General features: G+C 38.3%; 1 protein-coding gene and 1 long non-coding RNA gene across 2 annotated transcripts; one reads left to right on the top strand and one right to left on the bottom strand.

Moving 5' to 3' along the window:
• Positions 1-58,250: 58,250 nt before the first annotated feature.
• Positions 58,251-58,990, bottom strand: LOC114401913 (myb-related protein 305-like). Its single transcript, XM_028364487.1, has 3 exons — positions 58,861-58,990; positions 58,439-58,568; positions 58,251-58,353 (listed from the first exon to the last, which is right to left on the bottom strand). Exons 1-3 carry the CDS (start codon positions 58,988-58,990, stop codon positions 58,251-58,253), a joined length of 363 nt encoding a protein of 120 aa, XP_028220288.1.
• A 4,161-nt stretch (positions 58,991-63,151) lies between these two features.
• On the top strand, positions 63,152-63,799 carry LOC114401511. Its single transcript, XR_003664289.1, has 3 exons — positions 63,152-63,227; positions 63,317-63,481; positions 63,609-63,799. It is a non-coding gene; the product is annotated as an uncharacterized LOC114401511 (long non-coding RNA).
• Positions 63,800-72,089: the final 8,290 nt, after the last annotated feature.

The raw sequence follows: 72,089 nt of genomic DNA, 5'->3' as shown, positions 1-72,089 counted from the left end.
TCTTTGCTAAAGCATGTTTGCGTTTTAGTGGAGAAAACACCGAGACTTTTTCAAGTCTCACAAGTTATCCAGAACTACGTAGGTCTGAGTTCCTCATTGGAGGATACGTAGGAGCAAGAGCTTTGCTTTTGTCGGCCGCCCCATAATCTTTGTCATACTGACCCTGAGGTCATGTGACGTGCACCCTTTGGTCATCCAGAGGCGGCGGGCCCGATGACAAGCAGAGACCAAGTTTGGTCATTCTGCACCCATGATACGCGGAGATACCTTACGGTTATCCGCACCCCTTTGCCATTCAGACACAGTCGTGTCCGATGGCACGCAGAGACCAAGTTTGGTCATTCTGCACCCATGATACGCGGAGATACCTTACGGTTATCCGCACCCCTTTGCCATTTAGACACAGTCGTGTCCGATGGCACGCAGAGACCAAGTTTGGTCATTCTGCACCCATGATACGCGGAGATACCTTATGGTTATCCGCACCCCTTTGCCATTCAGACACAGTCGTGTCCGATGGCACGCAGAGACCAAGTTTGGTCATTCTGCACCCATGATACGCGGAGATACCTTATGGTTATTCGCACCCTTTTGTCATCCAGAGGCGGCGGGCCCGATGACAAGCAGAGACCAAGTTTGGTCATTCTGCACCCATGATACGCGGAGATACCTTACGGTTATCCGCACCCCTTTGCCATTCAGACACAGTCGTGTCCGATGGCACGCAGAGACCAAGTTTGGTCATTCTGCACCCATGATACGCGGAGATACCTTATGGTTATTCGCACCCTTTTGTCATCCAGAGGCGGCGGGCCCGATGACAAGCAGAGACCAAGTTTGGTCATTCTGCACCCATGATACGCGGAGATACCTTATGGTTATCCGCACCCCTTTGCCATTCAGACACAGTCGTGTCCGATGGCACGCAGAGACCAAGTTTGGTCATTCTGCACCCATGATACGCGGAGATACCTTATGGTTATTCGCACCCTTTTGTCATCCAGAGGCGGCGGGCCCGATGACAAGCAGAGACCAAGTTTGGTCATTCTGCACCCATGATACGCGGAGATACCTTACGGTTATCCGCACCCCTTTGCCATTCAGACACAGTCGTGTCCGATGGCACGCAGAGACCAAGTTTGGTCATTCTGCACCCATGATACGCGGAGATACCTTACGGTTATCCGCACCCCTTTGCCATTTAGACACAGTCGTGTCCGATGGCACGCAGAGACCAAGTTTGGTCATTCTGCACCCATGATACGCGGAGATACCTTATGGTTATCCGCACCCCTTTGCCATTCAGACACAGTCGTGTCCGATGGCACGCAGAGACCAAGTTTGGTCATTCTGCACCCATGATACGCGGAGATACCTTACGGTTATCCGCACCCCTTTGCCATTCAGACACAGTCGTGTCCGATGGCACGCAGAGACCAAGTTTGGTCATTCTGCACCCATGATACGCGGAGATACCTTATGGTTATCCGCACCCCTTTGCCATTCAGACACAGTCGTGTCCGATGGCACGCAGAGACCAAGTTTGGTCATTCTGCACCCATGATACGCGGAGATACCTTATGGTTATTCGCACCCTTTTGTCATCCAGAGGCGGCGGGCCCGATGACAAGCAGAGACCAAGTTTGGTCATTCTGCACCCATGATACGCGGAAATACCCGAGTGGTTATCCGTATAAACATTCTTTTGCTATCTGTAAGACAGAACGCTTGATAGCATGCAGAGGCTGACATAGTCTTCTGCACCTTTTGTTCCTCCGGGAACAACAAGTCTTTTACATGCGAGAATTTCGTGGTCGCCCGTGACTCTCGTCAACCGAGAGGAGCGAAATTAGTGTCATACACTGATTTTCGGGGACCTTTGCTTGATGACATGTGACCATTCTTTGGTCCTTGTGAGGTGCTTGGCATCCATCATTAGGCAATTTGTGAAATTCTAGGAGCGACGAGTCATGGTCACCCGCGACTCTCGTCAACCGAGAGGAGCGAAATTAGTGTCATACACTGATTTTCGGGGACCTTTGCTTGATGACAAGCGACCATTCTTTGGCCCTTGTGAGGTGCTTGGCGCCCATCATTAGGCAATTTGTGGAATTTTGGGAACAACAAGTCATTTGCATGTGGAGATTTTATGGTCCCCCGCGACTCTCGCCAAATCGAGAGGAACGAAATTAGTGTCTTATCTTTACTTTCCTTTTATCTCCAATAAAAGACAAGTAAAGAGGGGCAACTGTCATACCCTAATTTCGTCCGGGGACCTTTGCTCGATGACGTGCGACCATTCTTTGGTCCTCGTGAGGTGCTTGGCACCCATCATTAGGCAATTTGTGAAATTCCAGGACATGCCGAAAAACCAAAAAAATATTGATGCACAATCCGTAAGTTTCCGTGACACACCGGAAATCAAATGGAAGCATCGTTGCATAATTAAGTGAGGTTCCGTAACATTCCGTAAGTCAAAAAGGGGATGATTATGTAATCCGCAAGGTTCCGTAACATTACGGAAAGAAAACAAGTATCGTTACGAAATTCGTAAGTTTCCGTAACTTTACGAAAAAAGAATCACCAAAAAACAGCAGAGGGGGGTGTACTTAGTAAAAATGGGGGTGCAAATAGCACCCAGGCCCACTTGGGCCCTCCAGAAGATTCCTCCAGAAGGCGGTTGCTTCTGGAGGAAGCAACCCTGCTCGCCTGGGCGAGCTGGGCGGCAACCACCTCCCCTATTTTGCTATAAATAGGGGAGGAAAGGAAGAAGAAAGGGGTCCAGCCCCTTAGGCACTTCTCTCTCTTTCGAATGTGCTTGGAAAAATTGTTTCCGTGAAGAAAATCTAAGCCGAGGCGCTTCCAAAACGTTTCCGTAACGTTTTCCGTGAGGAATCTCGCAAAGGTTTCAACCGTTCTTCGACGTTCTTCATTCGTTCTTCGATCTTCAACGGGTAAGTACCTCGAACCAAGCTTTTCGATTCATTCTATGCACCCGTAGTGGTCCACATTGTGTTTCGTGCATTTTTATTCTCATTTTGTTTACTTTTTATACCCCCTGTTGACGTGCTTAAGCCATTTTACTTAAGTCATTTCTCGCTTAACTTAAAAATAAAATAAATTTCCACCGAACGTTTGAATTGTATTATCCATTAACTTCGGTTAAAATAAATTCCGACCGTTCGGTCGTGCCGTAACCACGTTGGAAATCAAAAAGAGGTAAAAAAATAATATAAATAATCAAAAAACATCTTTTAGTAAAATAAAGCGGAAAATCAATCGGACGTTTTCTCTTTGGGATTTCTCATTCTTAACCGAATTGATTAATAACTAAAGTGAAACTAAGGCTAAAATCAATTCGCCTAGTCAAGCTCGTCCACAAAAATAGGCTTTCGAAAGTTCGTCATTTCAATTCCTCACTAAGTAAAATGGATCATTTTTAAGGTCCAACGCCTTAAAATGATCACCACTTAAGTAAAAAAGAATCACTTGATAAAGAAAGAACTACGTAGGTCTGATTTCCTCATCACAAATTGAGGAATACGTAGGAGCAAAGGGAAACACCCTTGTCGACCACGAAAAAGAAAAAAATATAAAAAGGGTATAAAGGATATAAGGACATAAAAAGGGAACATAAAAAATCAAAGTCATGTTTGCACATTCGATTAAAGGCTGCCGTCCCTTGGGGCGGACGTGTGGGGTGCTAATACCTTCCCCGTGCGTAAATACAACTCCCGAACCTTTCACTAAAAAGTTCGTAGATCTCGTCTTTTCCGGTTTTTCCGACGTTTTCCTCAAATAAACGTTGGTGGCGACTCCGCGCGTATTCCTTTCGTGGAACACGCATCCCGCGAGTCTCGCGTCGCCCTCCCGCCGAAGGGTAGGTTGCGACAATAAACCAAAACATAAAATGTACTAAAAGCATAAAATAATAATAAAGTGTTTCAAAGGCAGGAAAATGAAATCCAAATCCTGTCATGGGTTATGTGGTGTTGTAGAGGGGTCATCATGTGGAGAAGAAAGGGTATCTTGGGCTAACTAAAGTGTATCCTACTCTGAAGCCTGCCGTGGGTCCCAGGAACTCTATTCTGTTGCCAAATCTACTGCATAATCTATATCTGTAGCATCGTCCTCCTCCTTAGAGAGCTCCAGCATAGGTGTAGTCACTGGTGATGCATACGAAGTAGTCTCTGGAGTAGCCTCTACAATGTCCTCCTGAGCAACTGGGGTGACCTCTGGAATATCCTTTAGATTAGCCTTCTGAGCAGCGGCCTCTAGCTTCGGCTTAGGCTCCTGGGCTGTGGAGGCCTTACCTCCCCCAAAAGAAGAAGGCTGGACTCCTCGCCAGGCCACCTGAGTTGAAAACTCCTCCATGCGCATAATGGGCCGATGCTGAGCCAGAGCATGGATACTCTGCATCACAAGGTATAATTCATGGTGAAGGCTCTGCAACATCGATACTACAATGTCTGAAATCTGAGCGGAGGTGCCAAGAGTAGCTGATACTGATGGTGGTAAGGGAGTTGGCGCAGTAGAAGCAGGGGGAGCGGATGAAGATGGGCCTTCAAATCCTCTAGCCCTGGCCTTGCGGGTCCCTGGGAATGTGACCAAAAGCTCATCCAAGTTCCAGCAGTTCTTCTTTATGTAGGCCAAATTAATGGCTGGGCTGAGTGACTCAAAGGTTAGAGAATCTGAGATGACTCCTCAGGCTATGCACAGTTGTTAGTCGGTGAAAATGACTAACTTTTATGTATAAAACTTGTGTATATTGTATCAAACTTCTCCAATTTATAGTTGTTTTGTAATATTATAAGTACTTTTTGTTAAATATAGGTAATAGATAATTTATACTTTTGTTTTGTGTGTTTAATAATCAATTTCTCTCAATTTTAGGTTAATTAGGAAAATTAGCAAAAGTGTTGTTTTCATCTTCTCGCTAAGCCAATCTGTTGGCTTAGCGAGCATTCACTAAGCGCGACACTCAGTGGCTAAGCATGAGGAAGAATCCAGAAGAAGATGAGCTGTCAGGTTCGCTGAGCGCACCGCTCCAGGACATCAAGCGCACCGCTTCAGCTCATCCGCTAAGCGAAAGAAGCGCACTAAGCCACAATCCACTTATGCGTGCTAAGCGATTCAGATTTGCGCTAAGTGCGCGAGCACGAACCAACCCACCTATTTAAGCTTGAAATCAGATTTTTTGGGGGAGTTTGGCATTTTTCTTGAAGAAGCCTTTGCATGCACGAGAGTCTGGCCTTGGCTTGAAGCTTTTGCATGTTTAGGAAGTTCTAGAGAGAGAAAGGTCCAAGTTCCAGAGAGTTCTGAGAGATTTTGCAGTATAAAGATTTGCAGAGACAAAATTTTGAAGCGGAAGCCGTTCTGAGAGCTTGAGATGAGTTTGTGAGTGATTGTGAGATCCTAGAGGTGAAGGAGACATCCTCACCACTTGTATTTTTGCAATATTTCATCTTGTTCTTCTCTGTGTTCTAAAGGAGGTTTCCGGACTATGGAAAGCTAAATCCTCTATTGGATCTTCCTTGTAGGTACCTGATGTAAATATATTTCTATGTATGTAATGATGTTTTGTGTGTTCTCTGTGCTATCTGCTTTTCATTCTAGTATGCCTTTACCTTGATCACGTAGATGCATGCTATGTTAGGGTCATTCAACAGTGGAAACTGGTATGATTATAAGGTCCTTGATAGCATGGGGCTAAGTTGTTGTACCATCACGAGGAATCGGGGTACAAGAACTTAGTTGTGTATGTGTGTCTTAATGCGGTCTTGGCTGAGTTTAGTCTTACAAGAGGAATCTCCGGACGAGGCTTGATCAGGATTAGGCTAGGCTATCATGAGGATTTAGGGTCTAGCAGTCTAGGAGACAACAAAGGAATACTTGAGCATTGTTAGATAGAGAACATGATTTTAGCATCAGGAACCTATTAGGAAGACCAATGCGTTTTCTACTTGTTTTTACACAACATTTCTCTTGCGTGATTTTCTTTCATTTTTGCATAGATAGTTTACATACCTGCTCATAATTACAAATCATCCTTTATACCAGACACCTATTTACCGAAATAGCTTACCAGATAACACAAGTTCTCTGAGAGTTCGATACTCGATTCTTACCGTTTTATACTACTTGTGTGATCCGGTACACTTGCTGACTGCAAACAAGTTTTTGGCACTGTTACCGGGGAACTTTTTTTATTTGGGAAGTTAGCTCATTTTTAGGTGTCTATTCTTTATTTGTTATTCTTTGATTGTTTCTGGGAATATTTGTTCTTGAATTTATATTTATCTTCTTTTATTGAATTGGATAACTGTTCTTCTGTTAGTACTGTTTATGCATAGATCTCCCACAGGAACTTTAGTTCCTTTGGACTTAGAAATTGAAGCTACACTGAGAAGGAATAGGGCTGAGAGGAGAAGGAAATTGTTGCAAGACAGAACAGTTGCATCCATTTTTGAGGAAGAGATCCATTTTTCTGATTCATCATCACCTGATTCACCATCATCAAGGGAATCCACTAATCAATTGTCTGAAACTGCTACCATGGCAGATGAGCACGACCAAAGGACTACCCTTGAGGACTATTCAAGTAGCTCGGTACCATAATTTTTCACTAGCATTGCACGTCCGGAAGTGCAAGCGCACAACATCACCTACCCACATTCTTTGATCCATCTGATACAAGGGAATTTATTTCAAGGATTACCTAATGAAGATCCCTATGCACACTTGGCAACATTTATTGAGATTTGCAACACTGTTAAGATTGCCGGTGTACCAGATGAAGCTATTAGACTCAACCTTTTCTCATTTACACTGGCAGGAGAGGCCAAGAGGTGGCTCCACTCATTCAAAGGTAACAGTCTTAAAACCTGGGAAGAAGTTGTGGAAAAGTTTCTAAAGAAGTATTTCCCAGAATCTAAGACTGCTAAAGGGAAGGCAGCAATATCTTCATTTCATCAATTCCCTGACGAATCCTTGAGTGAGGCATTGGAGAGATTCAAAGACTTACTGAGAAGAACTCCCACCCATGGATTCTCCGAGCCAATCCAACTGAATATGTTCGTAGATGGGCTGAGACCACAAACCAAGCAATTATTAGATGCTTCTACTAGGGGAAAAATAAAGTTAAAAACCAAAAGAAGCAACTGAGCTCATAGAGAACATGTCAGCCAGTGATCATGCCATTATGAGGGACAAAACCCATCAACCCACAAAGAAGAGCCTGTTGGAGCTAACATCACATGATGCTTTGTTGGCACAAAACAAGTTGCTATCTAAGCAACTTGAAATCCTAACAGAAACACTTGGTAAGCTGCCAATTAAACTGTCGATTGGACAACTTACACATTCTTCTATTTTGCAAGTCACAGGTTGTACCATTTATGGTGAAGCTCATGAGACAAGCCAATGCATCTTCACTAAAGAAAACACTCAAGAAATTCATTTCATGGGGAATAAGCAGAGGCAAGGGTATACTCAAGGAGGATTTTCAGGCTTCTAGCAAGGTCCTTATAATCAGCAAGGATAGTGGAGGACACACCCTGACAACCAGTTCAATAAAGACCAGGGTGGATCCTCAAACAGGCCAATTCAACAAGGGCCTAACATCTTTCAGAGGACGACTAAGTTGGAAGAGACCTTGACTCAATTTATGCAAGTAATGATGTCAAATCATAAGAGTACTGAGTCAGCACTAAAGAACCTTGAAGTCCAGGTGGGACAACTGGCCAAGCAGATAGCTGACAAGTCATCCAACAGTTTTGGAGCAAATACGAAAAATAATCCTAAGGAGGAATGCAAGGCTGTGATGACTAGGAGTAAAAGGTTGGTGAAAGCTGAGGAGGAAGAGAGTGTGGTGTACAAGGAGAAAATGGATGAAAAGAAAGGTGTTGAGGTTAAGGAAAATGATGTGAAGGGTAAAGAGAATCAGGAAAAAGGGAAGAAAATAATGGTTCAGAATAAAGAGATGGAGAACCAAGAAAAAGAAAAAGAAGGAGAAAAAGAAATAGAAAATGAGAAAAATGAAAAAGAAGAAAAAAAAAAGATTTCAGAAAAGAGTAGAAGTGGAAAGGTTGTGGAGAAAGGTGTGGAAGTACCATATCCTGTGGTACCTTCCAAGAAAGAAAAAGATCGTCATTTGGCAAGATTTTTGGATATTTTCAGGAAACTGGAAATAACCATGCCCTTTGGCAAAGCTCTACAGCAGATGCCACTCTACTCCAAATTTTTGAAAGATATGTTGACAAGGAAGCACAAGTACATTCATCAGGAAAACATCATAGTGGAAGGAAGTTGTAGTGCTATGATCCAAAAGATTCTTCCACCTAAGCATAAAGATCTGTCGCAACCTACCCTTCGGCGGGAGGGCGACGCGTGACTCGCGGGATGCGTGTTCCACGAAAGGAATACGCGCGGAGTCGCCACCAACGTTTATTTGAGGAAAACGTCGGAAAAACCGGAAAAGACGCGATCTACGAACTTTTTAGTGAAAGGTTCGGGAGTTGTATTTACGCACGGGGAAGGTATTAGCACCCCACACGCCCGTCCCAAGGGACGGCAGCCTTTAATCGAATGTGCAAACATGACTTTGATTTTTATGTTCCCTTTTATGTTCTTATATCCTTTATACCCTTTTTATATTTTTTTCTTTTTTGTGGTCGACAAGGGTGTTTCCCTTTGCTCCTACGTATTCCTCAATTTGTGATGAGGAAATCAGACCTACGTAGTTCTTTCTGAACAAAGTGTTTGGTTAAGTTATTTTTGTCTTTTTTTGTAAAATATGTTTTTATTGAACAAAAGGTCATTTGAGGTGTTGGACCATTAAACGGTCTTTTGATTTTGAAAGGAGAGAAACGTTAAGGCGTTGGACCATTAACGATCTCTTGTTTTTGAAAGGAGAGAAACGTTTAAGGCATTGGACCATTAACGATCTCTTGGGGTGGTCGACAAAAGCGGGGCTTTTGCTCCTACGTATCCTCAATTGTGATGAGGAAATCAGACCTACGTAGTTCTTGCTTATCAAGCGATTCTTTTTTACTTAAGTGGTGATCATTTTAAGGCGTTGGACCTTAAAAATGATCCATTTTACTTAGTGAGAAATTGAAATGACAAACTTCAAAAGCCTATTTTTGTGGACGAGCTTGACTAGGCGAATTGATTTTAGGCCTTAGTTTCACTTTAGTTATTAATCAATTCGATTAAGAATGAGAAATCCCAAAGAGAAAACGTCCGATTGATTTCCCGCTTTTATTTTACTAAAAGATGTTTTTTTTATTATTATATTATTTTTTACCTCTTTTTTGATTTCCAACGTGGTTACGGCACGACCGAACGGTCGGGATTTATTTTAACCGAAGTTAACGGATAATACAATTCAAACGTTCGGTGGAAATTTATTTTATTTTTAAGTTAAGCGAGAAATGACTTAAGTAAAATGGCTTAAGCACGTCAAGAGGGGGTATAAAAAGTAAACAAAACAAGAATAAAAATGCACAAAACACAATGTGGACCACTACGGGTACATAGAATGAATCGAAAAGCTTGGTTCGAGGTACTTACCCGTTGAAGATCGAAGAACGATGAAGAACGAATGAAGAACGTCGAAGAACGGTTGAAACCTTTGCGAAATTCTTCACGGAAAACGTTACGGAAACGTTTTGGAAGCGCCTCGGCTTAGATTTTCTTCACGGAAACAATTTTTCCAAGCAAATTCGAAAGAGAGAAAAGTGCCTCAGGGGCTGAACCCCTTCCTTCTTCACTTCCTCCCCTATTTATAGCAAAATAGGGGAGGTGGTTGCCGCCCAGCTCGCCCAGGCGAGCTCAGCTCGCCCAGGCGAGCCAGGTTGCTTCCTCCAGAAGCAACAGCCTTCTGGAGGAATATTCTGGAGGGCCCAAGTGGGCCTGGGTGCTATTTGCACCCCCATTTTTACTAAGTACACCCCCCTCTGCTGTTTTTTGGTGATTCTTTTTTCGTAAAGTTACGGAAACTTACGAATTTCGTAACGATACTTGTTTTCTTTCCGTAATGTTACGGAACCTTGCGGATTACATAATCATCCCCCTTTTGACTTACGGAATGTTACGGAACCTCACTTAATTATGCAACGATGCTTCCGTTTGATTTCCGGTGTGTCACGGAAACTTACGGATTGTGCATCAATATTTTTTTGGTTTTTCGGCATGTCCTGGAATTTCACAAATTGCCTAATGATGGATGCCAAGCACCTCACAAGGACCAAAGAAAGGTCGCATGTCATCAAGCAAAGGTCCCCGGACGAAATTAGGGTATGACAAGATCCTGGGAGTGTAACTATTCCTTGTTCAATAGGAGAAGTCAATGTGGGAAAGGCTCTAATTGATCTAGGAGCCAACATTAATTTGATGCCACTCTCCATGTGCAAAAGATTGGGAGAGTTGGAGATTATGCCCACTCGAATGACTCTACAATTAGCTGACTGCTCCATTACCAGGCCCTATGGAGTAATTGAAGATGTATTGGTCAAGGTCAAGCATTTTATCTTCCCAACAGACTTTGTGGTTATGGATATCTCTGAAGATACTAACATCCCTGTAATCTTGGGGAGGCCGTTCATGTTGACCGCAAGCTGCATAGTTGACATGGGGAAGAGGAAGCTGGAGTTAGGTTTTGAAGATTAGAAAATTGTTTTTTACTTGTTTGTTGAAGACAAGCCTGCTCCAGAACACAATGTTTGCTTGCAGGTAATGAGAGAAGGTCAAGAGGTTCTCAAGGTGAGAACCAAAACGTAAGATCGCCTAGCGAGGTAAAAGCGTCAAGCTAATGACGTTAAAGAAGCGCTCCCTGGGAGGCAACCCAGTTTCAATTTGTGTTATTTTTGGTTTTTCGTCCATTTGATCATTGGGAACTTGCTATATAATCTGAATATTGGAGCCTATCAGCCTCCCTTTGAATGGTAAACTTAAGGGTTTCAATTTCTTAGGAAAGGACTAAGTTTAAAACTTATTTTTGAAAATTAGTCTTTTCGCTAAGCGCCTGCTTCTTGCTAAGCGCATAATATTTCATGTGCTAAGCCACGAGTTTCAAGCGCTTAGCGCACAACCCTGGTACTTGAGGTTGATTATTTCCGTTAAGCTTGCCAAGGTTAAGCTAAGCCCAAATCAATTCGAGTTGAATTCAGCTAAGCTTCAGCTTGAACGCTAAGCGACAGCTTATCCGTGGCTAAGCGGGATCTATTGTCGCCAAGTGCAATTCCTTACGGCTTTAATTGAGGTCCATGATGCTAAGCGCCAGTCATGGTAGCTAAGAGAGATTCTTTGTGGCAATATAAGCGCTAAGAGAGTACCTCTCAGCTAAGTGCGTGCTCCTTTGTACTTAAGATGCATCATTTTAGCTAAGATGGCCAGGGCCAGGCTTGGCGAGAGTTGCAACTTTTCTAATCTACAGGTCTCACTAAGCGGACGTACTCTCGCGCTAAGACGAGTTTCTGTTAAAATTTTTTTTTTTTGAATTTGAAACGTCGGCTAAGCGCACGTGTTTGCTAAGCGAGCCTGGTTGAGAAACCAAACGTCTCTCTTGCTCGCTTAGCGCAATGGTCCGCTAAGCAAAGGTATCGAAAAACTGCTTAAGTGAGTGTAACAGTAGTTACACTCACATTTGCCAGATTACAGAAACCTCGCCTTTGCATTCTCTCTTTCCAAAAATTTGCACATTTTACATCTGTACTCTCTTTGTGCATTTTTGACTTTGAAGCATCAATCATACACCATCCAAGTAAGTCCTTTGATTCTTTTTCTCTTTTTCATGTCTTAACTCTAGGGTAGAAGACTTTAACTGTAGCTTTAGATTTTTAGGGTTTTTATGTTTTGTTAGAATTAGTTTAAAATTAGGGCTATGTAAGCTTGTAAACTGAATTGAGTATGGCGCACACATTGCATGTCTAATATGCCTTTTAGAGGTTTGAAAAGTGCGAGAAAATGAGCTGTGTTTTCTGCGTTTTCTAGAAAACGCAATGAACTTGCTAAGCGAGCATGTGACGCTAAGAGAGTTCATCAATACTCATCGTATATAAGCGTTATCTGAAGAACTCGCTAAGTGCACTTACCGTGCTAAGCGAGTTCATCTTTTGAGGATGAACACTCATCCTCTTGCTGAACTACCTGTGGCTAAGCGAGACTGAATCACTAAGCCCGGGTGACTTAACCATTTTTTTTGTGATAGCCACACGCTAAGCCGAGCATTCCTGAGCCAAGCGCAATTGGTTGTGGCATGCGCTGAGCTAAGCGAGCTTCACTCGCTAAGCTCCCAACACTTAGTGAAATTTTTGCTCAGTCTGGTGTCGCTAAGCGCAAACTTCAAGTAGCTTAGCGCAAATCCTTGCGGCACATGTTCAACTTAGTGGGCGCTTTTTCGCTAAGCCAATTCTACAGAATCTAAAAATTCTGCAACTTTTGCTAAGCGGCTCCACATGTTGCTAAGCAATGGTATTTTTTTTACAAAGGCCAGCTAAGAAGACCATGTCTCGCTAAGCGGCCAGTGTCTTTTTCAGTTTTTAAAATTTGAATAACTGTGTCCTGATTAATTGTTTGGTTCCTCTGTCTAGAGATGGCTTCTAGAAAAAGAAAGAGCATTGGTTCAAGGCCCACCACTCAATATGATGCAAGAAGATTCCACTCTTTTGAGGCTTGGACAGATACACTGATAATGTCCTGGGAAGACATATATTAGCTGGGAGGAAAGTGGAAATATATCATACAAAGCTGGATGAATTTAAGGCTGAATTGGAGAGGCATAACTTCCATAAGCACCTCAACAATTTAGCTGACAGTAGCATTGACCTAGCATTGGTGAAGGAGTTCTACGACAACCTCTACAGTCCTGAGGGGCCTTCACCAAAACAAGTTAGAATACGGGGCCACTTGATAAGGATTGATGCAGACAACCTCAATGCCATTTTAGAAACACTTGTGGTGCTTGCTGAGGGTGAATCTCTACCCGATTACTCAAGATACTGCAGGATGCCTACTGACATCAGGGAAATTAAGGTTTCTCGGTGCATACCTGGCCGAGGGTTTATTTTAAATGCTGAAGGTCACCTTGGGAAGATCCTCAGAAAAGATCTAATCACTCTTGCCCAGGTTTGGAGTGTTCTCTCATACTCCAACCTGGCTTTGACTTCCCACACCTTGGATTTGACTGTGGATAGAGCGAGGTTAATATTTGACTTAGTTACTCAGCTAGACATGAATGTCGAAGCTCTCATCTCTTAACAGATCACATCAATGGCCCAGTCTAACTCCTCTAGACTCGGGTTCCCTGCTCTTATCACAACTTTATGTAGGTCCAGAGGAGTCGCTTTCGACAACTTGGTCTTTAAACGTTTGAGCCTGGTCATTAATCTGGCCTACATAAGGAAAAATTGTTGGAACCCGGATGATCCAACAATTATTATTAGGGGGGCCAGAAGACCAAGGGCAAGACCAGCTGAGACTCCTTCTACATCAGCAGCTCCTCCTCTAGCTCGTCTGACAACAACTCCTTCTACCCTACCTCCTGCAGATTTTCAACGTTTTGAAGCCATGCTTCAAAGCATACATCAAGGGCAAATTATTTTACTACAAAGTCTACAGCTAGTAGCGCCTCCAGACTCTATCCCGATGGTAGAGCAATTTAATGAATGGGTAGCCTGGCCAGGGACTCAGCCTCCTCTTCACAGGGAAGACGAAGATCCCGCCGCTCAGGTACCCCATCAGCCGGAGGATGAGTCATCAAAGTCTTCCACTCATGAGCCCTTGATCAGGAAGAGGAGGGTAGCTATAACCCAGGAAGTTGCAGCCACCTCTAAAAAGTCTCTTGAAGCCACTCTAGCGCCTCCGGCAGCAGTGGCAGATACCACTTCTCCGCAGCAGGCAGCAGACCCGTCCACATTTGAGGATCAAACCACCCTAGTCCAATCTCCGAATGCCTCTCCTGTAGCTACTCATGTACTTCATTTGTCAGAAAAAGAGGAGGTTCAGACACAGGACACCCAGGACCGATCACAGGACTTTTAAATCCCTGTTGATTTATTTTTGTGCTTTTTGATTTATTAGTATAATTACGATGCTAGTACATTATTCACTTTTTATTAGTTTTGTGCACAAGTAGTGTAGTTGCTTATCCTGAAGCGTTTTGAACAGTTTAACTTATTTTTGATGACATGACAGTGAAACACTTTATCTTTCTATGAACAAGGGATGCATGTTTTCATTTTTGAATTGAATGCATGATTGTGATGGAGGTTGTGTTTCCATTCATGAGTTTGAGCAAGTGTGTATGCTAGACAAAGAAAGAACAAGAATGTGAACTCACAGTAGAATTGTCAGTCAATAGACAGACTGATTATGAAAGAAAAAGCTTGAACCAAAAACCGATGAGAGTGTGACCTTAAACTATGAGTGAACGACTAGTTGTGAGTGATGGTCTTTGCATGAATCTCTGAATTTTAGAATAAAATGTATAAATGAGGACGTGATGAAGGCCACGATGTAGAAGCAAAGCTTCATGGTGAATCAAGAGTAATTCAAAGATGTTTTGATGATAACAAAGATGATAACAAAAGATGATGACAAAGGTGATGACAAAAAGCTCAAAGGTCAATCAAAGAATGAGTTCAAGATGTTCAAGATAGAATCAAGAACACTTCAAGATTCAAGAGAAAATTTGAATTCAAGAATCAAGGATCAAGGTTCAAGACTCAAGATTCAAGAATCAAGAAAAGGCTATTCAAGAATCAAGAAAAAGCTTAATCAAGATAAGTATGAAAAGGTTTTTTCAAAAACTGAGTAGCACATGGATTTTTCTCAAAACATGTTTACCAAAGAGTTTTTACTCTCTGGTAATCGGTTATCAAATTATTGTAATCGATTACCAGTAGCAAAATGGATTTGAAAAAGCTTGCAAACTGAATTTACAACGTTCCAATTAAATTCAAAAAGTTGTAATTGATTACAATGTTTTGGTAATCGATTACCAGTGCCTTTGAACGCTGAAATTCAAATTCAAATGTAAAGAGTCATATCCTTTCACATAAAAGGCTTGTGTAATCGATTACACTGATTTGGTAATCGATTACCAGTGATTGTTTCTGAATAAATCAAAAGATGTAACTCTTCAAAAGGTTTTTGACATTTTCAAATTGGTTTTAAGTTTTTCTAAAAGTTATAACTCTTCTTAATGGTCCTCTTGGCCAGACATCAAGAGTCTATAAAAGCAAGGCTTTGATTTGCTTTTCAATATACTTTTCCAATCAATCTTATACAATCCTTTACAAGCCTTGAATCTCTTTGAACTTCTTCTTCTTTGTGCCAAAAGCTTTCCAAAGTTTTCTGGTTTTCTGAACCTTGAAAACTTGTGCTATTCATTCTTTTCATCTCTTCTCCCTTTGTCAAAAAGAATTCGCCAAGGACTAACCGCCTGAATTCCTTTTGTGTCTCTCTTCTCCCTTTTCCATAAGAACGAAGGACTAACCGCCTGAATTCTTTTGTGTCTCCCTTCTCCCTTGTCAAAGAATTCAAAACGACACAGTCTGAGAATTCTTTTGATTCTTCCCTTTCCCTGATACAAAAGTATTCAAAGGACTAACCGCTTGAGAATTCTTTTGTATCCCCATTCACAAAGTATCAAAGGTTTAACCGCCTGGGATCTTTGTCTTAACACATTGGAGGGTACATCCTTTGTGGTACAAGTAGAGGGTACATCTACTTGGGATTGACTGAGAACAAGAGAGGGTGCATCTCTTGTGGATCAGTTCTAGTGGAGGGTACATCCACTAGGGTTTCAAAGAGAACAAGGGAGGGTACATCCCTTGTGGATCTTTGCTTGTACAAGGATTTTTACAAGGTTGAAAGAAATCTCAAGGACCGCAAGTCGCTTGGGGACAGGATGTAGGCACGGGTTGTTGCCTAACCAGTATAATAACTCTTATGTGTTTGTCTCCTTCTTCCCTACTCTTTTAATTTCCGCTGTGCATTTAATTTCCGCTTTTACTTTCTGTTAAGTTTCTCTTCTACTCCTTATTCTCTTAACAACTTAGTAAAAGCCTTAGAAGAGTAATTTTTAATTAGTAAAGGTTTAGGAATAATTAATTCAACCTCCCCTTCTTAATTATTCTGAGGCCACTTGATCCAACAAGTGGTATCAGAGCAGGTATCTTGTAGAAAGTCTAACAACTTCAAGATTCATGGCCTATTCAAATCCCTTGTTTCTTGAAGGAAATTCCATTCACAGACCACCTATTTTCAATGGTGAGGGTTACCATTATTGGAAAACCCGTATGCAGATATTCATTGAAGCCATAGATCTAAATATTTGGGAAGCAATAGAATTAGGACCACACATACCCACTATAGTAGATGTAAGAACAAGTACTACAACCCAAAAACCTAGAGATAAATGGACAGAAGAAGATAGGAGAAGAATCCAATATGATCTCAAAGTCGAAAACATCATCACTTCAACCCTAGGAATAGATGAGTACTTTAGAGTATCAAATTATACTAATGCCAAAGAGATGTGGGATACTCTCCAATTAACCCATGAAGGAACCACAGATGTAAAAAGGTCTAGAATCAATACCCTAACTCATGAATATGAATTATTTAGGATGAACCCTAATGAAAATATTCATAGTTTGCAAAAAAGATTTACACATATAGTAAACCACCTTGCTTCTCTAGGAAAAATCTTTCCTGATGAAGACTTGATTAATAAAGTTTTAAGATGTTTAAGTAGGGAATGGCAGCCCAAGGTAACTGCTATTTCTGAAAGTAAAGACCTCTCTTCCATGTCTCTTGCCACTTTATTTGGTAAATTGCAGGAACACGAGATGGAACTTCAACGCCTTAATCAGAATGAAGAAAATGACAAAAAGAAGAGAAGTATAGCTCTTAAAGCCTCATCATCAATACAAGAAGAAAACGAAGAAGAAGATTCAGATGATGAAGAAGATTTTTCTTTCTTTGTTAAGAAATTTCAGAAATTCATCAAGAAAAGAAGAATTGACAGGGGTCAGAATTTCAATAATGGAAGAAAATCACAAGATGATTCACAAGTCCTTAGGTGTTACAAATGCAACCAAATTGGTCACATCAAGGCCAATTGCCCTTCAAATGAAGAATGGTTGGAGAAAAGTGAAAAGAAAAGATTTGATGAAAGAAGAACTAAGAAAGCCTACATTGCATGGGATGACAATGATTCATCCGATGGTTCAGAAAAGGAGATTAATCTTCTAACCAAAGATTATGAAAGTGATGAGAACATATCAAGAATGAAAAACAAGGAGAAAAAGTATGATCCTCATCTCTGAAGATCTAGACACTTTAATCTTGAAAAAAGGTAATATCAAAACCATTCTCTTATTAAAATTTCTCTTCAATTGAAATTTTTATTCAAACAATTTGAGTATGATGACTAACAATTCTTTATTTGTTTGTTTTTGATTGTTTGAAATCATGAGTATGTGTTCTTGATTGATTTCATCTTATTTGCATGAAATATTTATTCATATATTTAAATAAAATCAATATTCTTCATACTTGTGTTTTGATTGTTTTTGATAAAATTGATTATCTACATGTTTTAATGTTTTTGCATGATATGATATGTGAATTACATGATTGAGAATTATTCATAAAGTATTCTTAGTATTTTTTCTTTAAAAAGTGTTTTTGATAATCACTCAAAATTTCTTTTCTCCTAGAAAGCCTTTTGGTTTTTTGTTTTCTGGCTAAAATAACCACTGGTAATCGATTACCATAATAGTGTAATCGATTACAACCAGTTATTTTTGGCAATGTTGCTCTCTGGTAATCGATTACCATATTTGTGTAATCGATTACAACGCATCCCTGCACCTATATATTCAGATTTCAAATTCTGAAACCTGCAACTTTTCTCTCTCTCGAAAACCCTCGCCCCCAAATTTTCTTCCAGCCATATCTCTCTCAATTCATGTTCAAATCACTCCCCACAATGCCCAAACTTCTTCTTTTTCCACTCTCTTTCATTTGAATCGATTTAAATCTCTAAAAATCCCTTCAAATGGCTGAACCTTCGAAGAAGCGAAAGGGCACTTCGAGTCAGAGTCAACGGCATTCCGGGTCACAGGAAACGCCAATTCCTTCCTCCATTCCCTCTGGATCATTGTTTTCATCAGAGGAACAACGTATACGGTACACAAACCTCTTTTCCTCTCGTTCCATTATAGACCCAAAATTCATAGATATGGATTTCTTCTCAAATGAGAGTTTTGAATGCTTTCAAGCATTTGAAAACTCCAATCTTATTCCATTCATGTCTCTGAAATTACATGTTTATTATGAACTAGTCAAAGCTTTTTATTCTAACTTAGAAATCCATGAAGGTACCCTAATGTCTGAAGTTTATGGGATTAAGATTGTCATTGACCAGTCCCTATTCTATGATTTAACCCAATTGCCAAGCGAAGGTGTACCATTTGAAGGTGCACTGATTGATGATTGGAAGTTTGATTTCTCTGTACATGATGCCCGCCGGTTGGTTTGTACCAACCAAGTGGATATGACCGGAAGGCTTCTAGCCGGTTCATTGGCTTTTGAAAGCCGCATCCTCCATTACCTTATTGTTCGCATCTTGCTTCCAAGATCTTCAAACCTTGCTCAGGTTTATGAAGAAGATCTCATTGTCATGTGGGCCTTTCATAAAGGTTTACAAATTGATTGGACACATCTTGTTAGATATCACATGCATAAGGCATTACGATTGAATGCTCCATTGCCTTACCCTCATCTTGTTACCCTTTTCCTTCAACACTTCAACATCCCTCTTGATTCTAAACCTTATGTTCCAATCAAGAGATCTTTCCTTATAGGCGCTTCAGTCATAGCATCTTTTGGTTATCAAAAGGAGCATGATGGCTCTTGGGTGAAGAAAGGTGCTCGACATGTTGGTGAAGAAGGACATGATGGAGAGGATTCATCTCTCCTTTCAAAGATAATGGACAGGTTTGATGGTCTTCAAACCTTTGTTGGTGAAAGGTTTGACACTTTGGAATTACAAGTGGATATCCGCTTCAATGAAATGGAGTCAAGAATCACAAAGGTTGAAGAAGATGTGTCTTACATTCGTTCAAGCTTCGATCTTCCACCACCGCCGCCACCATCATCTTAGATTTCTATATTATTAGTACTTTGATTTTCAGGCTTGTATTTTGGCTATATTATTATGGTATTTGAACAATTTACTATTTCCTTATTTGCATGGTATGTTTGAACAAATATTAAGTATGTTATTTGACTATGTGGATTTTATAGTTAATCTATTCATGATTATTGCTTCATGGTTCTTGCTTCATGATTTGGTTGATAGTTTTTCCATGAATGTTGTATGGATGTTTAGTTATATTTGAATACTTCAAATTTGATACAAACTTTGGCTTTTTGTTGATGCCAAAGGGGGAGAAAAATAGAGATTAAATCAAGAACTGACACGAATAATCAACTTAATCTTAAGAGAAGCATAAATTCAAAAACAAAGGGGGATAATTTATGTGAGTGATCGACAAGGAAAAAGTGTGTGTGTGTGTTTCTTGATTTCAGAAGTTGTCATCATCAAAAAGGGGGAGATTGTAGAAGCAAAGCTTCATGGTGAATCAAGAGTGATTCAAAGATGTTTTGATGATAACAAAAGATGATGACAAAGGTGATGACAAAAAGCTCAAAGGTCAATCAAAGAATGAGTTCAAGATGTTCAAGATAGAATCAAGAAACTTCAAGATTCAAGAGGAAAGTTGAATTCAAGAATCAAGGATCAAGGTTCAAGACTCAAGATTCAAGAATCAAGAAAAGGCTATTCAAGAATCAAGAAAAAGCTTAATCAAGATAAGTATGAAAAGGTTTTTTCAAAAACTGAGTAGCACATGGATTTTTCTCAAAACATGTTTACCAAAGAGTTTTTACTCTCTGGTAATTGATTACCAAATTATTGTAATCGATTACCAGTAGCAAAATGGATTTGAAAAAGTTTTCAAACTGAATTTGCAACGTTCCAATTAATTTCAAAAAGCACACTGCTTCAACTCATCCGCTAAGCGAAAGAAGCACGCTAAGCCACAATCCACTTATGCGCGATAAGCGATTCAGATTTGCGCTAAGCCCGCGAGCACGGACCAACCCACCTATTTAAGCTTGAAATCAAACTTTTTGGGGGAGTTTGGCATTTTTCTTGAAGAAGCCTCTGCATGCACGAGAGTCTGGCCATGGATTGAAGCTTTTGCATGTTTAGGAAGTTCTAGAGAGAGAAAGGTCCAAGTTCTAGAGAGTTCTAAGAGATTTTGCTATGTAAAGATCTGTAGAGATGAGAGTTCGAAGCAGAAGTCGTTTTGAGAGCTTGAGATGAGTTTGTGAGTGATTGTGAGATCCTAGAGGTGAAGGAGACATCCTCACCACTTGTATTTTTGCAATCTTTCATCTTGTTCTTCTCTGTGTTGCAAAGGAGGTTTCTGGACTATGGAAAGCTAAATCCTCTGGTGGATCTTCCCTGTAGGTACCTAATGTAATCTATGTAATGATGTTTTGTGTGTTCTCTGTGCTATCTGCTTTTCATTCCAGTATGCCTTTACCTTGATCACATAGATGCATGCTTTGTTAGGGTCATTCAACAGTGGAAACTGGTATGATTCTAAGGTCCTTGATAGCATGGGGCTAAGTTGTTGTACTATCATGAGGAATCGGGGTACAAGAACTTAGTTGTGTATATGTGTCTTAATGTGGTCCTGGTTGAGTTTAGTCTTACAAGAGGAATCTGCGGATGAGGCTTGATCAAGATTAGGCTAGGCTATCATGAGGAATCGGGGTCTCGCAGTCCAGGAGACAACATAGGAATACATGAGCATTGTTAGATAGAGAACATCCTTTTAGCATCAGCAACCTATTAGGAAGACCAACGCGTTCTCTACTTGTTTTTACACAACATTTCTCTTGCGTGATTTTCTTTCTTTTTGCATAGATAGTTTACATACCTGTTCATAATTACAAATCATCCTTCATACCAGACACCTATTTACAGAAATAGCTTGCTAGATAACACAAGTTCCCCAAGAGTTCGATACTCAATTCTTACCGTTTTATACTACTTGTGTGATCCGGTACACTTGTCGGCCACGAACAACTGTGCTGCGATAAGAGCTGGAAATCTAAGCCTCGAGGAGTTGGACTGGGCCATCTGAGAAATCTGTCCAGAAATGAAGGAGCCCACATCCATGTTGTCAAACCCTAATTTCGTTTAGGGACCATTGTTTGGTGGCATGCAACCTTCGCTTGACCTCCTCGAGGTACTTAACCCCCATCGTTAGGTAATCCGTAAAGTTCCGCAACATTCCGGAAGTAAAAAAGAAACATTGTTGCGCAATCCGTAAAGTTCCACAACATTCTGGAAGTCAAAAAGAGCATTGTTGCATAATCTGTAAAGTTTCGCAACATTCCGGAAAGAAAATGGATGTCGTTACGGAATCTGTAAAGTTTCGTGAGATTTCGGAAAGAAAATAGCCAAAAACACAAAAATGGGAGGGGGTGAACTTATCAAGATAGGGGTGTAAATAGAAATTCGAGTCTAGGCCCTTCCAGAACATTTTGGAAGTTGGGTTGCTTAAGGAGGAAGCAACTGGGCGGCAAGCTCCTCCACATTTTTGAAAATTGGTTTCTGGGGCTTCCATGGCTTCCGTAAAATTTCTGAAAACCTTGGGTAAGCATATTTCACTTAACATTGATGAATGGGAAGAGAAAAAAATATGAAAATCAAATCTGAAACACTTCCGTAAGGCTTCCATAACTTTTCCGTAAAATACGAAAATGGGGGTGAACTTAGTAATTCGGGTGCGCTTAGAAATCTTCTTCATTAAGTCTCTGGGCGGCAAGCACCTCTCTTTCCCTATAAATAGGGGAGGGGGGCTGTTTCAAAAAATACTCATCACCCCTTAGCTATGCATTTCGACTATTTTGTGAAAAAAATTATTTCCGTGAAGAAAATCCAAGTCGAGGTGCTTTCGTAACGCTTCTGAGACGTTTCCATAAGCAAATCCGTGAAGGTTTTCCGTCGTTCTTCACCGTTCTTCATCCGTTCTTCGTTCTTCAACGAGTAAGTTTTCGAATCCGAGACTTTCAATTCATTTCTTGTTTTTCAGCTTTCATCTTAATTTCGCTTACTTTCAGTTTTCTTTTCTTCCGTTTTTAACGTGCTTTAACTGTTTATTTAAGCCGTTTTCTCACCTAATAAATGATAAAATGAATTTCAATCGATTATTTGCGTTGTAATCTCGTTTAGTCACTGTTAAAACAAAATCTATCCGATCATTCGCGCTGTAATCTCGATTAAACCAAAAAAAGCAAAATAATAATAAAATAATCAAAATATCTTGAAAAATAATAATAAAATAATCAAGATATCTTTGAATAAAATAATTAAAAAAATCGATCGGATGTTTTTCTTTGGAAGTTTCCTTGGATCAATTGACTAATAACCAAAGTGAAACTAAGACTAAAATTAACTCACAAATCAAGCTTTGTCCGCAAAAAATCTCTAAAAACCGTTTTAAGGTCCAACGCCTTAAACGATCCTCTTTGCTTTTATCGGTTAACATGGACCATTCAAAAGCATAAAATCAACATGTAACTTTACCGCTTTTGCGAGAACTACGTAAGTCTGATTTCCTCTTCGATGGAGGATACGTAGGAGCAAAAGCCCCGCTTTTGTTAACCTCGTGAGATGGTTAGAGGTCCAACGCCTTAGCTTTCTCACCAAGTAAAATGGATCATTTTAAGGTCCAACGCCTTAAATAACCCCCTTCCAAGTAAAAAGAATCACTTGATTCGCCCCTTTTAAAAGAACTATGTAGGTCTAATTTCCTTATCACAATTGAGGAATACGTAGGAGCAAGGGAAACACCCTTGTCGACCACAAAAAGATAAAAAATACAAAAAGGCATAAAAGACATAAAAACGTAAAAAAGGAAAAATAAAACAATTTGAAGACATCTTTGCACACTCGATTAAAGGCTTCCGTCCTTTGTGACAGACGCGTGGGGTGCTAATACCTTCCCTATGCGTAAATACAACTCCCGAACCTTTCACACTTAAAGTTCGTAGACCACACACTTTCCGGTTTTTCCGACATTTTCCTCGAATAAACATTGGTGGCGAATCCGCGCATTTTCCTCCCATGGAAAACGCACCTGCGAGCCCCGCGTCGCCCTCCCGCCGAAGGTTAAGTTGCAACAGTTGGCGACTCCATTGGGGACTATTGTTAGAGAGTTAGGCCAATCAATCAATGTGCTTTCCTTACTATGACTTCCCTTTCGTTCTTTTTCTTTGTCTTTTTTTTCTTATGTTCTTGTATATATAAACTCTTTTGATGCTTTTAGTGTGTTTTAAAATGTATGCATGAGGTAAATATTTATTCATTTGATGCACACAAACACCAACACTATTTGCACACACGGTGAGTTGAAAAGGGGCCCTATACCCGGGTCCATGGGAACATAAGGAGTGGAGGTGAATCTGTGGTCATGCTAGGTCTCCGACTTGCTTGATAACAGTGAACCCTCATCTAGAGTTTTTCTCTTTGATAACATATTGTTGCTAGTAGTCCCTACTGTCGCAATATGTTCTTCGAAGGGGATGATACCTCTAGAGACCATCAAAAGAGATATCACCACCTTGGGAATTATCACTAAAAGTCCTTTTAGTTTCCTCTCGTGTAGGTCCCTAAAATAGGGGCACGAAGCAAACACGCTGGGTGCCTTTTAAACATTGCCATGCATATAACCTAAATGTCTTGTACGCCTTTGCTATATGATTATTTGTGGATATTGCCATACTATGTACATCCCCGTGTTGCGCTTTTTTGCGTCCGCATCATGTCGTCACGCATGCATTGTATGTTGGTCACGTCTTTTGCCACGGGAAGCCGGAAGGTCCATATCACCTTCTTAACTACACACATGGGGCACTGCGCCCCCGAATGTGCAAGTAAGAAGAGATGATTTTCCGGGCTCTCATGTCCGTAAATGCATTCATATCATGCATCGCATAAGCATATCTTCATGGTATCATAATGGACGTATCGTTCCTACATTTGTCTGTTATCATATTCCAGCATCACATTTTGCATGAGTCATTGCATCATCATGCATACGCATTCAACATACTTTTTGTTCTACGAACTGCATACCTTTTGTTTTCATGTTTGCTCATGCATGATTCTTGCATTCTCCTCTACAAAATGAAAACAAAAAAAAGGGAAGTATGAAAATTCATGATGCATTCTTAGTTGCATGTGTTAGGTGCCATGAGCCAACCACATTGGGATCATAAACCCATTTCCAAAAATAAAAAAAAAACAACAAAACAAAATGATTGAGCATGGTACCTAATGCGTGGTTAAATGATGTCTCTTCGGGCATCTCAATTTCATAATTACATTTTCCATGCATAACATACGTATTCCCGAGTCTTTCATCTCTATGGAATATTGTTGAAGTATTGGCGATCAGAATTGCCATTCCTTGGATTTTAGGGTTGAACCAAGCTCATGCTTTTACGAAAATGTTCATCAAGTCAAGTTGAAGTAAGGAAGTAACCATCTTGCAAAAAATTGGGGCAAAAGATGGATCAAGTTACATCGCTGCTTCATATACTGCGAAACACATTTAGGACTGTTGATGTCCTTGTTACTTCCAGTTTCACCTTGACAAAGATGTCATGGACCATGTTGAAAATCTAAATTGATTTAACCCCATATCCTGCATAAAAATTTGCAATACTTCAACCGTGAATCATTCGCATACATCCATGCTTTTCATTGGTTGCATTGCTCATTGCATTCTTTCCTTAAAAAAAAAACGAACTTAATCATTGTTATCAAAAAGAAAAGAACACACTTTACGGCGCCCTTATCGAACTCGTGCTAGAGCTAGAGTAATGAGTGAAGTAGAGGAGGTGCAAGAGCAGATGAAGGCCGACATGGAGGCCATGAAAGACCAAATGGCCACAATGATGGAGGCCATGAAGAGCATGAAGAAGATAATGGAAGCCAATGCATTTGCAGTTGCCGCTACCAGGGCTGTTGCTAAGGTGAACCCGATGCCCCCATCTGATCTCAACCAAATGAATCATCCAACCTCAGATATGGTGGGCAAAGATTATGGAAGTACGGACGACCCCATGATGTGCAAATTCAAAACGAGCACGCCTTCCCGCCATATGGCTTGCCTCCCAACTATACGCCACCCAATGTGGCGTACACTCCCAATGAGAATGTCAATAACTCCACTCCTATACCCATTGAGAGCCAACAACCCCAAACCGATCATGCACATGTCTCTTAAACCGTGGGGGAGACACATGAAATTCCCCACCACAATCTAGCCGACTTCGAGCCTTGCCTCAGATATTCCACTGAAGGGCAATCAGTTGGTGGTATACCCCTGCAAAACACTTTGGAGGGCCCTCAGTATCACCCACAACTACACCTCTTGCATTCCACAACAAGTAAAAACAATCATGCTATGGCAGAAATGGGAAAGTTGGATCATCTAGAGGAAAGGCTCAAGGCCATTGAAGGAGGTGAAGATTATGCCTTTGCTAACCTAGAAGAGTTGTTCCTAGTACCCAATATCATCACCCCTCCCAAGTTCAAGGTGCTGGAATTTGACAAGTACAAGGGGACTACTTGCCCCAAGAACCATCTAAAGATGTATTGTCGGAAGATGGGGGCATACGCAAAAGATGAGGAACTACTGATACATTTCTTCCAAGAAAGTCTTACTGGGGTAGCTGTTACCTGGTACGCTAACTTGGAACCTTCCCGAGTCCATTCTTGGAGGTACGTAATGGTTATCTTCGTTAAGCAGTATCAGTACAATTCTTATATGGCTTCGGATAGGATACAACTATAGAACATGTGCAAAAAAGAGCATGAATCCTTCAAGGAATATGCCCAAAGGTGGAGGGATCTGGCAGCTCAAGTAGCGCCCCCAATAATAGAGAAAGAGATTATCACAATGATAGTAGACACGTTACCGGTGTTCTACTATGAAAAATGGTGGGTTACACACCTTCAAGTTTTACAGATTTGGTCTTCGCCAGCGAAAGGATCGAAGTGGGTCTGAAAAGAGGCAAATTTAATCATCCTGCTTGGACGACTGAGAAAAGTGGGGCAAATGAAGAGGGTGAGAATGAAAGAGAAACCCATGCTGCGACTGCCATTCCTACATGGCCAAACTTCCCACCAGCCCAACAATGTCGTTACTCAGCCAATAACAACCCTTCTCCTTACCCACCACCCAGTTATCCACAAAGGCCATCCATGAATCAACCACAAAATCCACCTACCACCCAACCAATGCATAACACCACCTTTAGCACAAACCAAAACACCAACCAATAAATTAGTTTTGCAGCAAAAAAGCCTGTAGAATTCACCCCCATTCTGGTGTTCTACGCTGACTTGCTCCCATATCTACTTGATAATTCCATGGTAGCCATAACCCCAGCCAAGGTTCATCAACCTCCATTTTTCTGAGGATACGACTCGAACGCAACATGTGCATATCATGGAGGAGCCCCGGGGCATTCCATTGAGCACTGTATGACCTTGAAGCGTAAGGTGCAAGGTCTAATTGATGCGGGCTGACTGAAATTTGAGTAGAATCGCATGTAAGTCCTGACATTGATAAGAGATGCCACACATGGGGCAATTTTGAAAGCTGTTGTTAGATGACTCTAATGACTCATAAGGATTTTCAAGTTTATACCATTATTGTAAACCACAGTTACAATGCTAAATAAATGGATAAATTTGATATCTTTGTCCCTCATCCTTGCTTATTCAACTTTCACCGGAATGTGGGTGCAAGCCATTGGTCTGTTTGCTCAAGCAACCTGCACTCCTGAGTTTGGACTTCCAAGACCGTTCAATCAAAAATTACTCGTGCTACACATTTGGTGAGGGTGCCATAAAACGACAAGTAAAGCAAAAATAAGTTTCAAAATAAAAAAAAAGCATTTGATTGACTGTGTTTTCAAGTAAAAATATAGACGTTCATGTGACCTCATTTTATCATTCTGGAAAGTTTGTCTTTTTTAGAGAGAAGTGAGTTATCAAGAATAGGAGTCATTTGACTTAATCCATGAACTGAAAAAAATCCTTCAACTATTTCTCGTCCTTGGAAAATTCTTTTTGCAAGAATCAACCGCTTCTTTCATTCTCCCTTGCTACAAGGTCATGACGAAAGATAACAATTGGTACCTCAAAGCCCTACACTGGGGCAATGAGGGGCACCGTGCATGAGCCTCAAGCGAACCTAGGGGCAGATCTAAAGTTCTCACCCGCCGATGTTTTTAAACAAAAAAAAGGGGGCACAAACCCTGACATTTCAATGGATTGATTAAACATCAAAAAGCTCCATTGTCGTCACTCCAAAATGGTCAAGTGACTAAATCAAACAGAACATACACTCTGAGGGTTGCATGAATTATCACCTCTTTTAAAAGATAGGATAAGGTTGCATGAATTATCACCTCTTTTAAAAGGATAGTCAATCTGTGTTTTCCAAAAATATTAAATCAAAATCAAAATCACAAAATAGGGAAAGAATGTCATGAACATTGTACAACTTTCCGTTGCATTGCATTGTTTCATGTGAAGTCCACATTTACCAAATTTCAAAGGTTGCATACATCTGCATCCCTAAAAATCATGTTAACTGTGTAGATTTCCTACACCTAATGTCCCATCTTTTGGAATTAGGGATGTCCGGCCCTCTCAATGAGTCAATCTCTTGCTTTCTCAAAAGGGTGGACCCTTGGGTACTAGTACCCTCACCTTTCGAGGACTACGCGTCCTCCCCATCAGAGGACTACACGTCCTCCCCATTAGAGGACTACACGTCCTCGCCATCAGAGGGATGCACGCCCTCGCCTTCAGAGGGCTACGCGTCCTCACCTTCAGAGGGCTACATGCACGCCCTCAGAGAACTATGCGTCCTCACCTTCAGAGGGCTACATGCCCTCGCCTTCAGAGGGCTACACGCCCTCACCTTCAGAGGACTGCACGTCCTCACCTTTAGAGGGCTACACGTCCTTGCCTTCAAAGGGCTGCACACCCTCTCCTTTAGAGGGCTGCATGCCCTCGCTTTCAGAGGACTACACGTAGTCGCCATCAGAGGACTACATGTCCTCGCCTTCAGAGGACTACACGTCCTCACCTTTAGAGGGTTGCACGTCCTCACCTTCAGAGGGCTGCACGCCCTCGCTTTCAGACGGCTGGACGCCCTCGCCTTCAAAGGGTGACACGTCCCCGACTTTAGAGGGCTACGTGTCCTTATTTTCAGTGGGCTCCACATCCGCACCTTAAGAGAATTTAAGGTCCTCTGCCCTTAATGCTTAACCGAGACTTGCGATCCGGGTTATGCAGGCCAGTAGTTTCCTTTTATCATTTCAGTTCCTGGGCCACCCCTTGATCCTAAAGGGTGGCCAACTGTGCGAGCACAACTAGAGGAGGAGGCTATCGTACATCCACTATGCATACTGGGGCAAGATTTCACCCATGACGTTATAAAGAGACGAGTGCGGATCATGTGCATCAACATGACCACTCTTACACAGATATAGATGACGTTGCCACTTAGCAACATTCTGCCCAGCGACCACAATGTCGATCTCCCCCTACGGAAGTATCAGTTGGGGTCGCGCCCACAAGACACCCAGTGGACCTGGAGAAGTCCAACAGGGCCCTTGGGTTTCCAACTCGGGTTACGGGCCTCTGTCAGTCCTACAGGGTGCCCGTCCCCCCTAGCAAGGTCACGCCATCATGACATAGATAAGTATGCACTTCTCTCAACTGATTTCTGATGTCATCTATTGTTTGCAGGGATCGCGCCCGCAAGATACCCAGTGGACCCGGAGAAGTCCAACAGGGTCTTGGGGTTTCCAGCTCTGATTACAGGCCTCTGTCAGTTCTACAGAGTGTCTGTCGCCCCCAACAAGGTCATCAGGCCCCCTACTAATCGAGCTTTCATCAAGAAGTATTGCGCCCCCAGGCAGGCGTAGGACGAGACACCACAGTAGCCTGGGGATGGTCGGCAGCGGGCAACAAACGCACCGCCGCCACCTCCAAAGCCCCTCAGCTCATCCACAAAAAGGTTAGTGTGTTGCCTACGACACATGGCCGACCAGCAGGTGACCAAGTCCAAAGCCAAAGGTAAGCAAAAGTACTAGGTCCGTGACCGACAAGTCATCATGCGTCCAGCTCAAGACATTAAAGAAGCGCTACTAGGAGGCAACCTATTACCTTTTAAATTTCTGCTTGTTATTTGATCACCTTTGTTTCTCCAGTCATAGTAGGACACACCTAATTGTTCATGATCCTAGGAATTTAAATAAAACAAGCACAAGCTCGTAAGGTAGTCATACCTCACAAAATATATGTATGCGTGTTTAGGTAGTGAAAATACCTTAGATATGCATGTATATAGCAAAAAGATATCTCACAAAATATATATATGTATGTTTAGGTAGTGAAAATACCTTAGATATGCATGTATATAGCAAAAATACCTCACAAAATATATATATGTATGTTAAGGTAGCAAGATACCTTGGATATGCATGTATATAGCAAAAATACCTCACAAAAATATACACATGTTTAGGTAGCAAAATACCTCAAAAAAAATGTGTAGGTCTTGTGCACTTTCGTTCGCACGCCTTTTTCGAAAAAAAGATGTGATCTCGGGCATCAACCGTGTCCAAGTTACAAGCTGTTAAAAAAAAGAGAGGAAAAAAAACAAACAAAAAATATATCTTTTGACTGAAAAGCCAGCATGCTTTTGAAAAGAGATAACTTCTAGCTTTTCTTTGAAAAAAATTTCACTGATCATAACCAGTTTTTGAAAAAAAAATGTGTGTACACCTGAAGGGTGAATGCTATGAAAATTTTCCCGAACGCCCAAAATGGACTCGAATGAATGCATGAATTGATAAAAGAACATATTTTGGAAACACTGGGTCGACTTAAATAGGAAAAATGAATCCTGAGCCCTAGTGTCACATGACCATAAAAACTTGATGCTTGAGTGTCCACATGGGTGCATGCATGACCAGTTTTGCATAAAATTTCCTAATCATCATTGTTGCATGTGTGTCATGGAAATAATGTGGGACATCCTCTTTATCCCTAAACCACTGGCCAGACCAACACCCTGACATATATCATGTCCATCTATTCTACAAGCCTTGATCCAAAGTCCCAACTCACCATAAACCTTGCCCTCAAAAGAAAACAAAAAGGAGTAAATTCCTGATCAAAAGAATCGGCAAAAAGCAAAAAGAGAAAATTCTCAATCAAGAAAAAATGGGAGAAAGCAAAAAAGAAAGAGAATTCCCGATCAAAGATCAGAAGAAAACAGAAGAAATATGTAGAAAGGTCTTAGGACCAGACAATATCTGAACAATACAGAATTGTCACCAAGTAAACAAGAAAAGAAAGGAAGCCACGACCTAAAGTGGTCCTCTCCATCTGATTGCCAACCAAAATCTTGTGCGCCGGTGACTTGTTCACCTCACGCTAAACAAAAACAAAAAAGGAAAAGGCCAAAACACTCAAAGCCAAATTTCCCACCAAAAAAACAAACCATTCCCAAGAAAAAGTCCTATTGATCCATGATCACGCATGTAATCTTTGATTTGATAGGAAATGATTTGCAAAACCAAGTCATGACATATCTATGGTTCTAAATTAGGATGAAACACTTACCCGTGTGAGATTGATACACTTTGAGTGATTTTCTTCTATTTTTGTTGGACCCAGTGTTTCCTCTAAATGGTCGTTTAGAAACAAAATGCTAACATCCAAAATCTCATTTATGGTTATGAGAAAATTTCATTAGCATACTCTCCTTCCCCAATAGACACATTGTTTTTCATCAAAAAAATCATATGTTGCTCTAATCAGTTGGAGGTTTTGTTTCTTTACTAAAGCGTGTTCCCATTTTAGTGACAAAACACCGAGACTATTTTAGTCTCACAGTTATCAAGAACTACGTAGGTCTGAGTTCCTCATCACAAATTGAGGATACGTAGGAGCAAAAGCCCTGCTTTTGTCGACCACCCCACCTTTGTTACCGTGACCCAAGAGTCTGGTGGCATGCGAAGACACCTGACGGTAACCCGCAAACTTTCTTTTGCTATCTCTAAGACTCAACGCATGATAGCATGCAGAGACTAATGTCGTCTTGTGCACCCTTTGTCAATCGTGGCCAACAAGCCCATTGACACGCGGAGATTTACGTCATCTTTCATGCAGACAACCTCTGTCAAGCACTAACCCGTGAAGTTAGGGGGCAGGCGGAAATACCCAAGTGGTTATCCGTATAAACATTCTTTTGCTATCTCTAAGACTCAACACATGATAGCATGTAGAGACTAACGTCGTCTTCTGCACCCTTTGTCAATCGTGGCCAACAAGTCCGTTGACACGTGGAGATTTACGTCATCTTCCGCGCAGACAACCTCTGTCAGTACTAACCCGTGAAGTTAGGGGGCAGGTAGAAATACCCAAGTGGTTATCCGTATAAACATTCTTTTGCTATCCATCAGACCCAAAGCACGATAGCATGCAGAGACTAACATCGTCTTCTGCACCTTTTGTCGTCCTGACCCGTGAAGTTAGGTGACATGCGGGGGAAGCTTATGGTCCCGCACCATTTGTCAACCAGAGGCAAGCGAGCCCATTGACATGCAGAGACAAATTATGGTCATCTGCACCTTTGTCATCCAGAGGCGGCGGGCCCGATGACATGCAGGGGAACCTTATGGTCCCGCACCTTTTGTCAACCAGAGGCAAGCGAGCTCGTTGACACGTAGAGACAAATTATGGTCATCTGCACCTTTGTCATCCAGAAGTGGCGGGCCTGATGACATGCGGGGAACCATTTGGTCCCACACTTTTTTCACATTTTGTCATCCTGAGGCGGCGGGCCCGATGAAATGCGGGGGAACCATTTGGTCCTGCATTTTTTTTTTCACTATCCAGAGACAATCAAGTCCAGAGCCCCACGAATTGATTGCCCAGCGCTGTTCATGCATCCTCCACCATCAAGTCTGGAGCCCCATGAATTGATTGCCTAGCGTTGTTCATGCATCCTCCACCATTGAGTCCGGAGCCCCATGAATTGATTGCCTAGCGCTGTTCATGCATCCTCCATCATTGAGTCTGGAGCCCCATGAATTGATTGCCTAGCGTTGTTCATGCATCCTCCACCATCAAGTCCGGATCCCCATGAATTGATTGCCTAGTGCTGTTCATGCATCCTCCACCATCAAGTCTGGAGCCCCACGAATTGATTGCCTAGCGCTGTTCGTGCATCCTCCATCATTGAGTCCAGAGTCCCATGAATTGGTTGCCTAGCGCTGTTCATGCATCCTCTGTTATCAAGTACGGAGCCCCCGGTGAGGGGAAAATACAGTTTTTGTTATTTTCCCAATCGGTTCCTTCACCAAAAAATGTGTATACGTGTATATTATGTTATTTTTTGTTCTGTGTTATTCAGAGAAAAAGAAGGAGAGACGGGAGTCAATTATTTCAAATCGTTTTGGTTGGAACTATTGTAATTAAGATAAATTAAATCCCCATGATGGGCAAAGGATGGCCTTCGGGAATCATCATAGATTAATTACGGAAAAGGCTGAGATGGACGAAATCAGTGTCTTATCTTTACTTTCCTCTTATCTCCGATAAAAGGTAAGTAAAGAGGGGCAACTGTCATACCCTAATTTCGTCTGGGGACAATTGTTTGGTGGCATGCAACCTTTGCTTGACCGCCTCGAGGTACTTAACCCCCATCGTTAGGTAATCCGTAAAGTTCCGCAACATTCTGGAAGTAAAAAAGAAACATTGTTGCACAATCCGTAAAGTTCCGCAACATTTCGGAAGTCAAAAAGAGCATTGTTGCGTAATCCATAAAGTTTCGCAACATTCCGGAAAGAAAATGGATGTCTTTACAGAATCCGTAAAGTTTCGTGAGATTTCGGAAAGAAAACAGCCAAAAACACAAAAATGGGGGGCGGTGAACTTATCAAAATAGGGGTGTAAATAGCAATTCGAGTCTAGGCCCTTTTGGAACATTTTTAGAAGTTGGGTTGCTTAAGGAGGAAGCAACTGGGTGGCAAGCTCCTCCACGTTTTTTAAAAATGGTTTCCGGGGCTTCCGTGGCTTCCGTAAAATTTCTGAAAACCTTGGGTAAGCATATTTCACTTAACATTGATGAAAAGGAAGAGAAAAAAAGATGAAAATAAATCCGAAACACTTCCGTAACTTTTCCGTAAAATACGAAAAGGGGGGTGAACTTAGTAATTCGGGTGCGCTTAGAAATCTTCTTCATTAAGTCTCTGGGCGAAGAGCACCTCCCTTTTTCCCTATAAATAGGGGAGAGGGGTTGTTTCAAAAAATACTCATCACCCCTTAGCTATGCATTTCGGCTATTTTGTGAAAAAATTGTTTCCGTGAAGAAAATCCAAGCCGAGGTGTTTCCGTAACGCTTCCGAGACATTTCCGTAAGCAAATTCGTGAAGGTTTTTCATCGTTCTTCACCGTTCTTCATCCGTTCTTCGTACGTTCTTCGTTCTTCAATGGGTAAGTTTTCGAATCCGAGACTTTCAATTCATTTCTTGTTTTTTAGCTTTCATCTTAATTTTGCTTACTTTCAGTTTTCTTTTCTTCCGTTTTTAACGTGCTTTAACTGTTTATTTAAGTCATTTTCTCACCTAATAAATGATAAAATGAATTTCAACCGATCATTTGCATTGTAATCTCGTTTAATCACTGTTAAAACTAAATCTAATCGATCATTCATGTTGTAATCTCGGTTAAACCAAAAAAAGCAAAATAAAAATAAAATAATCAAAATATCTTGAAAAATAATAATAAAATAATCAAGATATCTTGGAATAAAATAATCAAAAAAATCAATCGGACGTTTTTCTTTGGAAGTTTCCTTGGATCAATTGACTAATAACCAAAGTGAAACTAAGGCTAAAATCAACTCACAAATCAAGCTTTGTCCGCCAAAAATCACTAAAAACCGTTTTAAGGTCCAACGCCTTAAACAATCTTCTTTGCTTTTACCGGTTAACATGGACCGTTCAAAAGCATAAAATCAACATGTAACTATACCGCTTTTGTGAGAACTACGTAAGTCTGATTTCCTCTTCGATGGAGGATACGTAGGAGCAAAAGCCCCGCTTTTGTCGACCTCGTGAGATGGTTAGAGGTCCAACGCCTTAGCTTTCTCACAGTAAAATGGATCATTTTAAGGTCCAACGCCTTAAATGACCCCCTTCCAAGTAAAAAGAATCACTTGATTCGCCCCTTTTAAAAGAACTATGTAGGTCTGATTTCCTTATCACAATTGAGGAATACGTAGGAGCATGGGAAACACCCTTGTCGACCACAAAAAGATAAAAAATACAAAAAGGCATAAAGAGACATAAAAACATAAAAAAGGGAAAATAAAACAATTTGAAGACATCTTTGCACACTCGATAAAAGGTTGCCGTCCTTTGTGATGGACACGTGGGGTGCTAATACCTTCCCCATGCATAAATACAACTCCCGAACCTTTCACACTTAAAGTTTGTAGACCACACGCTTTCCGGTTTTTCCGATGTTTTCCTCGAATAAATGTTGGTGGCGACTCCGCGCATTTTCCTCCCATGGAAGACGCATAGGGAAGGGTAGGTTGTGACACATGTCCATCTTCATAACCAAATCATAAACTAACCTTGCCCTATCCATATTTAAATCTGATGTGTGAGATGTAGGGGCTAGGTTAGAATATGAGAGGACGCTCCAGGTCTGTGCTAATGTCGTGAGATCCTTCCTTAAGAACTTCCAGGGTGCTCCTTAAGCATTCAGAACAAACCCACGCCCTAGGATTCATAATCTGACCATAAACTCTTGAGGATCTAGACGCGACCTGCCAAACAAAGAATAGGTTGTGTACTGCTCTCCTGGTTGGATGATAGGTGGTGTCTCCAGGAAAGCATTCAGCGTCTCCCCATCAAACTTGATCAGCTTCCCTCGGACTCGAACCTGGCAAGGAAATTTTTCTTTTGGGTCGTACAAATTCAAATAGAACTCGTTGACCGAGGCCACGTCAATGTGACCATCTTCATACTGGGTCAAGGCCCTGTGCCAGTTCCTCCGGATCAGCTCCCATCTAAAGTCGTCATACTCAGTCACAAAAAGATTCATGTTCCTCTCCGGAAGGATGTTCCTGGAGTGAATGTTCTGTGCGTAACGTCCCTATGCGACCTCAGAAACGAATCTTGTCGTATCGTATGGTTCCTGAGGTCGGGAGGCTGATGCTTTCCTCTTTCTGGAAGTCATCTACATCAAAAGAACCACAGAAAAAAAGTTTGACAGGTTTTTATTTCAACTTAAAGCAGAAAAATAAAAATGAAAAACAGACTGGGCGCTTAGCGAGTCTACTCGCTTAACACGCCTTATGAAAATTAACTCATGTGCTTAGTGCGACAGATGCGCTTAGTGCGTCAACACAAAAACATAACTCTGGCTAAGCGAGACACCCTCGCTTAGCCTGACAGACCACAGTGGCTAAGCGAGCATGGATCGCTAAGCCTTATTCTCAAACAGAGAGATAATTGCGCTTAGCGCGCATGGCGCGCTTAGCGCGACACACTGCGCTTAGCCCAAACAGACCTCTGGAACATAATTGGCTTAGCGAGCATGCTCGCTAAGCCCAATTCCAAAAATAAACAATACAGAGAAGAATTGTGTTTAGCGAGCAGGGCTGGCTTAGAGCATGAACAAAAACTCAGAAAAAGACAAGCGCCTTGGGCTTAGCGAGACAGGCTCGCTTAGCCCAGGCTTATTCAACCTTCATGGTTGAGTGGCTTAGCTAGAGTCACTTGCTTAGCCACCAACAGAAGATAAAAAGACTCTAAGAGTCTGAACTAAGCACACTAACTCGCTAAGCGCGGCATGCCGGCTTAGCGAGTTCATACGAACTCACAAAATAACTGGAAATTTAAATGCTCGCAAAGCCTAAGTGCAATGGCTAAGCGAGTTCATGCAAGCATTCAAACATTCAAACAAAAATGATGAACTCGCTTAGCGGGTTAGGGCCGGCTTAGCGAGTTCATCTTGAAACCCAGATATTCATAAAAAATTGATGAACTCGCTTAGCGCACAAGCACTCTTAGCGAGATCATCGAAAAATCCAAAAAAATTGGGGCTTTTCAGCCCCTCAACACAGGCCCCTATAAGGCCTCAGATCCTAAGCAAAGCACATCAAAACCACATACATTATGTGCACACACAAAACCCCTAACAACATGCCCGCTAAAAACTAACCTAACAGCATTCAATCATGAACAAAAATCAAAGCTTTGAATAGTAACTAAGTCCTCTACCCTAAGGTTTAAAAACTAAAAAAAAATAGAAAGCAAAGTGAGTGTACTTACTTGGATTGCCGAAAATGAAAGCAAAAGGAAGCAATGAATCAGAGCAGAAAATGAAGGTGCAGTGCAGATGAAAAGCAACGAAAGCGGAATGAGGTATAAATTAAAAGCACAAAATGTAACTGCCTAAGGCAGTTAAGCCTTATTTTTGGCAATTTCAACTGCCTCGCTTAGTGCGTGAACTTGCTAAGCGAGCATACAATGACGTTTGAGCTTTTAAACTCACGCGCTTAGCGGGCAGACTCGCTCAACCCAATGCAAAAATTTAAAATTCCAAATAAGGAATTAGGCTTAGCACGAAGAGTTGTGCTTAGCGAGTTCTACAACTCTGATTGGCCTGCAACTCATGCTTAGCGGACCATGGGTCGGCTTAGCAAATTAACATGCTCCCTGATGCAGTAGTGGGTCACGCTTAGTGCGTCCCTCTCGCTTAGCACAATTCCAAACCCAAGAGTTATTTGGGCTTAGCGGGCTGACCCGCTGGGCCCAATTCTCATAAATGATCCAATAGAGAGGAATAGTGCTTAGCATGTCAGTGCGCTTAGCAAGATGAGGTTATGAGCTTAGCGAGATGACTCGCTTAGCCCAATTCCAGAAAATGAAATCACATAAAGCTTTTGGGCTTAGCGCACAGGGCTTGCGCTTAGCAGGACCCTATCAGCCAATAAATAGGGGTTGATGCGCTTAGCGCATGAAGAAAGATTCGCTTAGCGCGTAGGGCACACTTAGCGAGTGGATCACTGAAAAAATTTTCTAAGTTATTTTTCATCCATAGCTTCAAAGAAGCTTAATCAACCCCTTATGCCAATGCAAAACATACTGATAATTGTTTCATACAACCACAAACAAGCAAACTCTAACTAGATGCAATGAAAACGAAATTAAAAAGGACTGGGTTGCCTCCCAACAAGCGCTAATTTAACGTCATTAGCTTGACGCATAGTTCTTCATGGGTCAGGGTCAAACTTGGTTCTCACCTTCAGAACCTCTTCACCAAACTCCTTCACCTGCAAACAAACATTCTGGTCTAGCAATTGCTTTTCTTCATCAAATAGATCAAAACTGATCTTTTGATCTTCAATGCCCATTTCTAACTTTCGCTTTCCCATGTCCACCACACAGCTTGCGGTTAACATGAAAGGACATCCCAAAATCAAGGGGATCTCAGCATCTTCTTCAATGTCCATGACAATGAAATCAATCGGGAAAGTAAAGTGCTTAACTCGGACTAAAACATCCTCAATCACTCCATACGGCCTGGTAATGGAGCGGTCCGCTAACTGCAACGTCTTTCTTGTTGGCATTATTTCCAGCTTTCCTATCCTCCTACACATGGAGAATGACATCAAATTAATACTGGCTCCCAGATCAATGAGAGCCTTACCAACAGAAACTGCACTGATAGAGCAAGGAATGGTGACACTTCCGGGATCCTTGTGCTTGGGTGGAAGGATGCGTTGAATCAATGCGCTACAATTTCCTTCCACAAAAATAGTGTCCCTATGAATATACTTGCTCTTTCGCGTTAGTATGTCCTTCAAGAACTTAGAGTAGAGTGGCATTTGTTGTAAGGCCTCTGCAAAGGGCATAGTAGTCTCCAATTTCTTGAAGATATCAAGGAACTGAGCTAGATGTCGTTCCTTGTCCTTCTTTGAGGGTACCAATGGGTATGGAACCTCTTTCCCTTCAGCTGGAGCTGCCTCCTTTTTCTTCTCATGGGCACGCTCACTCTTACTCTTCTTCTCCTCTTCTCTCTACTCATTTTTTTCATTTTTTTTCTATTTCTTTATGTTTTTCTTTATTCTCCTCTTCATTTATTTCTTTCTTTTCATCAATTATTGGTCCCTCCTTCAACATGTCTTCATCTTCCTTCTATTCTTCTTTTTCTTCTTCAGCAACTAATTCTTGGTTCTCAACAACTAGTCTCCCCTCATCTTCAGCAATAATGGCCTTCCTACCTCTGGTCATGATAGCCTTACACTCTTCCTTTGAATTCTTTTCTGTATTGGCTCCAAAACTGCTTGAAGGCTTGTCTACCAATTGTTTGGCCAATTGTCCCACTTGAATTTCAAGGTTTTTGATGGCCGACTTCGTGCTCTTATGATTTGACATAGAAACCTACATAAATTGAGCAAGAGTCTCTTACAGCTTTGTCGTCCTCTCATACAAGTTAGGCCCTTGATGTTGCAGCCTATTGGATGGCTATTTCACCCTCCGGGATACGACTTGTTTGTGTGGATGAGAAATCTACTGGCAAGTGCACCGGGTAGTCAAGTGAATAATTAAAACGGTGTGAACCGAGTATCGAACTTAGGGAACTTGTTCATTTGGTAAAGGTTTGTTCAATAAGCATGCATTTGCAAACAGAAATCATGATTGTGAATGAAAATAAAAGTATGTTTTATTCAAATTACAAAGCAATAAACGTGAGCAAGTAAGTGTGAAAACAGATATCTAAAGACGTTGGGTTCTCTTACTGAGCAAATTGATGCAATTAAGGATGTTTCTCTAATTAAAGATGTTTCTGGTTCTATGCTCAAGGCTCAAGTACTAAACACCGATGTCTCGTGAGTTTAGCCTAATTCTAATTAAACTTCGTTCGCAGATGTCTCTTGCTGAACTTAGCTTAATTGAACAGCTTTATGATCACAACATAATAAAAACTAAATCACCACACTCCGTGTCTAGACATACGGTAACCTAATCCTGCTCTATCAAATTCTAAGGAGACAATACATCTTTCAATGCTAAAGCCCCTAACAGTATATACATATGGGTGATTAAGCCACAAGCATGCAATAATAAGGTGCTGATAGAAACAATGAACACATAAAATAACCTTAATTAGATAGGGAAAGATTTTACATCAATTACTCAGCAAAAATCCCTAACTGAGGGTTTAGCCTTCCATAGCAAGGAAGCTCCTTTTACAATGAAGAAGAGGAATTAGGAGAAATTGCTTGCTTATAAAGGAGTGGGGATGTCTCCTCCACCTCTAGGAACCTCACAATCACTCAAAAACTAAAAAATCTTCCTAAAAGATCAAAACTTGGCTTCTTTGCTCTGTTCTTTGCCTCTGTATATTTCACTCTTCAAGCTCTGACGACTATTCTACGCTCTTTCTTGCCCTTCTTGTGTCTATACTTCTCTGCTATTCCAGGCTTAAAAAGGGCTCACTGACCTCGTCATCGCACTTAGCGCCATTTCTCATGCTTATCGCGATTAAGTGAATAATCACTCAGGGCCAAACTCATGCTAAGCCTAGAAGGTGACAAACGACTCGCTGAGCGAGCTGATGACGCACTGAGCGCATGCCTGTGTGAAAGATTCCTTTCCAGATTCCTCTTATCCGCTAAGCGCGTTGATGCCTCGCTTAGCGGATGACACTCGCTAAGCGCATTGAGCTCGCTTAGCGAGACATCAACTTTAGCACTTCTTCAAATATAACTCCTTTTTGCCTGAAATTGAAGAGAAATTGACATTAATTCCATACACAAGGCTTCTACTAAGCACATATAAAAACAAAGCAAAATTTATTTACAATCCTACAAAAAGTGTTGGATCAAGTGGCCTCGGAATAATTATGAAGGGGGGATTGAATTAATTATTAATGAACTTTACTAATTAAAAATCTATCCTTCTTAATATTACCAAAAGTAAAAGCAATAATTAAAGTACACAGCGGAAATTAAAAGAGTAGGGAAGAAGAAGACAAACACAGGAGATTTATATTGGTTCGACAACAACCCGTGCCTACATCCAATCCCCAAGTGACTTGCGGTCCTTGAGATTTCTTTTCAACCTTGTAAAAATCCTTTTACAAGCAAAGATCCACAAGGGATGTACCCTCCCTTGTTCTCTTTGAACAACCTAGTGGATGTACCCTCACTAGAACTGATCCACAAGAGATGTACCATCTTTTGTTCTCAGTCACAACAACCCAAGTAGATGTACCCTCTACTTGTACCACAAAGGATGTACCCTCCAATGTGTTAAGACAACGTTCTTAGGCGGTTAGTCCTTTGAAATCTTTTGTTTATGGGAAGGGAAAGAATCAAAAGAATTCTCAAACTGTGTCATTTTGAATTCTTTGACAAGGGAGAAGGGAGACACAAAAGAATTCAGGCGATTAGTCCTTCGTTCTTTTGGAAAAGGGAGAAGAGAGACACAAAAAGAATTCAGGCGGTTAGTCCTTGGCGAATTCTTTTTGGCAAAGGGATAAAGGAATGAAAAAGATGAATAGCACAAGTTTTTGAACAAAGAACTTTTCTTGGAAGAGAAAGTTTTGAACAAAAACTTTTAGAAAGATGAAGAGAAGATGAAACCAGAAAGTTCTTAAAGAAATGAAAGAAGATGTTGAAAGATAGAATGATTGAAAGAGAAGATGGATCAGAATTGAAAGATGATTGTGATGAATTAGATGATAAATTGTTTCATGCCAAGGTCACATATTTATAGTTTCTTGATGACTCAAGTCAAAACTTGTAACTCTTGGCAATTCCTTTAAAACTAATTACTTAAAAAGATTTGACTTTTGAAAGAATCTTCAAAAACAAGTCACTTGAAGAAATGAGACTTTTGGAAATGAATTTTTCGAAAACAGCCACTGGTAATCGATTACCATAAAGGTGTAATCGATTACATATCAACAGATGTGACTCTTCATTTTGAATTTTGAAAATCTTAACGTTTTAAAACCACTGGTAATCGATTACTATAATCTGGTAATCGATTACCAGAAAGTAAAACTCTTTCGTAATGATTTTGTGAAAACTTCTTGTGCTACTCAATGTTTTGAAAAACTTTTTAATACTTATCTTGATTAAGTCTTCTCTTGATTCTTGAATCTTTGAGTCTTGAATCTTGATCTTGATTATTCTTGAATCTTGAATCTTCTTGATGAAACTTTCTCTTGATTCTTGAATTGCTCTTGACTCAATCTTGAAATCATTCTCATGAACTTTTTGTCATCATCTTTGTTATCATCAAAACACCTTGAATCAATCTTGATTCATCATCATGAATCAATCTTGATTCATCATTATGAAGTAATGAAGTTTTCTTCTACAAAAAGAACCATAAATTGTGGAAAATATATACATTTTGTAAAAGTTTTCTATACAAAAGTTAGTCGTATAAGACGACTAACAATGGCCCACCCTGGTCTTTGTTGAGTTGGTTCCCTGGGTGAGTTCTTCATTGTCCTTGTTGCTGGTTGTAATTCTGGACATGTTGGAAACCTGAGTATCCACCTGCATTAAAATTTGGTCTTGGCTGGTTCCCCATGTAATTTACTTCATGTGTTGTGTCGTCAATGGGACCAGACTCATGAGCTCCACCACAAATAGTGCAACCTCCAACCTGCAAAATAGTAGAATGTGAAGGTTGACTAACATTTAATTGAGTTGGCAACTTACTTAATGTCTCTATTAAGGTCTCAAGCTGCTTGGACAACAACTTGTTTTGTGCCAAAAAAGCATCCAGTGATGAAAGTTCTAACAAACTTCTCTTGGTGGGAATATGTGTCCTATCACGCAAGATAGCGTGATCACTAGAAACCATGTTTTCAATCAGTTCCATTGCCTCTTTTGGGGTCTTCAATTTAATTTTCCCCCAGCAGAAGCATCAAGTAATTGCTTTGACTATGGCCTTAACCCATCAATGAAGATATTAAGCTGAATAGGTTCAGAGAATTCGTGAGTTGGAGTTTTCCGCAGCAAGGTATGGAATCATTCCAACACTTCACTCAATGACTCATCAGGAAACTAGTGGAATGAAGAAATAGCAGCCTTTCCCTCTGCAGTTTTTGACTCAGGAAAATAATTTTTCAGAAATTTTTCAACAACCTCATCCCAAGTCTTCAAACTTTTTCCCTTGAATGAGTGTAGCCATCTCTTGGCTTCTCCGGATAGTGAAAATGAAAACAAGCTCAGCCTAATTGCGTCTTCTGGCACACTAGCAATCTTGACAATATTGCATATCTCAATATATGTTGCCAAATATGCATATGGGTCCTCGTTGGGTAGACCATGAAATAAGTTTCCTTGTATCAACTAAATTAAAGAATGAGGGTAAGTGATGTTGTGTGTCTAAACCTCTGCCCGTGCAATGCTTGTAAAGAATTGCAGCACAGTAGAACTAGAATAGTCATCAAGGGTGACTCTGCGAGGTTGATCTTCAGCCATCCTGTGAGCTTCAGATGCACCTGTGTGAGATTCCCTTGGTTGTGGAAAAACAGAAGATGACTCCGATGAACAAGGCTCCTCTAGAATTGGTACTGCCCTTTCTTGCAAGATTTTTCTCCGCCTTTCTGCATTGTTTCTTCTGCAAGTAGCTTCAATCTCCAAGTCCAAATCAACCAAATCACCTGCAAAAGATCTACGGCGCATACAAAGCACTAGCAAGAATACTAGTTAACCGATTCAAGAGAAAAACAAATTCTTCACTAACCAAATGTTCACAAAAACAATGAATCAAAGAATAAAGAATTAATGCCTACAAAATGAACTAGACTTCCAAATGGAAAGAAGTTCCCCGGCAACAGCGCCAAAAACTTGTTCCGTCGGCTCCAATTGTTACTGTGAATGTGAAATCTTATCGACAAGTGTACCGAGTCGTGCAAGTAATAATAAAACGGTAAGAAACCGAGTATCGAACTCAGGGAACTTGTTTCATTTAATGCAATGTCTTTCAATAAGCAGGCATTTGTATAAAGAAACAATAATCATGAATAAACTCTAGTGTTTTCTATTCTAATTGCTAATTACAGAAAATATGAGCAAGTGGGTGTTAAAATGGATAATTAAAAGCGTTGGGTCCTCCTATAGAGGTACTTGATGCAATTAAAGGTTTTTCTCTATTCAAAGATGTTCATGCGTTCTATGCTGAGGGCAAAAACTCCAAACCATGATTCCTCGCGTGAATGGACTAATCCTATTTAAACCTCGCTCTCGGATGTCTCGTCGAACTTAGCCTAAACGGATTGCATTATGATTACAGCATAATAAAACTAAATTACCACACTTCGTGTCCAGACATACGATAAACTAGCCTATTCTATCCAATTCTAAGGATGCAATACATTTTCCAATGCTAAAGTTCGTAACTTTACATACAAAAGGGTGATAAAAATCAAGCCACAAGCATGCAGAAATTAAGCACAAATAGAAACATTGAACACACAAAACAACTTTAAATAGATAGGATAAGAATTTACATCAAGTTCTCAACAGAATTCCCCAACAGAGGGGTTTAGCCTTCCATCACAAGGCAGCACCTTTCACAAGCAAGAAGTGGGTTATCAGAGAAAATAACAGATTACATAGTGGTGGAGATGTCTTCTCCACCTCTAGAAACCTAGAAATTACTCCTAAACCTAAAATCCTCTTAAAAGCTAAGGTTGTTGCTTCCTTGCTCTATTTTGTGCCTCCGTTCTCTATTCTTTGCACTCTCTACGCTCTACACTCCTCTGCCTCTAATTTTCCACTTCAGGCTTTAAAAAGGGATTTCTGTCCTCAAAGGCGCGCTTAGCGCGAGTAAGTGAACAATGGCTTAGTGAGCCAGGCGCGCTAAGCGCCTGAAGAGACAAATGACTCGCGGGGCGAGCTGATAACACGCTGAGCGCGTGCTTGCATGGAAGATTCCCTTCAAGATTCCTCTTACTCGCTAAACAGGCCGATGCCTCGCTTAGCGGATGATACTCGCTAAGCGCATGGGTCAAGCTTAGCGAGACACCAGCTGTTGCACCTTCCAATTTTTCTCCTTTTTACCTGAAATTAAAGTGAAATTTGCATTAATTCCATGTAGAGGGTATCTACTGAGCATAGTTTAAACTAAACAAGAAAATATTTACGATCCTACAAAAAGACCCATAATTTGGGGAAAATATATACATTTTATAAAACTTTTTTATACAAAAATTAGTCGTAGATGACGACTAACAAATATCCAACAAGGTCACTACACCCCCCATGTACATACACAACACACAACGTATAAAACATGGACACCATCAATGCACTGACCGTGGATAACTAAAGATTCTAAGTCATCCCCCTCCAGAGATGCTTAAAACTCTTTAACCACTCTATTTCCCCCACCAGGGATATTGAACAAGGTCACTGCACCCCCCATGTGCATACACAACATAACATCATCACACTGCATTTTCAACATCATCAACATTTCATCTCAACATCAACATTATGTCATCTCAATGACATTAACAAAAACAACATCATCATCTCATATTAACATAATCATCAATAACAGGATCAACTCATGTTAACATAGTCATCAATAACAACATCAACTCATGTTAACATAGTCATCAATAACAACATCATCTCATATCAATATTATCATAAGCATCAACGTCACCTCATATCAATTAATGTCATTAATAGAAATATCATCAGTAAGTCACACTCCGTATATACATATATAGTTCATGCCTGAGATTCACACTCCCCAGGTCTTCAAAAAACACAAGTCTAATAAAAACAATAATGTTATTCATCAATAATAGATATATCGCATCCCATTAGTCAAAAACATTGTTTTCTTGAAAACCATCATGTAATAGGGACAGACATACATCCCCATAGTTAGGTTCCCTGACCCCCAACTATGGTATTAAAAATCGTAAATGATAATAAACTCCCCTCACCTATCGTGAGCTCTCCTTTAGTTCCTCTTTGCATCGCTCAGAGGTCTCTCTCGTTCACGCTCGTCAGTCCAAACGCAAGGTTCTATATACCAAATTGAAAGAAGTTTAGTATAGATTTCATAAAGAAGGTTAATAACTATATTCAGAGTCAAATACCCCTGTCAAAACATAAAGGGATGATGGGTGTTTCCGATTCTACTAAAAGGAGACTTCATTTTGAAATTCCGCTCAAGCCAATGTGACTGGGGTTCAGTGAAGGTCATGAAAATAACATCAATGTTATAAAAGGATAACTTTTACAATGTCTCATTTTCAAGGGTTTTTCAAAGGAAGTATAAAAACACCCTATTATAGTACCCAACTGTCATACCATAATTTCATCCGGGGACCATTGTTTGATGGCATGCAACCTTTTCTTGACCGCTTCGAGGTACTTGGCACCCATTGTTGCACAATACGTAAAGCTCCATAACGTGCCAGAAGTCAAAAGAGAGCATTGTTGCACGATTCGTGAAGTTCCGTAACATGCCGGGAATCAAAAGGAAGCATTGTTACACAATCCGTGAGATTCTGTAACATTCCGAAAGCCAAAAAAGGGATGATTACGTAATCCATAAGGTTCCGTAACATTACGGAAAGAAAACAAGTATCGTTACGGAATTCGTAAATTTCCATAAAGTTACGGAAAGAGAATCAGCAAAAAAGGCAGGGGTGTATTTAGTAAATAGGGGGTGCAAATAGCAACCAGGCTCACTTGGGCCTTCCAGGATGTTCCTCAAAAAGGCGGTGCCTTCTGGAGGAAGCAACCTAGCTCGCCTAGGCGAGCTGAGCTTGCCTGGGCGAGTTGGGTGGCAAGCTCCTCCCTCATTTTCCTATAAATAGGGGGAGGAGGGAAGAAGAAAAACATTAAGCCCTCCTGGTATCTGAGGTTCACTTGAAATTAGTGAAAAAAAATCATTTCCGTGAAGAAAATCCAAGTCGAGGCGCTTCCGTAACGCGTCCGAAACGTTTCCGAGGGTGATTTCGTGAAGATTTTCCGTCGTCTTTCGTTCGTTCTTCGATCTTCAACCGGTGAGTTCCCGAAATCGAACTTTTTAATTCATTCTATGTACCCTTGGTGGTCCCCATTTGTTTCGCATACTTTTATTTTCATTTCATTTACTTTTTGTACCCCCTTTTGACGTGCTATAGTCATTTATTTAAGTCATTTTCTCGCCTAATCAAAAAATAAAATAAATTTCCATCGATCATTTGAAATGTAATATCTGTTAATTTCTATTAAAATGAAATCCGACCGTTCAGTCGTGCCGTAACCACGTTGGAAACCAAAAAAGAGGTAAAATAATAATATAATAATCAAAAAATATCTTCTTAGTAAAATAAAACAAAAAAAATCAATTGGACGCTCTCTTTGGGATTTTTCTTTCTTAATTGAATTGACTAATAACCAAAGTGAAACTAAGGCTAAAATCAACTCACAAAATCAAGCTTTGTCCGCAAAAATCACTGAAAAAACGTTTTAAGGTCCAACGCCTTAAATGACTACCTTCCAAGTAAAAAAGAATCACTTGATTCGCCCCTTTTGAAAGAACTACGTAGGTCTGATTTCCTCTTCGATGGAGGGTACGTAGGAGCAAGAGCCCCGCTTTTGTTGACCTCAAAAATAAAAAAAGAAATAAAGGTTTAAATACATAATTTCACACAATTCTAATCTAAGGCTGTTGTCCTTTGGGACAAACGTGAGAGGTGCTAATACCTTCCTCAAACGTAAAGATGACTCCCGAATCTGGAATATTCTTCATGACTGGTTTCCTTTGGTTTTTCTAACGTTTTCCTTCCAATAAACGTTGGTGGCGACTCCGCGCATTTTCCTCCTTTGGAAGACGCACCCGTGAGCCTCGCCTCGCTCGCCCGCAAAGGGTAGGTTGCGACAGTTGGCGACTCCACTGGGGACAGTTTTTGTGAGTTAGGCCTATTTTAGGAAAGTTTGGAATTATGAAACTTTGTGTGTGAGTTTTTTTTCCTTGAACTGTGTAAAAATAATAAATGTTGTCTTTTCCACATTTTTACACCGCATTCTAAGCACCCACGGTTTTGAGTAAAAAAGGGGCCCTATACCCGGGTTCATGGAAATCTAAGGAGTGGAGGTGGATCTATGGTCATGCTAGGTCTCCGACTTGCTTGATAATAGTGAAACCTCGTCTAGAGCTTTCTCTCTTTATAATGTGTTGTCACTGGTATGCCATACCGCCGCAATATCATTATCTTGAGTGATGATACCTCTAGAAAACAGTCATGTGAGATATGGATCGTTGGGAGTAGTTATTACAGACCCCTAGATATTATCCTATAGGTCCCTAAAATAGGGGCACGGAGCAAACACATTGCGTGCCGTTTTAAACACGCCCATGCATGTAGTCCTAAATGTCATGTACACCTTTGCTTGTAATTATTTATGGATATTGTCATACTTTGTGCATCCCCGTGTTATGATTTTGCGCGTCTACATCATGTCGTCATGCACGCGTTGTATGTTGGTCTCGTCTTTTGTCATGGGAAGCCGGAAGATCCATATCACCTTTTTAAACTGCACACATGGGGCACTACACCCCCAAATGTGCAAGTAAGAAGAGATAATTTTCCGGGCCCTCGTGTCCGTAAATGCATTCATATCATGCATCGCATAACCATCTCTTCATGGCATCATAATGAACATATTGTTCCTGCATTTGTCTGTTATCATATTCCAACATCACATTTGGCATGAGTCATTGCATCATCATGCATATGCGTTCAACATACTTTTTGTTCTACAAACTGCATACCTTTTGTTTTCATGTTCGCTCATGCATGATCCTTGCATTTTCCTCTGCAAAACAAAAAAGGGGAAGCGTGAAAATTCACACTACATTCTTAGTTGCATGTGTTAGGTACCATGAGCCAACCATGTTGGGATCATAAACCCATTTCACTTAAAAACAAAATGATTGAACATGGTACCTGATGCATGGTTAACTAAGAAAAGATGTTTCTTCAGGCATCTCAATTTCATAATTACATTTTCCATGCATAGCATGTGTATTCCCGAGTCTTTCATCTCTATGAAATGTTGTCGAAGTATTGGCAATTAGAATTGCATTCCTTGGATTACGGGGTTAAATCAAACTGATGCTTTTACGAAAAGGTTCATCAAGTCAAGTTGAAGTATGGAAGTAACCATCTTGCAAAAAATTGGGGCAAAAGATGGATCGAGTTACATCGCTGCTTCGTCTACTGCCAAACACATTTAGGACTGTTGATGTCCTTATTACTTCCAGTTTCACCTTGACAAAGATGTAATGGACAATGTTAAAAATCTAAATTGATTCAACCCCATGTCCTTGGAGACAAAGGATCAAGCTGAATGTTTTGATGATACCAAAGGGTTACATGTTTCTCAAAGCTTGCCAAAGGGTTACATGTTTCTCAATGCTTTATTCAAGACAAAGATATTCAAGATGGATGATCAAGACAGTCTCTAAAGTCTTAGGAAGAGTATATTAAATAGGAAGGGAATTCCAATTGAAGTAGCAAAAGGTTTGGCCAAGAAATTTAAGTTAAAAAGTCTTTTTCAAGAGATTTACTCTCTGGTAATCGATTACCAGAGGATGTAATCGATTACCAGTGGCCAAAACTGATTCACAACAACTATTAAAATTTGAATTCAAAATTTGCACTGTGTAATCGATTACACATATATGGTAATCGATTACCAGCAGTTATTAAACGTTTTAATTCAAATTTTAAAGCTTGTAATCGATTACACACATACTGTAATCGATTACCAGAGCAGATTTTCAGAAAATATTCTCAACAGTCACATCTTTTTTTATTTGGTTCTTGAATGGCTATCAAAGGCCTATATATATGTGACTTGAGACACGAATTTGCTAAGAGTTTTTCAGAACAAAAAGGTCTTATCCTCTTGAAAAGCAAAATCGTTTTATCCTCTTAAAAATTCCTTGGCCAAAACACTTGTGATTCAATAAGGAATTATTTGAGTGCTCAAATTGTTCAATCTATCTCTTTCAAGAGAGATTACTTCTTCTCTTATTCTTTATTCTGGAAAAGGATTAAGAGACCGAGGGTCTCTTGTTGTAAGGAAATTTGAACACAAAGGAAGGGTTGTCCTTGTGTGGTTCAGATCTTGTAATAGGCTTTTACAAGATAGTGGAACTCTCAAGCGGGTTGCTTGGGGACTAGACATAGGCACAAGGGTGTGACCGAACCAGTATAAATCTGAGTTTGCAATCTCTCTTCCCTTAAACTCCTTTATCTATTATTGTTTTATATTCATATTCAAATTGCTCTATTTGAATCAATATTTAAGAAGTTCATTTTTAAGGGAATTTATAACTTGAATAGAAAGTGAAATAAAATTTTAATTGGGGAAATAGTTTGTGATATCTTAATTCAACCCCCCCCCCCCTTCTTAAGATATCTGAGGCCACTTGTCCAACAGTCCTGCATAAAAATTCGCAATACTTCAATTGTGCATCATTTACATACATCCATGCTTTTCATTGGTTGCATTGTTCATTGCATTCTTTTCTTGAAAAAAAAGAAGAAAAAGAAAAAGAAAAAACAAACTTAATCGTTGTTATCAAAAAGAAAAGAACACGCTTTATGGTGCCCTTACTGAACCCGTGCTAGAGCTAGAGTAATGGGTGAAGTAGAGGAGGTGCAAGAGTAGATGATGGCCAACACGGAGGCCTTGAAAGAGCAAATGGCCACAATGATGAAGGCCATGATGAGCATGAAGAAGATAATGAAAGCCAATATGATTGCAGTTGCCGCTACCAGCGCTATTGCTAAGGTGAACCCGATGCCCCCATCTGGCCTCAACCAAATGAATCATCCAACCTCAGCTATGATTTGGGAAGTACGGGCGGCCACTATTATGTGCAAATTCAAAACAAGCACGTCTTCCCGCCATATGGCTTGCCTCCTAACTATACACCACCCAATGTGGCATACACTTCTAGTGAGAATGTCAATAACTCCACTCCCATACTCATTGAGAGCCGACGACCCCAAACTTATCGTGCACATGTCTCTCAAACCATGGGGGAGACACATGAAATTCCCCACCACAATCTAGCCGACTTCGAGCCTTGCCTCAGATATGCCACTAAAGGGCAAGCAGTTGGTGGTATACCCCTGCAAAACACATAGGAGGGTCCTTAGTGTCACCCACAACCATACCTCTTGCATTCCACAGTGAGTAAAAACCCTCATGCTATGGCAGAAATGGGAAAGTTGGATCATCTAGAGGAAAGGCTCAGGGCCATTGAAGGAGACTGAGATTATGCCTTTACTGACATAGAAGAGTTGTTCCTAGTACCCGAACGTGGTCATTCCCAAGTTCAAGGCGCTCAACTTTGACAAGTACAAGGGGACTACTTGCCCCAAGAACCATCTAAAGATGTATTGTCGAAAGATGGGGGCATACTCAAAAGATGGGAAACTGCTGATACATTTCTTCCAAGAAAGTCTTACTGGGGCAGCTGTCACCTGGTATACAAACTTGGAACCTTCCCGAGTCCATTCTCGGAAGGACCTAATGGTTGCCTTCGTTAGGCAGTGTCAGTACAATTCTGATATGGCTCCGGATAGGATGCAACTACAGAACATGTGCAAAAAAGGGCATGAATCTTTCAAAGAATACGTCCAAAGGTGGAGGGATCTGGCAGCCCAAGTGGTACCCCCAATGATGGAAAGGGAGACGATAATCGTGATGGTAGACACATTACCAGTGTTTTACTATGAAAAGATGTTGGTCTTCGCCAGTGAAAGGATCGATGTGGGTCCGAAAAGAGGCAAATTTAGTCATCTTGCTTGGACGAATGAGAAAACTGGGGCAAATGAAGAGGGTGAGGATGAAGGAGAAACCCATGTTGCGACTGTCATTCCTACATGGCCAAACTTCCCACTAGCCCAATAATGTCATTACTCAGCCAATAGCAGTCCCTCTCACCCAATCATCCACAAAGGCCATCCCTAAATCAACCACAAAGCCTGTCTACCACACTTCCAATCACAAACACCACCTTTAGCACGAACCAAAACACCAACCAATAAATGAATTTTGCAGCGAAAAAGCCTATAGAATTCAACCTAATTCTGGTGTCCTATGCTGACTTGCTCCCATATTTACTCGATAATTCAATGGTAGCCATAATCCCAACCAAGGTTCCTCAACCTCCATTTCTTCGAGGATACGACTCGAACACAACGTGTGCTTATCATGGAGAAGCCCCGGGGCATTCCATTGAGCATTGTAGGGCCCTGAAGCATAAGGTGCAAGGTCTAATTGATGCGGGCTAGCTGAAATTTGAGGAGAATCGCTTGTGAATCCTAACATTGACAAGCAACACCACACATGGGGCAATTTTGAAAGCTGTTGTTAGATGTCTCTAATGACTCGTCAGGATTTTCAAGTTTATACCATTATTGTAAACCACAGTTACAATGCTAAATAAAATGGATAAATTTGATATCTTTGTCCCTCATCCTCTCACAAACACATCTTTGCTTATTCAACTTTCACCGGAATATGGGTGCAAGCCATTGGTCTGTTTGCTTAAGCGACCTGCGCTCCTGAGTTTGGACTTCCAAGACCGTTCAATCAGAGATTACTCATCTTGCACGTTGGTGGGGGTGCCGTAAAACAACGAGTAAAGTTCAAAACAAATAAGTTTCAAAATAAAAGAAAAAAAAGCATTTGATTGACTTTGTTTTCAAGTAAAAATATAGACATTCATGTGACATCATTTTATCATTCCTAGAGAAGTGAGTTATCAAGAATAGGAGTCATTTGACTTAATCCATCAACTGAAAAAAATCCTTCAAACTATTTCTCGTCCTTGAAAAATTCTTTTTGCGAGAATCAAACCGCCTCTTTCATTCTTCCTTGCTACAAGGTTGTGAAAACGATTGGTACCTCAAAGCCTTAGACTGGGGCAATGAAAGGCACCATGCATAAACCTTAAGTGAACCTAGGGGCAGATTAGAAGTTCTCACCCAATAGGTTCCCTGCTACACGGTCATGACAAAAGACAACGATTGGTACCTCAAAGCCTTACACTGGGGCAATGAAAGGCACCATGCATAAACCTCAAGCGAACCTAAGGGCAAATTAGAAGTTCTCACCCAATGGGTTCCCAGCTACAAGGTCATGACAAAAGATAAAAATGGATACCTCAAAGCCCTACACTGGGGCAATGAAAGGCACCATGCATAAACCTCAAGCGAACCTAAGGGCAGATTAGAAGTTCTCACCCAATGGGTTCCCAGCTAAAAGGTCATGACGAAAGATAAAAATGGATACCTCAAAGCCCTACACTGGGGCAATGAAAGGCACCATGCATAAACCTCAAACGAACCTAGGGGCAGATTAGAAGTTCCCACCCAATAGGTTCCTTGCTACAAGGTCATGATGAAAGACAACGATTGGTACCTCAAAGCCTTACACTGGGGCAATGAAAGGCACCATGCAAAAACCTCGAGCGAACCTAGGGGCAGATTAGAAGTTCTCACCCAATAGGTTCCCAGCTACAAGGTCATGATGAAAGATAACAATTGGTACCTCAAAGCCTTACACTGGGGCAATGAGGGGCATCGTGCATGAGCCTCAAGTGAACATAGGGACAGATCAAAAGTTCTCACCCGTCGATGTTTTTAAACAAAGAAAAAGGGGGACAAACCCTGGAATTTCAATGGATTGATTAAACGTCAAACGGCTCCATTGCCGTCACTCCCAAATGGTCAAGTGACTAAATCAAACAGAATATGGAAAATTGTCTTAGGAAGCTCTAGACAAAATGTGAAGACGATCCAACGGTTAATGAATCCGAGATTGTGATTTTACTGAAATAGGTTTAGGTAAAATTTAAAATATCTCTTAATTTCAACTTATTTCAACAAAACTCCACATAACTCAACATCCACATCAAGAAATTCACACATGACTAATTCAAATTATACCTCAACTCATTCAAGTCAACCATATAGTCAATTAGCACGATAAATACAATTAAACATCAATTTATAGTTAGTAACATTTCAGGGTGTTACACCCAAGCTGTGGCAGACTCATGAATGGCTGAGATATCCTATAAAACCACTCCATGTAACTTGTTGCACACTGACTAGGAAAACTACAAAACTCTCCAACTGATGCAAGGTATTGAGAAAACTGAAGCCATCTATTGTCAATCTCCTCTGTGGATAGAGATAGAGCAGTAGGGAGTGGATGAATGGACTGAACATAACCAAACTATCGTAATACCCTCTCTGGTATGTGTCTAACAATAAATGAGCCCCATGTGATATGTCCAGAAATAGTGAAACGAGTTCAAATTCTTTGAATGCACGATGATCACCATCAGGTATCCAGCAAACAGCATCTGACGTTAGCCTATTCAAGCGCTTACGATAGGAGGTCATTGGTAATGCCTTCCTAGACTTCCAATGACAAGCATGTGGTTTTCTCTCATGGCAATCCTCATTAGAAATAATATTTGCAATTGTAGGGAAATGCTCATAGATCTAAGACTACACATATTAAAAAATACCAATAACAAGTATAATCAATAGTACATATTAAAAGATACCAATAACAATGTTAAAAATCAATATAATTACCCGCAAAAGAGTGATATATCCTACAAGATGTTTTGTGGTATGCTTGGACACAACATTCAGATTGTCATACATATGGACTAGTGCAACTGCTCCTCATGAAAACCCTCCAGATTGATTAAGGTCACGAAATGCATCCAAGAATACCATTGATATGTGTGACACTCTTATTAGCAAATATTGTGCTACCTACAAGATGCAACAAATATGCTTGAGCTACTACTGTACATTGTCTTGCGTCACATTTGCTACGATAAATGTCTTGTAGCCAAACTAGGCGAACATATGTCCTTCTACATTGGTCTATCTCATCTTTTACATATTGTCTACTAAGTTCAAGCAACTCAATTGACAAGTCAACAACCTGCTCTACATCAATTGCTTCAAAGGTATGGAAGACACCTGTAATGGGTAGATGTAATAAGGATGTCACATCATCAATGGTTATAGTCAGCTCTCTTATGGGTAGATGGAAATTACTATTTTTCTTGTGTCACCTCTCTGCAAAAGCAGATAAAAGTCCCCTGTCACCTATCTCTAACGAACATGTAATCAAAAAACTTAATCCTATAGTAGTCACTATGCATTTAATCTCAGGTGCATGCCTTCCAAATTTCTCCACCTTTCTCCCATGAGAGGCCAACTTCAACTTAGTAAGTTCTTGAAAATAATTAAAATTATTTATGTATATTAAAATGACAAATACTTATTTAAATAAGTTTTAATTAAACAAATAACTATCTATTCTGCCCACACTTTGGATGCCACATGATAAGCATAATCTGTCAACACTGATGTATCCTAGGGCCCACCTGAAAAACCCTGTGAATCACCACCTACATCCTCCGTAATTTGAGCATAAGGCTCCTCATGAGGCTCGCAAGCAACATTATTCACATTCTCAAGATCCTCTACAACAGCTGTGGTTGTCGTTGTCTATCTGCCGATGTTGTCGGCCTTCGATCCTGAGAGACTTTTTCCTCATTACCACTAACCTGTCTTCCTAAAGCTCTTCCTAAAACTCCGCCTAAAGCTTGACGCAATGCTTTGGTTCTAACATAATCTACAAATTTAAACACTAATAACAATTAATGTCATCGTTCAAACAATAGTTGAGTTTCATATTTTATAACAAAAATATTTCCATTCTATTACTCAAAAACTAACTAAAAAAGTAACTAATAAATCTTCTAAAACCTTATTGTATTATTAAATGTAGTATATTTTAATAAATGTAATAAATAAAATTTAAATTAACTTTAAATGATTAATCTAGCAAACTAAAATATATCATTAAAATCAAACTACAATTTTATTTTAAATATTTTATAAATTACTATTTAATAATTCATAATTAAGTATTTAATTATTTTATAAATAACTATTTTAATACTTTTATATATTCATAAATCAATGTAGAATCATTTTTTAAATTCAAATCACTCTTTCTAGCAAACTAAAATATATGATCAAAATCAAAGAACAGTTTTGTTTTTAATTTTTGATAAATGAATATTTAATTATTTTATAAATAACTATTTTAATACTTTTATATATTTATAAACGAATGAAGAAATTCATTTTTATATTTTTTATACTTCAAATCACTATTTATATAAATATTTAATAGTATTAATGTAATAACATTTATACAAATATATTAATAAAAAAATTATTATACAATATTACCTATTTTTGTTTAAATAAATTTTAAAATAAATACATTATAAAAATTTGGATTTTTTTATTTAATTATTTTATAAATAAATATTTTAAATATACCAAAGTATTAAAATAGTTATTTATAAAATATTTAAATAACAAAAATTCCAAATTTTTATAATGTATTTATTTTAAAATTTATCTAAACAAAAATAGGTAATATTTAAAGTTAACAAACATACAGATTGATCATCTGTATGGTCATATGGATTCTCATTTTGCATGTACCATACAGATGGTTTAACACAGTAAAAAATAAAACAAACACAGAAGAGAGACACACACGGCGACAACAAGAGGCGAGATGGGAAAGAAGATTATTTGTTGCAATGAACCACGGATTGAGCAACTACAAAATGGTGAAAATCAAAAGAGGGGAGAGTGGCGTGTGGCGGTGAAGGGAAAGGAAGGAGGCATCATTGGTGTCGTGGCACAATAGGCACTACTAGAAAAATGGCTTTTTAAGACACGCGATTTACGACGGTTATTTGAGGAACCGCTTTAGAAAGCGGTGCGGTGGCATTTTTGTAATTATTGTGTAACAAATTTCATTTTACGACGCACTTTCTAAGGCGGTTATTGAAAACCGCCTTAGAATGTTATGTTTTATAAAATTTAAGCCGGTTTTTAGAAAAAAACCGTCGTAGTTGTAAAAACAAATAAGGGAAATTGCTCCTAGACCTCACGGGTGTGCACGTTTCTGCTAGCTTTCGAGATTGCGCTGCTTTGAACCCTAGACCTTTGTGCTTGCTCCTTCGTTTTCTGCTTTGAATCCTAGACCTTTGTGTTTGAACCCTATTGATTTTCTCTTTCTGCTTGCATGAACCCTACTGATTTTCGTTTTCTGCTTGCTCCTTCTTCCATTGAAGCTCCTTCACCTGTTCTTCCATTGAAGCTTCTACCCCTTCTTCCATTGAAGCTCCTTCACCTCTTCGACTTCATCGCTCCAACTTCTCCGCTCGAAGTTTCGTGAAGACAGAGATTGGTTAGTCAGTTACTAACTTTGTTAGGTTAAGCTTATTTTAACCTTGTTTTAGGTTAATTGGTTCGTGTACTGTTGAAGAAAGGTCACGGGTTCCATGTAATTTCTTTTAATGGTGTTGTAAAGATAGTTTTTTGGCTGAAATTTAGTTTGCTTTCATCTGAAAGCTGAAAAATAGGGTAATTCGGAAAGGACATAAGAAGTGTTATAAATTATTGTTTAACAATCAAGAGAGATTGAAGATACTGTAATCCTATTTGGAGTTGGGAATTTTATGCTTTTGTGGGATTTAAGAACTTTGTTTTGTACTCTTTGGTTTAAAAAAAAAAAGAGTTAAATAACCCCAAATTCATGCTTAATTGCCCCTAGTTTTGTTTGGATAATGTTGGAGCTTGAATTGGAGTTTACTTTTACACCAAAATAGCTTTTAGGCCAAAAGTTCTGTAGTGTGAACATTTGGAGGGGTTAATCAGGTTTTGATGTTTTCTTATTCCTGCCTGTGAATATTCCTCTAGGAATGAATGACTCTAGATAGTATTCTTCTGTATCTATCATGCTAACTTGACTTATTTTTCTTTCTTCCTAACATGAACCTTTGTTTGCATTTGCTTGTAGGCTTCAGGTCTTTGACCGTGAGAAGTTTAACAATTGGGTGGAGAAGGGTGTAGCTCCAGCCATTGAACCCAGTTTAAAGCTCTATGAAGATGTTTTGAATCTGGGATTCAAGGTTATTCTACTGACAGGACGGAGTGAAAGGCACAGGAGTGTCACTGTTGATAATTTGATCAATGCTGGGTTTAAGGAATGGGACCAGCTCATACTAAGGTAATTCCCAAAACATATTTGCTAATTTTAGCAGAGCAAATGAAGTTTGTATATTAAATAAATGTTGTAAGATTGGAATGAGTACAAATGTGGCCAGTCTTGTCTTGTATTTTCCCCTTATTTTGAGATGTTTCTCTTCAGTGATTCATGATATAGTGTCATATTTTCCTTTTCATTTGAATCATATGCCTTTAATATATGTTCTTTGTTGTGTCTGTAAATTCTGTATGGTTTGCCTTCATGTAGATTTTTTGGATTAGGCTTCACTGTTGCTGTTAATAAATTAACTTGCTATTATGAAATGGGAAAAAACAGGAAAAAAAATAAGAATAAATTTAACGCATTCCACTATAGCACCCTCTACAATATTTACATTCCTTATTTCCTTTCATAATTGATTCTTTCTAAGCAATTCATTTCCAGAATTTCAGAGTTCCACAACCTCTTCTGTTTGTTCTGTGCTGGCATAGACCTTTAATCAGATCTTTTATGGATCGATGAATGTTCTGAAATTTTGTTCAAGTGGACTGAAATACTCAATTTTTATGGATGAATTGTGAAGATACCTGAAATTTAGCCCTTTATAGTACAATTTTGCATCTCAATTTAGAGTAGGTTAGATGAATAGATTTTAATTAATTTTGTCATGTTTCCTAATCATAGGATTGGATTAATTGGCAGGGGAGACTAGATGTCCCAAACTCTATATCATGATTCTATATAATGTAGACAGTTTATAGGGGTACACAAGGCAATGATAGTTGTCTACTTATTACCAGAAATAACTACATCATAGTCCACTTGTATTCTGGAGTCTTCTTCATATCTTTAGCTGAAGTGAGCCCTTATCTTTTTCTTGAAGTGAGTCCTCCAATAATTCTTTATCTCATTGTCAGTTCTTCCTGGCAAGCTTCTTGCAATTGTTGACCACCTGAAGTGATTAATTTTGATTTAGCTTCGCAGATTTATTATAAAAACATGCAAGTTCAAAGAGATTTGGAATTCATTTTTTTTACCTGTTTCCCCACCTAGCATGCAGCTCTAGAATTATGCTTTCTTCTTGTGGTGTTATTTGACCCTTCTCGAGGTCTGGCCTCAGGTAATTCACCCATCTCAATCTGCAGCTCTTCCCATTTCTTTTTAGTCCTGTTAAGAGAATAATAAATGATCAATCATTTGGACAAAAAAAAAGATGATAAAAACAATTATGAAGAATGATACTCAAGAGTCAAGAGTTAAGAATAATAAAAAACATGATCCCAAAAGGCCAAAAGAAAAACTTATGGTAAAGGGTAGTCAATTTACTGAGTTGAAGTTGGAAGCAATTTAATTGTTGTGTCACTTGTATTGTGAAAGTCAATTGATATTAGACTTAGGTGTAAACTATGTTAGGAATTAAGGAGCAAGACATATATAGTGTATAAAGTTTGGTAGGGACCTGCAAGCCTAGCAGCAGAGTTCCATCTGCCCTTACCATGGAACTTGACATACAGAATGAGCAATCTGTCCTCCTCAGAAGTCCAAGGTCCCTTCCTCCATCCCTCCTCTTCTATCACACCCCACCCCATGTCTCCTGCCATAACTTCCTAATACATACAAAAAGGTGCCTAAGTTGGCTCTTGGGTAAACTTTGTCTTCCAAATTCTATGGTATTGATTTGTGTTCAATGTTTGCTGCATATTTATACCTGCAGCTATGACTCAACTTGATCCTATCAGTCAATGTTTGCTGCATATTGATACCATTTTTTTTCATAGCATGCTAGGGTGATCAGATTATAATTTGCAAATGTTAATCCCGACAAAAATGAGTGTTTTAATTAAAATTAATATAAATATCAGGACAAAATCATATAATTCAATGAATGTTTAAAATAAAAGTGTTTTTTTAACCTTATTAGAGTATTTAGTTTCTTTGTAGAATTTTAAAATATTCCTATACAGTTTAGTCCTTTGAACTGGCTATATAATTAAGACTGATATTTAGTTTGATATTTGATCATATTTAAAGTTGTTTATATTTCTCTTTAAACTGTTCTTTATCTATTGAAAACAAGGCTTTTTCTTTATTTGACATTCATAATTTTATTTTTTTTGTATTTTAAGCTCAAAAGTCAAAAGGATATTACGGGCCTCCAAATGAACATAAGTCCATTGCTGAAGAAGTGCTAGAAACTCATAACTTAACCCAGATATTGAAAGCTGTCGTCACATACTTATTTCACCTGTTCGATCACTAGTTATAAACCTTACTTGTGACGTTTACTTAAGGGAAAAAAAAATCTGAACACCACCAAACCTAATAATAATGTTCCCATTCTTTTAAATTTAATAATAACATATAAAAATGTATATATGTACTAGTAATATCCGTGTGTGGTAAGGATGGATAATCATCTTAATAAAGTAAAGACCACAATATATATACTTGTACTGCTAAAACACTTTGTTTAACAGCTAAGCATGTGTGCGCACTTAAACCAAATTTTAAAAAACTAAAGGGCGAAAAATTGGATCATATGTGATTTCTTGTGTTTAACATTTTCTTCTTTTGTAGATGTGTAATTTGTTCTTTTTTGGGTGTCTTTTCAACATAGATTAGGATCAACGTTTTGCTATTGTTGCGGGGACACTTGAGAGTATTTAAATTGAACCATTATTCTTTCGGACCTAATTGTTTAATACGATACAAATGTGATGTGGCGTGTCTTCTAGAAATCCATTTCTTAATGAGATAAACTTTGACACTCGCCCAATTAACTTTGCACTTTCATAAAATTTAAAAGTTATGATATTATTTTTCAGATCAATCAGGCTTTTAGAAGATTGTGAATTCATCATCAGCTCAGTTCTAACGTGACTGGTAAGTCAATTCACAGAAAAACCCACATCAGTGTACTGACAAATTATAAGGTACTACTAGTTGATAATTTTCATGACATCAGCCAATTTCACATCACATTATTGGAGGAACTTTCCAATTCTTAGAATGTCTTAGATCACATATATTATATAGCTAAGAAATTATTTACTTTTTCTGGTAAATGCCTGGAGCTGGGAGCATGCATGTATCAGAAGTTGGAGTTAGGTTCAGAAAAAAAGTTAGACTCTAATAATTCCACAAAAATAAGAATAGCCTGAAGATCTCTATAGTACATTGCTTTCTATTTTTTAGCCTCTTTTTTATTTTATTTTATTACTTTCTATGGCGTGGTTTTGCCTTTTTGTTTGGCCTAGTGGTAATGTCTCTGTCACTATTTTATACAAATTCCACTCAAAAGATTGAATAGGCCTGGCATTTTCTTATTAGTGTACAACATTAAGTGATTTTCAAAGTTCCCCACTAAAATGAGATCCCTTCAGTAAATTATGCATTCTTCATCTTGATTGATTCCACCTCGAATCCAGAAAATGAACTTTGTCAATCATGATACCTTTAGTAACAACATATATATTTAGGGTTCTATAGCCAAAGAAAAAGAAAACATATGGCCCTCATTTCTCTCTGCACCAGATTTTTGTCCCTGTTTGAAGTTCTTTTAACAGAAAATAAATTAATAATTGTGCATTTGCTGATATGCATAGAAAGGCCAGAACTTGATACAAGATGCATGGAGTTAGCAATATGTTTTAGAAGAATGAAATATAAAGATAAGAATATATATATATATATATATATATATATATATATATATATATATATATATATATATATATTAAAAAATTAATATATTTATGCCAAAAAATAATATATTGAATTTAATTAGTAAGTGAATTATTTATAGTAATTAATATTTATGTAAAATATAAATTAAAAACAAAAGAGAGTATTTCTGGGGTAGTGTAAAAAAACACAATGAAATAACACCCTAACATCTCTTTTAAAAAGATTAGTTCTTATAACATCCTTTTAAATCAATCAATATTTTTTCTTAAATAATGAGGAGATCATCAAATAAAATTAAATATACTTTTATAGTTAATGCTATTAATTTTATTTTCTCTTTTTCGGCTAGTCAAGGCCACCCATTGTGTACATATATTAATTATGGATTTAACAAAGAATTAAGCCGATACATAAATATTTTATAAAAAGAATTATTATAAATATTAATATATATTTATAATTTATAGGATATCATTATTTTTTTAATAAAATTTTACTTTTATACATATCTATGTGATTTTGAGGTCAGTCACCATATGTATGAGGTATTCGTAGTTGGAATCAAATTGTAGAGGAAATGTTATTGGATATTATAGAGAGTAATGATGTGAAAGCCTCATTGTGTCAATCCTGAATTCACGAGTTGAGACGATATATGATGAAGGACTATACACTGATGGCATGTGCTGTAGTGATATGAAGAGTTAGACTTTGGTACACTACAAGATGAAATGCACCTATATATGGTCAGGGTAGTAGTGCATTCCATGACTTGATAACCCTAACACCTATGGCCCTTCAAGAGTGGATGGATGCTCTTTAGGCTGTGCACTTGAGCCCTTAATTCACATGAAGGTGACGAGATTCAAACCTTCATAGAGCTACCACTCTCGAGAATCATTTGGGTGTTTTTGCCCCTCAGTCCTACTCCGTCTTCTTAGGATTCTCACCATTAGCTATACTTTTACCTTACTCGTCTTTCTAGTTCTTGTTCGTTTTCAGCTGTCTATTAGGTAATCGTTGCTGATGGATGGTTGTTCCTCACCTCTTCTTCTAGTAGTTTTAGGCAACCTTAGCATGGGGGGATAGTTTACAAATAAACATACATATGGTGTTGATTCTAATGTGGAGGATTCTCAAGCAACAAAAGACAGATCATGGAGAGGACTCTTTCTTTACCTTTTTTTAAGGGAAAATAATTTTTACTTTAAAATGATATAATAAAAATTTAAATAATTTAATCTGTAAATATTCTGTTGAATAATTTTTATATTATAAGATAGAGATTTTTATACTAAAACATAATTTATATCTGACTAGTTAATATGTATAATGTGTTTATATATATAAATATATATATATATATATATATATATATATATATATATATATATTACAAAATAATATTTTGACTATATATATATTTCTTATAAAATAATTTAAATTACTTTATAAAAAATATCATAAATTAAATTAGTTTTAATTTTTTTAATGGTACAAATCATAAATATATATTATCCACAAGAGAGAATCATGCTCAAAATTAATATAGATGATCAAATTTTCTTTTTGAGTATTTCACACAAATGTTGACCAAGTATTTGATAATATCAAAAATTAAAACAACAGAAAGTCCAAAAATAAAAATATATCAGAATTTGGCAAATCAATAAAAACATGAAATTTTTAAAGGCATCAGAAGATGACAAATCAACAATCCATTCTCAAATTTTGACAAGAATTATGATGATCATACATGAATAAAACAAATGAATAATTACAAAGGAGAAGTCCTGAATTCAATATATCTTGAAGCAACAAGGCATGAAAACAATAGAAACATTGGTTCATCCTTCATACATAAATTGTCATTACACTGGCCTTCATTAACATAGCCAAGCCTACCCATGTATACCTGTTTGTGGGACATTCTGATGCCCTTGGATTCATAATCCGGCATGTTATCTTCATGTTGGTCAACCATGTCAGTTGCATTTTCTAGGCAACAGTCTTCGAGTTCTAGTGATTGTTTTATATCTCTGATAGATGACAAAGAAAATTTTCCGAAATGTTGATCACCACCCAGCTTTTGTTGTTGTATATAACATGGATACAACTGAAATTGTATCATTTTATCAGGTAAATGCTTTTCATCATGTTTTATTTTCTTGGGTTTTCTGTGTTAGTAGTGTCTTGGTGTTTTCTGACTCATTTTTACATCTTATCAGAATTCACCAGACGAGCTTTATCTGTTGTTTGAGCAGTTCTGTGACCACTTCCATGCAACATCAAGGAATTCAATGTATATGAATTTCATATCTTCTCATTCAAATAATATCCACGCACTGGAACAGCTCCGGAGCATTAAAGATAAGGCAAGCAGCTCTGCACAGGTAGTGTTGTTGGTTGTATCCTTCTAATCACTTGCCTTCTCTGTCCCTCCCTTCCTAGATAAAAGAAAAAACAAAAGACAATGTACGTGATGTGCTAATGTGTTCTGTGTATAAATTTTGTTTGTAGTTTTGCAGTTTGTGAAGAATATTTTTGAATCAAGATTCATTGTACGTACACATTACTTTTGAATCAAGAATATTTTGATAGAAAAGCTTTATACTCTATGGTCACATCCCAGTGGCAAAAATATTTGCTTAGTAATATTCTAATTGATTAAAAAAAAGTTATAGGTTGTATACTTGTAATTGCATTTAATTCCAACCAAGACACAAGGACCAATCAAGTCATGGCTTGAGGAGTTATTTTTGTTACAGGATAGGGGAGGTTATTTTCAGCTATTGCATTTATATCTTTTGTAATAGAAAAAAATTACAGAACTTATGGATGACATTCGTGAGAATGTCTCTGTGTTGACACTGCTTGCTGAGTGTGTGTGTGTGTCTTTAACTGATAGACATTGGTTTGGTTGTGATTTGGTATCTGTTACTTTAATCATGCTTCTTTTCAAGCTCCTTACTATCTTAAAGATGAACACTATAGAAAGTAACTACACTTACTATTTAGTGGTTTCATGAGTGTAAGGATATTCCAATTGCAATTTGTTTTTTTATTCTGATATCATGTATGCTTAAAAGTTCTGCTGAAAAGATGGGTGTGTTTTTACAAGTGTAAGGATATTCCATTATTTCAGAGCTTCCTAATTTTGTCTGGTGTTGTTTTTACAAATGCTAAAATTAAGATAGACTCCATGCTATTACTTACTAGTAACTGTTCCCTGGAATTCTATAATTTGTTGTCTCAGACTCTCAGTCATAGCCTCTGCCAGGGAATAAATACCTTGAATTCAAATGTCAAATCAGACACTGCATTCAAAGGCGGTTATTACATAATAACCGTCTTTGAATGTTACATCTGGTCGACATTCAAAGACGGTTATTATGTAATAACCGCCTTTGATAGTTACATCTCCTCGAGATTCAAAGACGGTTATTACATAATAACCGTCTTTGAATGTCGATCAGATGTAACATTCAAAGGCAGTTATTATGTAATAACCGTCTTTGAATCTCGATCAGATGTAACATTCAAAGACGGTTATTATGTAATAACCGTCTTTGAATCTCGAGGACATGTAACTATCAAAGACGGTTATTACATAATAACCGTCTTTTAATGTCGACCAGATGTAACATTCAAAGACGGTTATTATGTAATAACCGTATTTGAATGTTGAACCAGACACTGCATTCAAAGACGGTTATTACATAATAACCGTCTTTGAATTGTTCTAACTTTCAAAGACGGTTATTATAATAACCGTCATAAAAAGCAATTACGTTTCAACGACGTTATATACAACGACGGTTTACAACCGTCGTTAAAAGCACTTAATAACCGTCGTAAAAAGCCATTTTTCTAGTTGTGAGGAAATGGAAGGAGACGTGAGTGGTGTGTGGAGGGATGAATGTATTTGAGTTTTAAATGAAGGACAACTTTGGATTTTCATTTCAATTGCTGGGTGTAGAATAAATTTAAATAGTATAGGAAGAATAACCCTAGAACAAAATGAATTTGAGCACAAATTTGGGCCTGTGATATGCACATCACACGACCTTCTCATCGCAACGAAATGCAAAGTGGGCAGGTTGGTGCGTCCTCCCTTTGATTTTCCCATTCATTTGCTGGATGTCGAAGAAGAAAATCCTTGCTTGCTTCCATCTAATGGAATGTGCTGTTTTATAAACATTAAAATCTAATATTTGAAAAAAGTTACTACTTACATTGAGGTCTTACCTTGGAATTTCAAAGTGATCCATCTATAGTAAGGAGAAAATCTGTTCCAAATTATGCTAGGAGATATAAGATTAGTTTGGTGATAAATGATAAAGGAAGAAGAGATAAGTCATGAGTTTTAATTTCCTCGCTAACAAAAATTAACAATTTAACTGCTAACATTTACTAATAAAAAAATATTTTGAGGTAAATATTAGTCTCAAGGCAAAACATAAATGATTAGGCTTGGCTTGTCTATTCCCTTATTGCTTTATCTTTCATTTTGATTGTATTCATGCATTGCATTTTTTTCCTTGTTTTGCATTTTCTTCTTTTAGTGCATACTTCTGTATTGAGAAACAGAACAGCAGTAATGTAATCATGGATCTAAAATTTGTCTCGCCCGTCATGCATATAAAGTGTAATGAGCCAAGTGCAATCAATTCCTTTTCATTTTATTTTTTTTCCTTTGTTTGCTTTCACGGTAGTTCCAGTTGAGTTTTTAGGTTTATAAATTAGGTTGTTATTGTTGTTGAAACTAACATACTGGCCAACACTACGTATTAAAATTTCAACCTTTTCTTTGCACAACATGGTAGAAGCCGAAGTATTGGCACTATATCTTTCTTTACTCGGTAGTATCTTTTTTGTTGGAAGAAGACTAAAGTAATGCTATGCAAAGTAAGGTACTAAACTGAGAGTTTTGTATTGTTAGAAAATGAAGTAAAAAATATTTATAAATTTGAGAATATGGTTTACTTTAGTGGTATTCTCCACGTTGGAGGAGGGAACCGTCCAATAATAAAAAAATTGAAAAATATAAATTTACTCATAATATAATATACATTCCTTATTTATCATCTTTTTTTAAAAACGTCAACTAATTACGACAACATTTTAAATTTACAAAGATGTCAAACCACTAGAACAAAAGTACCAAACATTTATTTTTATTATGAAATTAAAAATATATTTGTGTTTTCTTTCAAGGAAAAGTGCTTTTTAATTAAAAATGTTTTAAAAATTATAATTTTAAGTTTTTCTTTAAAAAGTTGGTTTTAATACTTTTTCAAAAGATATAACGATTGTTTGAAAAAAGTATTTTTTTTATAAAAAATTGCATCATTATTGTTAAGTTTCAATAAATGGTTGTAACTCTAAATGACTCACTTATTAATGAACATTATCCTCCCTATTTGTGGGTCTCGATATGATATTTGGGCTTCTATGTTATGATTTTGCCTCCACTACCCCTTGTCCAAGCAGCTTGTAGGCTTATCATTCATGACCATCCTTAGAATTTTCAATTTGCATGTTATGTATGTATGATTGTCATTTGTCACCACGTATGCTAGATGACTCTTGTATAGACACATTACTTAATTTTAAATTTTGCTAAAATCACATTAGTTTTTGCTAAAAATATATAGAGTAAATTATATTTTCCTTTCCTAAGAAATACATGATTTCACTGTCCTCCGGACCTCCATGTTAATTCATTTAACTTAATAGAAAAGATAATATTATTTAAAAAAGATTGAGTATATTACACTATGTCGTCCCTTAAAGATGTAAATGATATATTTATTATCCTTGTCTCTTACGTTGAAATGTACAATTTAATTCATTTAACTTAATATCATTAAAAAAATATTTTTGTAAATATATGACAATACGGATCATGTCCAACTGATCGACCATTGAGATGGTTGGGAGGTATTTCATTAGTGGTTTGATTATATGATGCACATTCGTTCTGTTGGTCAATGGTAATATAGACTCCATTAACAAGTATGATAATCTAATTAAAGATGGTATAAAGGTGGTACTTGATAGACAATTTATGTACAACCTCTTGCTTCATTGTTGAAATAATAATAGTTTTTCTGTACATTAGTATTATTTAATAAATAAATATAATTTTTTAAGTCAATGAGATATTGTAGACCGTAGTACTGTCCTAATAAATAAATAAATTATACACGTAATGAAAAATCTGATTGTTGATGAGTATGCTTACAAAAATGAACTATTTAGTAACGCTTTTTTATACTAGACAACAAATATGTTTCATCGGAGGCAATTTTTTAAATATATGCTTTTAAATAATCAACTACCATTTTCTCATCTCTCTACATAAATTATAGTGATAAGAGTTTTAGATAACGAAATTGAAAAAATAATCAACTATTTAGTAACGCTTATTCGTCAAACTCCACCAAGGAAATCACTGAAAGTAAAATTAATTATCAGCATATAAAGAGATGTAAGGGAAGATGTATTATCGCTAACCGACACAAAATAGGATAATTCCATCATGTAGGTGAATAGAGTTACTAAATAATTAGCTATCAAGGTGATCAGCTAGCTTGGGATTATTTTTACTTAAACAATCGTTTCAGGTTTAAATATTGGATATACAATTGTATTAAATACTTAACGAAAGAGTTTTGTTATCTATAATGATCACATTCGACTCAAACAAAATTATCTTCAATAAAATATACTTGTTGTCTAAAAACAAAAAAGCGTTTTAGATAATGAAATTGAAAAGGAAAAGCATGTTGTAGACTAGACATGCTGTTAAGCATGTTGTAAAACATGTACTTTGAGGAGAAAACCATCAATACACATCAAATGAATTTGGCATTATCAAAACCAAAAAAGGGAGATGGTTGGATCAAAGCTTGAAGCCCTTAGTTTTAGTTTTGGTTTGATATTGATGGTTTTAGACTAGGCATGTTGTGTGATATAGATGAATTCTTTTTACATGCTTAGTAAGGATCAAATGTGAAACAATTAGATTGATCTCTAAGTTTTCTAACAGCAAGCATCATATCTTACTTCTACTTGAAATTTGGCTAGCACTATCGAATTAATCTATTAATTGACTATAGAAGCCAAATTCAGAAGAAGGAAGGCATTGTAGCTGAGGATAATCGATTACTCCAGCAGATAATTAATTATCTTGCTTCTGGAAACTTAAGGAGCTCTCTGTGGGATGAAATAATCGATTGCCCCAACTAGTAATTGATTATTACATAAAGCACAAAAGCATGAAAAGTTCTCTGTCTAAGATGAGGTAATCGATTACCAAGTTTTTGAAAATGCAAAACAAAGAGAACTTTGAAGTATTAATCGATTACCCTATTCTATAATCGATTAAATTTGTTTTAATAGTTAAAATTGTAAATATCGTCTTATGTTCTTTTCATTAATGACTCTTGATACGTTTTATCTTTGAGAAAGATACTTCAAGAGAGTCATCTAAAGGAATTTCAATATATTTCTTTTGGAGATTAAAGCTGATCAAAGATCCATTCATTGTCCATTATGATTTGATCATCTTATAAGAAAAGCTTGAAGATATTAAGGTCTAGAAGTTCCGGTGTATTTGTTTCTATTATGAAATTCTTTTTGTTTTGGTTCTTGGATAGGGTTACCCAGAGTTTTGTGAGTTGATAAGGTTTCAACTTTTGTTTTCTCTCTTGTAGGGTTCAAGGGAAGAGTATAATCTAGAGAATTATTTGTACATAGTATTTGTATCTAATTCTCTAATTGTGGAAGTTCTAAAGGGTCTTAGAACAACTAGATGTAGGTCATGTATGGAGAGAATTAATATAAACTCTTGTGTGATTTTGTTTCTCTGAAATCCTTAATTTTGTGATTCAATCTTGTAAATGGAATTGATGTGCAAGGGCCATAAATCTTTGTTTTTCATATGATCTTGTTTTCACTATTTTCTTGATAGTGATAATTTTTTTCAATTTTTGGAACAATCTTTTGAAAAAAAAATGTTGATTAATTAAGAGGGATCGTTTTAATTGAATTAAAGAATAAAGTGATAAAAATTTCAAAAGAATCTATTCAACCCCCCTTTTAGATTCCTGACAAACCCAACATAATAGTGGTTTGAAATAATTGATATATTATATATTTTGCCTAATTTAATGATCAAGATCGAAGGTGTATAAAAATGTACTTTCAAAGAAAATGAGAGAAAATATTAAAAATATCTAATTGAGAGAGTGATGGAATTTAATTTATAATATAAGAATAAGTTCCTTTATAATTTTATTTTTAATTTGAGTTTCTTATCTTGTGGAAAAATAATATCCTTTAGTCTATTTCATCATATGCTCATGTTTCATTACATGCTTATGTGTCATAGAAAGTTAGAGATTATTTTAACATGAATTTATGAATACAACTCAAGAAAAAAAAAACTACAAAGTGTACATCATAATCACTATATATATATATATATAATTTTATTTTTCAGGGTCCCTTCCAACTGTGGGCCCTGGGTCATCACCCCTCTAGCTTAGGCAGAGGACCAACCTTGACCTAACTTGTGTAGTTCATTGTGGTATACAACACTTGAAAACACCAAAGCATGAAGTTTTTAAAACTTATTGACACTCTAATTTCTATAGGTCAAATTTTATTTACAATTGTCTAAGAAAATTAAAGCCAAGATTAAGAGGAAAATAAAACTCAAAATAAATTTGGAAAATGAAAAGAAAATATAAAGGAGTAGAAATCTATTGTGTTAGCTAGGAAGTCCACTTGAATTTCTAATAATCTCTCAAGTGTGAATGTGATTCTCCACATCACTATAGTTCTTTAGTTTAGTTGTTCACCTATAATAAAATACATTGTGAACAATCTTAAATCTTATTATGAGGAAGATTTTTTATCCAAAGATCTTACTCTTGCTCCCCCTTAGATTTTAGTTAAGCTCCGATGTCACATTTCTCTCTAAAATCTTAAGACATTGAATATATGAATTGTATTTTTTATATATCTTTCACCGATCTCTATCTAATTAAATATAAGACTACCAATCAATCTCACTTGATTTTTTTAACATATTTCCACTTTAATAATGGAAAACAATTGATTTTTATAAATTCAAAAGTTTAATAGATAAAAAATTTAAGATGAATAATTACTCATCGATCAATTAAAATAATTCATTCAATCCATTTGATTTATATTCTCATTTTTATAAATATATGGAATTGAATTTATATAACTTTACCCTGAATGAATAGCTAGGTCGAATCATAGATTGACGAATTATTTTGCCACCCCTACTCTCTTAGGGTAATTTCTGTTTTTAATATAGGGAACATCCTTTTACTTTACATAAAAATATAGCATCGGATTTGGGGGAGGAAGTGCCATGTGGTGAGCTCAGATATCTGCACATGGCTTCTCTAATTCCTAGCTTTTAAACAGTAATTAATGATCAAATGCTGGGAAGCCAGGGTTTAATTGGATGAATTTTTCAAGAGAATCAGTGACAGGGCAAGCCACTGAACTGTTGCTAGAATAAATAAATTCACCCTTTTTGGGTTTTTTAATTCAATGCAGGACTTGGGAACTGTAAAATCTATCTTAACGTAAGCCACTTGCCATTACTAGGCCTTGTGAAAGAAAACAAAAACAATTGTTTTTAACTTGTTCCCTTCTTGCAAACCACTTTAGCTTCACCATTTTTCCTTCTGTTTTGAAATCTGGTTATTACTTTAATTTTGCTTAGAATGTCAACATGTTTCACTGTGAAATTTGCTCTTGAAAACCCTTAAGCCTTAGTTAATGCTTTAGTGAATCTCAATCTTAAGAGAAGATGCATCTCAATTCAATCACTGAAGTGCCAATGTTTTAGTATGTTATCACAAATGTTCCTTCCTATCTATTCCTAAGTAAAAAGTCCTCTTTATTATTTTACTAATTATTAATTTTTTCTTCTTCTCTTGATTTGCTTTTTCCTCCTTTGATAACACTTTTGTGCTGGGGTCATATCATACTCATCATAGCTAAGATAGGCTTTTTTGAAAATTCTTCTTGATGGGGTGGTGGAAAAGCAGAGTAGCACACCAAATGCTTTCATGTTTTTGCATATTCAGGAATATCACAATATTCACACCCTCATGGATCATGGTTCCTCTTGCTCTCTTGCTGTTTTTTTCCAGTTATTACAAACTGGTTGGATTTATGTTCTTCTCCTCTCTCCTCTTCACATCCCTAGCACTGCTTTTGTCTACTTTTCTTCTCTTCATGTGGAAGCACAAGGCTGAAGGAATTGGTTTCAGTTTTGAGGAGAAGAAGACACCACACCATGGAAGGGAAAGTGTTGTTGCTATTGCACCAACCCCTATGCACAAGAATGTTGAAACTATTGTGACACAAGCAAAGGGAAGTGAAGAAGAAGAACAAGAAGTATTGTGTTTGTCCACTTCCGAGGACTATGAAGAAGTAGATCACACACTTTCTGATGAGTGCTCAGATGGGACAATTTCTGATGAGGACAGCCTCATAGAGATTGCACTTCCAAGTGGACACTTTGTGGGTCATAATCGTCATCATCATCATAATCAGAACAAAGAAGAGTCAAATTCCAAGTACAATAACAACCACAACTGCTGCAGCTTACAACAGAAGAAGAGGGAGTTATCAAGTGCTCATGAGGCCCTTTTCAACCAACAAAGCCTGATGGAATTCTTGGCAGAGTTTAATGAAATGAATGAGGAAGATAACTTGATAGAGATTGACATAGCCATGGGTTCTATCAAGTGCTCAAGGTTTGAAATAGAAGCATAAACTAATTAAACTGTTTCTTGTTTTCATGTATCTGTTATATACCAAAGTTTTTTCATCCACCTAATTCTTATATATCTGGTTGGTTGGATTTGGGATGTAATTACTTTGTGTTTTTCTTAATGTTAATTACTTATGTTACAAAGGCTAGGCTTGTGCAGCAGTTTG

Source organism: Glycine soja, chromosome 20 (assembly GCF_004193775.1).
Source record: "Glycine soja cultivar W05 chromosome 20, ASM419377v2, whole genome shotgun sequence".
NCBI classification, from domain to species: Eukaryota; Viridiplantae; Streptophyta; class Magnoliopsida; order Fabales; family Fabaceae; genus Glycine; species Glycine soja.
The sequence above is the reverse complement of the archived record's forward strand: the minus strand, read 5'-3'. Positions and strand labels throughout refer to the sequence as shown.

Bases quoted from the DNA above. Each gene is read 5' to 3' on its own strand.
- LOC114401913 (XM_028364487.1), bottom strand. From the start codon at position 58,990: ATGGGGTGGGGTGTGATAGAAGAGGAGGGATGGAGGAAGGGACCTTGG. The intron at 58,569-58,860 runs GTCCCTACCAAA...TTCTCTTAACAG, and splicing joins CTCTGCTGCTAGGCTTGCAG to GACTAAAAAGAAATGGGAAG. The intron at 58,354-58,438 runs GTAAAAAAAATG...TAATCACTTCAG, and splicing joins CATGCTAGGTGGGGAAACAG to GTGGTCAACAATTGCAAGAA.